The 63,977-nt window shown below is 45.0% G+C and overlaps 1 protein-coding gene across 11 annotated transcripts; it reads left to right on the top strand.

Annotated features, from left to right (window-relative positions):
• The first annotated feature begins 18,992 nt into the window (after positions 1 to 18,992).
• Positions 18,993 to 58,997, top strand: BDNF (brain derived neurotrophic factor). 11 transcript variants are annotated; one of them, XM_032691337.1, is made up of 3 exons: positions 40,061 to 40,099; positions 41,353 to 41,421; positions 56,052 to 58,997. In XM_032691337.1, exon 3 carries the CDS (start codon positions 56,073 to 56,075, stop codon positions 56,811 to 56,813), a length of 741 nt encoding a protein of 246 aa, XP_032547228.1. In that variant the 5' UTR covers positions 40,061 to 40,099; positions 41,353 to 41,421; positions 56,052 to 56,072; the 3' UTR covers positions 56,814 to 58,997. The 11 variants fall into 11 exon arrangements, with proteins under 11 accessions (XP_032547230.1, XP_032547225.1, XP_032547232.1 ...); XM_032691339.1 differs by lacking the exons at positions 40,061 to 40,099; positions 41,353 to 41,421 and adding an exon at positions 18,993 to 19,302; XM_032691334.1 differs by lacking the exons at positions 40,061 to 40,099; positions 41,353 to 41,421 and adding an exon at positions 20,118 to 20,293.
• The last annotated feature ends 4,980 nt before the right edge of the window (positions 58,998 to 63,977 follow it).

The raw sequence follows: 63,977 nt of genomic DNA, 5'->3' as shown, positions 1-63,977 counted from the left end.
CCCCTTCAGCCCGGAGAAGTCAATATTAAGCGACAGGGACTCTGAGCTGTGGCACTGTAGCGCCTCGACTTGGACACCTCTGCCTTGGTTTCCCCTGTGTAAAAGGGGGATGATGAGATGACCCGTGCTCAGCCAACTGCCCTGTGTTCTCTGCATTGAAATGCCGGTCCTGTTAATTGCAGCGTTCCCCGGCTGGTGCCTCGAACCAGTGGGAGAAAAAGATGTTGAGCCCAAATGCCTGCCTGGATTACATCATTCCCAAAACCACAGCTTCATCCATAGGGGGGTGGGGGAGGGCAGCTGTGTGATGTGAAAAACGGCCAGTGGTGCCCATCTTGATGAAGAAACGGAGAGAAGCAGAATAATGCTGCTGTTTCTCTCTGCCACCTGGTGAGCCAAACGCTTTCTCATGGCATCGTCTCATGTTTACTCAAGTAATGACCTGCTTTCATATTGCTTTATCCCTCAGGCCATATTGGCCACAGGTGTAACCTCTGGAGAATTTAGAACTCAGGCGAAGAAGTCACACGCTTTTGTACTGACTGAGAAAAGCTGTTTATTCTGCTAGGAACTGGTCTGTGTTTAGCCAGCATGGGCAGGATGGGAACCAGACCAAGTAACCAAGGGCTGCAGGGGGAAAAGGTGGGTCTTATCTGTAAAGTTCCCCAAACATTCTGAAGAGGGAGTGCATTGCTTAGATCACTTTTTTTATTTTAGTCTAAACTAATATAAAGTACTCAAAGCTCAGTGAAAGAAGTGAAGTTTGAATCCGTTTTGTCTGGCTTTTTGGTATAAGTGTGGCTTTCAATTAAAAATTAAGGCTGCTGAGATCCAAAGAAAGGCAGACAAAAAACATTTCTGCTCTGCACCCTATGTGATGGGTGACAATCAAAAGAGAGAAAGAAAAATTAATTGGGTTACAACTGTACTTGAATGCCTACAAATGGAAGCCTGCACAACACTTATCTCATTTCCAAAATGTTCTATGAAATCAATCATTTTTGCAGTTAGGAATGCACTGTATTCCGTGTCAGAGTGATCCCACCATAGGCAGCAGCATCTTCCCTCTGACCAGTTTGCTGCCAGGTAGGAAAAGCACTGCACACCTGGAGTTTGGGAGTCCCTGTGTACAGATATACTTGTCAGTACAAACAAGAGTGTGCACACACTAACCCAGGCACTCTTTGTGACTCCATGGCCAAGAGTTTCGCACAAACAAAATGATTGTGACTTATGCTCACCGTCTGGGCTCCTGTGCTGGCCAAGGGGGAGGGTGGATGTCTGTGTTCCTTTCCCTGATGGATTGCAAGGCTTCAGCTCCTGGAATTTTAAGGACCTCTTTCTGTGCTGACAGCTACAGACAGAGCTCTTGTGAATGATGTCATCCATCACGAAACCTCTCCAATCACCTTTGTGTAAGGATGTACTGACCAGACAGCTCAGCTGAGTTCTGCATGTACTGTTTTTCTCCTGAATCCTTCCATCTTCTCCTCCTTTGTTACCCAAGCATTTATTTATGAAGGTGTTTGGGTATAGAGGTCGAGTTCAACAGTTCAGTTCCCTAGGGGTTAAAAGCCAATGTTTACTTAACACCACCTGGGATGGAAGGTGAACCTGATGGAAGATACTCACAGGTATGTCCATTCCCCAGACCCAGCCTTGTTAGAGAGGGGCAGGTTATGAACTCCAGGAAAAATCTTCCAAGGCTGAGAGAAGAGTAAATAACACGTCAGTCTGGGAAATTCAGGCTGCCTGAGCTCACCTGAATGGCAGCATGTGTGCATATACACAGCTGCAGGTATGTATGCGTCACTGCTGCATTTTTCCTATTGTATGTGCAGCATTCTTGGTGCCTGTTCATGACACTTCATGTTGCAAGTGTTGTACCACGTTGGAGGTTAAGAAGTGAAGAAAACCATATGTGGCATGTTACTGAAATATTAACTGCACCCCCTGGTTGGATCTCAGGTCTTTAAAACATCAGGAATACTCTAATGGCAGATTTTGGAATCTGTTGTTTTCCAAGGCTGTTTATTCATCCCCTCTTGGAGAGCAGGAAAACAGGCAAAATTCAGATTTTCTCCAGACCAGAAGTGCTAAGCTGATAAACAGTCTGGAGCATCACAGTCCACAGCACCATCAGCTTTGTTGTATCTTTGCAAAACTCTCCTCAAAGTCACCAGGAATGCCTTGACAATATCACCTTTTTTTTTCTCTTTCAAACTCTCCATCATCTTATCCCAAGAACCATTGTCATTATTAAGAACCTTCTGTGATCCAAAGTCCCAACTGAGATGACATTTTCAAGCTTGTCCATTTTTTTTCTAATGTTTCAGATGGAAATGTATAGAGCTTAGGAACTAGCCATGTAAACAATTGCCTTGCACATATAGAGGCAACACCACAGGAAATACTTTTTCAAAGAAAATGATAGAATGTGTTTCACATTACTATAGGAACTTCAAATATGCTGCCGACTTGTCACTTAGAAATGAAGAGAAAATAAAAGTATTTGTTTGATACTGTTCTATTTTATATAAGAGTCAAAGTATTTTTAATGTTTTTCCTTGATAACTGAGTAAAGCCACGGTAATGACTTGGAATATAGTTCTCATCTTTCCCATCCATGATGGAAAAAATCACATCCTCAGAAATAGCATATGTGGTGGGTAGAGTGACCCACTGCAGAAGTCAAAGTAGAAGTACAAATATGTTGTACCAGCATTTTGGCATAATATTTTAGAAGTTTCAGGTGAGGATCCTTCCATACAGAAACTTGAATGGTGATTCTGGTTACTGATGTTACCTTTCTGATTGATGTGAGTTCAAGAAAAAAACAGCAGTATTTCCTAACAAAATGGTAAAATTATGCCATGAGGTTGCAATGAAAGCTCAAGTGGTTGAGTTCCTCGAAAGTTCCTTCCCTTGAAGGAACTTTATCACCCTTGAAAGCAAATGGAGTCTAGTAGCAGAGTGTTATTACAAACGGCCCTAAGGCTTTGAGCAGGTTGCCTTTCTCAGGAGGTGAGCGTTTTGCTTGATCTCCTACCAGCTAATGATAGCCCAGTCAACTACTGCAGAGAGAGAAGTGGCAGCCTCCAGCAGTTCTGAGAGTGGTGACCCTCCTCTTTCCAAGCATTCCTCAGAGGCAGCAAGGCAGACACCATGGTAGCATAATGGGCTTCACACAGGATTTCGTGTTCTCTCTGAAGAAAAGCATCGCCTTTGCAGCACCAGGTGTCCATTATCCTGTATCAGCTCTCAGCTCCACAGATTTGTGATGACAAAATGGGCATTGACTTGTGAACATAACCGCCCTTGACTTTGCTTTCTACAAATAACTGCAGGACATGCAGTCGGAAAGCAAGTATTTGTGCTGCTTTTACAGCTACTGAAAACCCAAATCAAACAGAACAATCATCCAGCCCTAAACTACCCTGATGGAGCTTTGTAGTGGCCACCTCAGCAGCCACGTGGCTCAGTCCTTGCAGCAGGTATGGGCTGACACATCTCGACGATTTGAGTGTTTGCAGGCTGGAAAGGCTCACACTTTAAAGTGATTAAAATAGGGCTGGAAAGGTGACGTGATTGCTGTGGAAATTTCTTTGAGGCCAGAAGGCAGGTATTACCTCTGCTGGAGCAGGTCAGTCTGGGAGAGGGCCTTGCAGAAGGTCCCCCTGTACCTCCCTGCTCTACCAGGGCAGGTCCCGCTGCTAAAATAAAATGCATTTCTTGGTTTATACAGAGGGATGTGCAGTAGGAGATATGAAAGCATTAACTATGTCCCTCTTTTAGTTCATTCTCTTCATTTCTGAGTGTAATCAGGCCACGGCTGTTACCCATATTAATAACTTGCATTTTTATATTTCCTCCTGGCTGAAAGCCTCAAATCCATTTTTGTTAATAATCCCTCCAGAAAGGTAACTTTTCCGTTTCAGAGATGAGGAAACCAAGTCACACAGATAACAAACTATTCACCTGCACGTGTGAATATTGCAAGGGCTGATAGAGCCCAGGTCTCTTAATTTCTGGCTGTACACTCCCACCACAAGTTTTGAGGGAAGCTTCCATTTTTCCATGACCTGTAGGCATTGCTGCTTGCAGACAGGACCCAGCTGGTTGTGGTAGAGGAGAAGTGCAGCTGTGGAGGGAGCGTCAGTCTTATGTAAAACGTGACGCAGACACCAAGCATCATCTAAAACAGCAGAATGGGGGGTAAAAAGGACTCTCTGAAAGTGAAGCAGTGAGACAAAGTGACCAGCACTGGGCAATGCTTCATGGCTAATTGCTGCTTACAGTGTCCTAGCACTAAACTCCACACCTCTTATGTCTGTGACAAAATAGGAAGCCCAACACTCAGAAAGGCGAGATCACCTTGGCTAGAGAAGATCCTGCAGATGGATCTCTCAGCCATTGAAAAGCTTTAATTTGAGATTGATTTTTCCATGGGTCAAGCAGGGGTTGCTCTTTCACACGGCAGTTTTGTGCTGGGGAGCGTTTGGGTGTTCAACCCTTCACCACAAATGCCGTCACTTTCTAATAAAAGCGTTGATTTGTAGTTTTGGGTTGGAATGCCTAGGACAGATGTCACTCTGCCCCAAAGTCATAAATCCTCATGGTCTTCCTCATCTGGCAGCCCTCTGTGATTAAAGCAAGAGCTCCTTGGAATGATGAATCACCGAGGCTCATAGGTATTCACTCGCCGTCTCACCGCTGCAGCCCACTCTGTGTTGTCCAGTCTCTGTTTGCCTGACATAAACAATAGATAAGATGTCAAACATGCAGAATTGCTCTGAAAGGAAACAGCAATGATCTCTAGAGCTCCAGATTCCTTATTTCCTTTCAAGTTTGGAAATTAAATGTGGGGATTCTCTAAAACTAACAAAAACACTGGGGTGGATGCCAGTTTCCTTTATTTGTGTATATAAAGCATGTTTCAGTGCAGCAGGGAGAGAGATGCCATTGATACCTCACAACAAGCACACAAATTACTGGTGTATTTTGTGTAAGTAATTCAGATCCTCTTGGTTTTTTTCCGCAGCGTTCTCTTCTATTTATCAATTTCTTCCCTGTATCTCCCAGTTTGCCTGCATCTTCATTCATCATTCATTTACAAAGCCATTCTGAGCATCAGAAACCAATTTCCTCCCTGAACCCAGTCCTGTAACAAAACAAGGCTACCCCGCACACAAGCAATGTTATGAAGATGTGTGGTGTTTTGAACAGAGGAGTGTGTAGCAGGAGGTGGATTAAGACTAAAAAGAAGCCAAACTGTGTTTCATGAACTAAGTCTCGTCTTCAGCTCAGCACCCCTCCACAGCATAAAAATAGATGCTTTCCACTTTGTTCTCACACACAGGTCTGTAAACTGCCATAAAATCACGCATCAAATCAGCAGACACTGAATTTTGACTTGCATTTTTGTTCTCTTCTCGCTCCTGGATCCTTGATTCCTTTCTCCAATCAGCTTAATTAGCCCAAGCCCACCCAACAAGTACCTGGCTAGCAGCTACCTACCCTACACGTGCTGCTCTGCCTCTGAATCACTGCCTTGACTGAGCTCCAAGGGCTCTGCTTTACTCCCCCTCTGGGTGTGCATGTATGAGCATGCAAGCTGCAGGCAACCCATGTCTCATCCCTATCTGTAGATAGCAAACGTAAATCACCTGGCTGTTACACAACCAGCACCTTACATCTGTACAGATTCGCTGCTCTCTTCACTGGTGTGTTTGCTTTGGTGTGTCTGACTGGTGCATCTCCGTGGTGGCAGGACCTGCGTGCCCTGCAGATGGAAGATTGCATCCTCCCAACATTTCCAGGAGGTAAGGAGCTCCCACGGCTCTTGGTATCTCCTCAGAGGAGAGATCAGGTGGCTTGTCCAGGAGGGCATGGGGAACCATGAAGCAGGTCGGGTTTAGAGTTTTCCTGGGGTGTCCAGGCTCGTGTTGCATGCTCCCGCCTGTCTCACCAATACCTGCATCCTTTATAGACCATGCATGTGTAGGAGGAGAAGGTGAGGGAGTCTGAGATTGCACAGCTACAATGGTTTTTACACACTGTAGTACTGCCCCAATTTTACTGGGAGAAGCACTGTCACTTCTTAGTACTTGGCCATTGAACTGTGTATTGTCTGGGAGAGTGGTTAAGTGAAAATGTTTTTACCAATCTAGCCATAATTTCTGTGTGGGAAATAATGATTATGCATTAAATTATTTTTGTCAACTTCAGTTTTTGCTTTTGACAAGACCGAGGAAAATACCGAGCATTTCAGATCCTGCTCTCATAGTCCCACCTATTCCTATGAACAAAAAGCCTTGTACATGAAAGGGTCACATCTGTAGGACAGCGTGGCAGAGATGTAGAGTCTTCCCAACTTTTTTTACCCTATCTCATACAAATAACATGTTTTCACTGTAGCACCTGTGCTGACAGTGGTCCTCCAGTGCACCTCCGGCAAAAAGTCTTCGGATAGCTCATTTCAACCTACAGGGCATCAGGAGCTGAAGGAAACCATTTCTCGTGCCATTGCTTTCATTCTCTAAACTCCAGTTTTTATTCCCTAAATAGCTGCATTTCTATTCTGGTTTATAGCCAGTCTTTGTCTCCATGTAAAAAGCTTACAGGTGCATGTAAATATGTGTTACTCACATATGAGAAAGACTGGGAGGCAGTAGGTCTACATGATGCCCAGCCTTTCATTCTGGAACATGACACTCCTTTACATAGCCACAGTCCTCAGATCAGTAAAAGCCTTTTCACTTGTCAGAGCCCTTCTGCCATTCCTGCATACGTTAGCCCATCCTCTCCTCTGCCTGGCAGCCCTGGGCTCATGGGGATGTGAAGTGGTGAAGGGGGACCGTGCCCTGCCTGCCTCCCATCCCATGAGCAGGCTGTAGGACTTGCCAGTGCATGGTGTGTGACCACCAGCCACATCTCCATAAGGAAAACTTGAAAAGTCTTGTCTGAATCCCAACCTTGACTGCTTTGGGAGGAGAAGCAGGTTGCGAGGGCTGAGATCCAAGAGAGAGGCTCAGATTTTAATCTGTTCCTAAGAATTTGGAGCTGCGCTGGAGTCAACACCTGGAGATGCCTCCTCTTGCCTGCAGCCCAGATGCACCTGAGATACCTAAACTCTTGTGTCTTGTGGCACCAGTATCTCCCCAGGTGCTGTTGTACTGGACTGGCACAGCACTTCCCACTGGGGCCTTCTCACTATCATCTCTCCCGGTGCCCTCTCTGCTGCTGACCCCCACCAAATACTTCCTCATCCATTAGCATTTCCTGCCTTCCACACAGAAAACTTAGGTGTCACCTGCACCTAATCCCTCCTGGCTCCATGGGCTCCCATCCTACCCTGTTTCCTCTGGAGAAGCTGCTAGAAAGAGCCCACATGCTGCCGACAGCTTGTCTGGCTGGTCCAGGAAGAGGCAATTTCCTGCCTCCCTCTATAAAACACAGCAGCACCTCCCAGGGCTTAGTGTGCACTCTGACATCAGGACAAAATTATTTCAGAAGTTTCTTACTTTTGATGGTGCCAACATGGCTGCAGTGGGAAGAGTAACTTAAGATCAAACTTATAAAATGGCACACATAAGGCTGGAAAACGTTGGCACATTGTACTTATTTATTTCACATGTCTGTGATCTCTGTCCTCTCCATACTGATGAGTTTCAGAGCCCACGGGTTATTCATCAGCACTTTTTGACTATCCAGATTAGTAAATGTAAATGACAGAGAATAAGGTCTAATAATCAGTTTGCACAAGAAAAAGCCTTTATCATAATAAAGAGTTAGGTCGGACAAAAAGTTTCTAATTAGTTTCATTTAGTTATCAATATAGTCAAGCCATCATTGGGTTGAATTGAACAGTTTTTGTTTGGTTTTCTCCTTTACTGTTTCTATAAGAGGCCCAAGGCACCTTAGATAGATTGCAAGATAGGTTGCAAGACATTCTGTGCAAGGTGGATCAGCTCCACAAAGCCATGGTGCTATGTCAATTTAAGCAGCTAAGAATCCAGCCTGCACTTTTCAAATTTAATTCAAGGCTCTTTATGTAGCTTTGTGTTGTTAATTAACTATACAACTTTTGTTTGAATCCTTTCATCTTACCATTGTTCTGGCTTGTGTTGCCCTACTCTCTTAGAACACTCTTTAGACCAATACCCAAAATACATTTTTTGAGAGAGACTTAGTGGTACAGGAAGGTGTCATGCTAAGATACAGTGATTTATATGCTCCTGATTAAGTTTAAATAATTGAGAAGTACTGGTATTCCATGACATTCTTCTTACCTACTTAGTTGCAATTAATCATCTGTTTTTCACCTTATGGTTTATCTTTTAGATTTTACTCCCAGATTTTTTCCTTCGGGTACTGACACATACTTAAGGTTTAGTGGGGATTACTCCTGAGCAAGGAATGTCAAAAGACTTGTGAGAAACACAAGAAAAAAGATAAATGTAAGATTATTAGAGACAGCACCTTCACAGCAACTGGATATTTAAGCCAACAATCAAACCCACTGAAAGCCAGGGAAACCTTAGGCCAAGTTTCATTTCTCTCATGACTGCATAGATCTCAGAGACCGAAATTATTGATAAGGATAGACATCTTGAGCTTTCCTGACAAATAATCTGGAATTATCTTTATTGTAGTTATCTGAATCTTCCCACCTCCCTTCCCTGGTAGTTGCCTTCTCCTCCTCATGGAAGGCAGGCTGCCCAAAAAATGAGTCACCCACAAAAGATCAGAAAACATTGGCAGGCATCATCTACTCTTCAGGCCTGTGCTTTGTCCCAGGTGCTGATTGATGAAAAGCCTGATTAAAGAGAGAAGGCTGGTGGCACAGCATGGGATGGCTGCCGTGGCACAGAGGGCCCCCAGCACCACAGGGCTCTGCAGGTGAGGCTTGCTGCCAGTGCCCACCCGGGCAGGTGTGCTTCCAGACACCCAGCACAGCACTCCACAGGGGCTCAGGGGGTGAGCCCTGCACTCATCTTGCTGCTGAGCTGCTGTAGCTCTAAGCCAAGATAGGGTTTAGAAGGATACCCAGTCACAAATGGAAAGCAGGCACCGGGTGAGCGGTACAACCACTGTCGGCTCACAAGCAGGAACATCCCCTGCCTTCGTGACCATCTGACTAACCTGGTCTCCTGTGACAAGGTGACCCGATTAGTGGATTAGGGAAAAGCTGTGGATATTGTCTACCTGGACTTTAGCAAAGCCTTTGACACCTGGAGAAAACTGACTGTTCATGGCCTGGATGGGTGTACTCTTCACTGGGTAAAAACTGGCTGGGTGGCTGAGCCCAAAGAGTGGTGGTGAACAAAGTTATGTTCAGCTGGAGGCCAGTCACAAGTGATGTTACCAGGGCTCAGTGTTGGGGCCAGTCCTGTCTAATGTCTTTATTGATGATCTTGACGAAGGGATTAAGAGTACCTATAGTCAGCTTGCAGACAACACCAAGCTGGGTGGGAGTGTTCATCTGCTTGAGGGTAGGAAGGGTCTGCAGAGGGATTTGGACAGGCTGGATCCATGGGCTGATGCCAGTTTTATGAGGGCCAACAAGATGTAGGTGCTGAGTCCTGCACTGGGGTCACAGCAACCCCAAGCAGCGCTACAGGCTGGGGACAGAGTAGCTGGAAAGCTGCCCAGTGAAACAGGACATGGGTTGCTGGTTGACAGCAGCTGAACATGAGCCAGCAGCGTGCCCAGGTGGCCAGAAAGGCCAGGGGAATCCTGGTTTGTATCCACAACAGTGTGCCCAGCAGGACTAGGGCAGTGATCATCCCCCTGTACTCGGCACTGGTGAGGCTACACATCAAATTATATGTTCATTTTTGGGCCCCTCACTACAAGAAAGACATTGAGGTGCTGAAGCGAGTCCAGAGGGGGTCAAGGGAGGTGGGGAAAGGTCTGGAGCACAAGCCCTATGAGGAGCAGCTGAGGAAGCTGGGGGGCTCAGCCTGGAGAAAAGGAGGGCTCCCTGCAAGGAGGTTGTAGTGAGGATGGAGATTGGCCTCTTCTCCAAGTTAAGAAGCGATAGGACAACAGGAAATGGCCCCAAGCTGTAGCAGGGGAGGTTTAGATTGGATTCCAGGAAAAAATTTTTCGCAGAAGGGGTTGTCATGGATTGGAACAGGCTGCCCAGGGAGGTGGTTGAGTCACCAGCCTTGGAGGTGTTTAAAAGACAAGTAGACGTGGCACATGGGGCCATGGTTTGGTGGTGGGCTTGACAGTGCTGGATTAACAGTCAGATTTGGTGATCTTAAAGGTCTTTTCCAACCTAAGGTATTCTGTTATTCTATTCTATGATTCCATGGCTCTTCTATAAAACTTCCAAATTCACTGCCCCAGGATGCAGGCCATGGAGTAAACGCACAAGAAACATGTTGTGATCCACAGGTGACTCTTAACCTTTAGAGTAGACAGTGTGAGTCTGAGAAGGCTTAAGAGCTGGAAAATCTGATTGCTGTTCCCTCACTGTTTGCCCAAGTCCTCTGCTTTTTCTCCTAATTTATGTACACATTGAACAAGTCATTTTATCCCCAAATTAATAATTGCTCCCTGCCAGTGTTTTGCTCTTAGGCCACATGAATGCATGCATATCCTTGATACTGTGATACAAATATTTTTACATGGATCTTTTCCCAGTGTCAAAGTAATATGCCCAGAAGACACGGGAGAAGAGTCATTATATATTTCTTGGGAAAAAAGTGTTGGGACTGCCAAATCTTGACCGGCATTATTGTTGTGGGTAAACTGCTTAGGGACCAAGCTGCACTATCAGAGTCATTTACTGGCAGTTTAGAGGCTCTCTGCCTCAGTTTGTCTTCTTGTAAAATGGACACAAAAGTGTCCCTCAAAGCTGTAAAGATTAATTCAGCTTTCTGAGAGATTTGAGATCAGTGCCTGAAGCAAAATAATCAAATGTGATGCTTCTACTGATGAGGGGTTTATGCTGTACAGATTCAGGAATAAGTTATATGCATAGTTTTGTAGAATTAGGTTTAGTAGTGTTATTACCCACCAGTAATCAGACTGGTAAACTAAAATAAGACATGATCTAATTCACACCAAGAGAGATAGGCTCATTAAATTAAGCAGATTTGGTTTGTGCTTCTCCCATATCTCTGTAGTTGTACCGCTCTCATTGAAAAAAAAATCCCCATTTGTAATTGTGCCTCAAAGTATTTATCCTTAACTGTAGAAGCTGCACTGTTCTGCCCTTTATCAAGAAACCTGATATATAGTAGTTTGTGACATTTTCATTGTGAAAGACACTTAACATTAACCAGTTATTTAGAACCAAAAGTCCTTACCCTAAGATACATATGGTTGCACTTAAGCCGAAATCACCACTTTATGTTAGAAAATATTGGTTTCATCATAAAAGGTAAGTGTTCCCAGAAGTGTATTAAAATGCTCAGAGATACAAAAGAGAAATATTGGAATTCAATCTTGGGTACCAATGTAAAAATATTTAAATATGCTGTAAATTGCACAGATCCAGCATGGTTCACTGAAGAATCTTTCAGGTTATTAAAATATTTTCAGTTCAATAAGAGACAATAAAAGTAATCATGAAGTTTGTGTGCTGTTCAGTGTTAGGAACACTTCTAGATATATTTATTCAATAAAGTTCCCCAAGTCACAAACAAAAGTTGTTTTGGCTCCTATGAGGAACAGTTAGAACAGGACAACACATCAGAAAACAAAGTGGAAGAGAAAATGCAAAGATTATATCTAGTTCAACTCCAGTGGATGTGGTGAAAGGCAGAAAGGACTTCGGTGGCTGAATGGATTAATTCATGACATCCTTGCACCCAAAAGCTCCATATAGAGCCCATTCAGAACATCTTTAAGGCAAATGGGCAGCATTACAGGGGGCTCTAAAGGAAAATAACGGCCCTTTTGTGCCATTCTAGCTTCAAGTGTCGGAAAAACAAAAGTAAATTTTGTCATCTCTGCTGGAATAGAAGACTTGCTAATTGCTGCTCAGCGGAGGTTTTGCTAACAGCCCACCTTTTTGACAGGTTATCAGGTAGAGCAAAGGAAAGGATGCTGCAGCAGTATGTGGGCTGTAAATGGAGCAAACACATCTTCAAATCTATGATGCAAATACAAAGTAGGAGTAGGTAAAAATAATATTTTTACCAACAACCTCTAACACTGCTGCATTTGATGAGTTTACAATAAAATCCCAAATAAGCCTCCATAAAATTTTCCTCTAGATTTGGCTCTGTCTTTGCAGAGCTTGATTTTGGAAAGGGATCTCGGGTCTACAGCTTCAGATTGAACAAGGACAACAGATCTAATTCACCTCAGTAAACAGTGCCTCTAAAGATGCACATAACTTGTTTGCTTAAGTGTGTAATTGCTGTCTTTAACTGCAATGAATGACCCTATCAAAAAGTTAAGCAGGAGTAATAGCGCCACCTGAGGCAGAAAGCATCGTGCAAATTGTCATAGGATGTAGTTAAAGCTGCATGTACACCTTAGCTCAAAACCACGTGTACAACTCCACAAAATAATACTTTTTTTTCTATGCAAATTCATCTGTGCTCTAACTGAGAGGTCTACTGGGACCTTGTGATTTGGCATCAGAAATCTTACCCTAAGTACCCCTGTTTTCTTCTTATGAAGCTCTCAACCTTGCTTGCCAAATTGGGATAGTGAGACCATGGTGTCTAGCAGGTTGTTTGTTCCCCAGGGTTTCATATGCATTTTTCAGCAAATGTTTTCAAAGTATCTTGTGTTAAAGGATCCTTGCAGGAATTCTTACCCAGGAGCAGCTTTATTTATTTAGGTCAACATTAGCACTATTTCCTGCTTGCTGTGAATACTGTCTCAGGGGAGAATTTGTTTGTCATTTCAGTCTGAAAATGACAGGATAAAAATAGACAGGACAATTGCATACATAGCTGGTATGGGGTTTTTTTAGTTAACTTGTTGCAAGAGTCTGGATGGAGGTTATTATTCTACTAAATGCCCTCAGTTCAGTGGTAAATTTTTCTGTGTTTCTACTCTCCTTCAGTGTTTTTATCCTACATTACTATTTCCCTGCTCCTCTCTTCTTTCTGTTGTCATCTCCCCTTCTTCCCCTTTTACACGGGGGGACTTACAGAGAACACAGTTACATTGGAGAGAGTTCATCATTTGAATGCTGAGACAAAGTCAGAGGTCACTCTTACACAGAGCTCACCAGCATCTCTTAATAATCCTTATACCCAGTTCCTCTTGCTCTCTGCTCAGTGTATAATTTCTCCAAGAGATATTTTGTTCTTAACAATAACACGTTTCTATCATGCTCCACGAGGTTCAAGCACACAGCTGTTACTGTGAACTCCCATGGAAGCTGATAGGGTATTTGACTGTCAAGAAGTAGATTAATGTAGTTTGGGAGATAGTTTCCTTATAAACATTAACTTTAGAAGGAAACTGAAGTATGTGTTTACTTTTCACTCCTGAGTACAATTAAGGCTAATCCTCTATATTTTTATAAGGGTATTTCTGCACGGGAAGTTCTGGAGTTCTTTGCTAACTCAGGACTGTGCATAAAAGCATTTAAAAATATGATGAGGTGGTGGTGTAGCTTATTTCATTCACAGTCATGTTGTATGTTTGCTCTTTTTAAGGAAAAATGAAGAAAGAATCAGTTTTAAAGATTGACATGCCTGGAGATATTTTCCTGTGGTTACATGAAGCAAGGTGTAGACTTTAATGCCAAAAGAAAGGGTCCCCCACCTTGTCAACGAATCCCATAATCAGGTTGCAATAGTAACAGATTACAGCTGTCATGTTTCTTTTTTCTCCAGGTTCTGATTTCTCTCCCTATCTCTGGTTTTCTTCTAGTAAGAGATACCCGGTGGCTCATTTTGCTCAGGTCATCCAGGAGAACTTACATGGGCCAGTAGTTTCCATTACATTTATCTCATCTCCTGCCTTTTGCAGCTAACCTAAATGAGTGCTGTGCAAGCACTGAACTATATTTGCCTCTGTGGTAGTTTGAGAAAAACAAAACCCTAATTCCGGAAGTTTTTCTGAAATACATCCTTTCCATGAATGACAGGAATAGTTTAAGCAAAACTTTTTTACAGTGGTGTTTCTTTACATAGTGGATGTCAAATAAATAATTAATGCAAAACTCTCAGACCTGTTCTTGAAGCCTTACTGCAGCCCCACCGTGCTGCGAGAGGGATGTGGGGTACCTAGAGCCCGCCAAAAGTGCAGAGCAAAGGATTTCCATGGCATCAGCCAGCTGGTGGCCGACCCAATGCTGACAGACCCGCTATTACCCCAGCACATGTCCTCCCACTCCAGCCCGTGCTGTTGCCTCCACAGTTCAGGAATGCTGGCCAAGCCACCTGTCTCAAGGTTTTTGCTTCAAACAACTTGGATGATGGAAACCCTGACTGGCCCTGACTTGCAGCAGTGCTGGGTTTCCTTGGGAATGCTGAGCTTGAGCTGCCCTTTGGTCTCTCTCCTGGTTTTACCAAACGTGAATATGAGCTTGGCATAAGTTGTGATCTTAGAAGAAGTCAACGTGCAAAATACCTCCCGTTGATGGTGGTACTGAAGCCCCTCTCTTGTGGGCTGAGGTGGGTGGGAGCCTAAGCTCTCTGCTGGCTATGGACCCACCACCCTACTGCAGGGGTCTCACCCCCTTTTCCCTGCAAACATGCTCTTGGAGGTGAGCCCATGACAAGCCATTCTCTGAGGTACAAACACAACAAGCACACATGCTGCTGCCTGCCTACTCCAGAGGATTTCCTGGTGCTTTTTGGGAGACTAGAAGCAAGATGAAATGTTCTAGCACTTTAAAGGAGGACAAGGCATTGGTGGGAGGCTTGTTTAGTGTCTGAGTGGGATCATGACTACGATGTTCATCTGCATGTTACCAGCATGGAATACACGCAGTTTGAAGACAAGTAGGCTCAGAAAGAAAGGAAAACTTCCAGGGAGGGAGGAGGCAGAGTGAAAGACTGCTAACGCTTGCAGCACGAAGATCAGGGGAAAGATGGAAATACCAGAGCAAGATAATCTCCGAGAGGAGGAGATCAGGCACAGAAAATCAACACCTGATGGGAGGCTACCCTAAATACCTACTGGGAGGCTGGTATTTACCCTCCAGGCAGTAGCAGGGCAGGCACCAAATCTGCCTGTTGAAGAAGCAGGAGGTTACCAGCAAAACTAGCACACCATGACCCTGAGGGACCTTTCTTTCAAACACATGATTAGATTGCTGGCATGGAGAGAAGCTGGCAGCCCCGTTTCACACTAGCAATGATGTCACATAGCTCTTATTTCAGAAGCATCTCCGTAAAGTTGACAGCTACTGTTATCATCTGATTCTGCTCAGATTGCTAACGTTGGTGTCTGAGGCGGGTTTTCAGTGATCTCTGAAGGAGCAGCTGTGCATAATGGATGGAAGGTGTCTTTTAGCATGTGCTTAGCAGTTATCCACACATTTTGGTAGCCTTTCAACTATGTGAAAAAGCCAACCAGTAATAGCTCATTGTTTTCTAAGGTATTTTAAGGAAGGAAAAGAACACTTGCAGCTTGCTTAGGATTTCAGGGTGTTTCATAGGTTGGTTTAAGGCATTGTGACTTTTTAGCAATGCTCCTGCATTAGCTTCTTCACATTGTTTTCTCTTAGAGGGGGAAAGTGTAGGACCTATTCCCGCTTAATTAGGCCTCATCTGCTAAACAGTTATGTCACTATTTACATATGAGTAGTCCCCACTGAAGTCAAGTCGTGCAGTTGTATACTTCATCTGGTAACAATGTAAATCCAAGATAAACAGACTTGGAACAAGAGATGTACATTGCCTTATATGTATGAACTACCTGCATGTAGCAAATGCTGTGCCCTGTCATTCTGGCAAACGGGGAACAGCTATCCCGTTTCAACACCCTGTAAATGGATCACCTGATTATTAGTTTTAAACGGTGGGCTAAACTCTACTCACTAGTCCCAACTTTTACTGAAGTGTATGACTTGTCAAGTGAGTAACTTTGAGTCACTTGTGCCCCTCTACGGTAATAAGGAAAAATAACCCTCCACACCTACTCGCGTTAAGTGATTTTTCCCGGCCGGCTCTCCCGTGGCCTAGGAAAAAGCTCTTCTAGTGCTAAAAACCGTGGCTGGAAACAAGACATAGGGAAAGGAAATGTCTGGAAACTCAACAGGCATCTGGGTTTAATTCTACTCCCTCCCCTTTCTAATGCCTTTATTGCAGGAATCCCTCAGAGCTGTCTGACAGAGGAGTGACTCTCCTCCATCATTTGGGCGCATTAACTGATGTCCCACCTTCAGCTCTGGTCCACCAGAATGACTCGGGCTGTTCGCTCACCTGTGAATGGCACTGTGAGGAAAGAGCTATGATTTATGCTACCTCCTCCTCCTCTTCTGTCGGATAATTCTCTTGCTCCACAGTGTCCCGTTTTACCCTACCAATGACCTTTTGTTCTTCCATACGCTTTTGTATCGTTCCCTTGATTACTGTGCCTATTTATTTCACTTCACGAACTACATGGAAGCAATCTAAAGCAAACTATCCCCTCAGCAAACACGTGCTTAATTGGGTCTATTGAGTATGAGATGGGTTATCAGTTCTCACCTCTCCCCAGGGAAGTGGGTGGAGTCCTGTGCTAAAGCAGAAATCCTGACCAGGAGCTCTTCCAGTTAGCTCTCTAAAGAGTATCTTTGCTTGTGGTTCTTTCAGCATGACCCTGGGCAAACCCCATCAATTTGCTCTGGAAAAAGCAGCTGGACGGGGCTAGATGTCCAATTCCTGCTGTGGATCTCCTGGGAAGAATTTGTGGAAGGGGTTTTTTTGTTGTTTTTTTGGTTTTGTTTGGTTTGGGTTTGTTTTTTTTTTTAGTTTAACGTTATTGCATCAGTATAATACTATGACCCAGCAAAGGTTTCTTCTGGGCATCTGTAACAGCTGAGACCTTCATGAGAAAATGAAGATATCTAGAATTTAACGAAATGAGAAGTAGGAACAGTGCTGCAGATAAAGTACTTTCTTACAAGTGCTACAGGTAGAATTAGTTTCTCAATGAGAGACTGTGTTTCTTGAGCTATAAAATAAGTATGTAGAAATATGTTTTAACTCATATTGCATCTTTAGAACGTTCTCTCTATAAAAAAACACTGAGGACGCCACAAAGTCAGAAACTTTGAAGATTTAGGCATGTATTTATGTAATCCAAACATGAACTGTGCAACTTACTACCCAAAGTAGATACTACCAAATAATTTTACTCCCCTGAGGAAGAGGCAGAAGCAAATTGTTTAGAAGACTGGGAGAAAGCACTGCAAGTCCACTTGTTGAAACATATACACTTTTTTTTTTTTTTTAACGCTAATGCCATTTAAAAACCGGTATTCCTGATGAGTATTAACACTAACTAGGAGTACTTCCAGCTGTGGGAGGAAAACTTCAGCTTCCTAACCGAAGATCAGTACTTAAGGATGTATCTCGGGTGACACCCTATCAGTGATAGGATGATCTGTCGGGTGCAGTGTTACATCAGCAACAGCCTTTCTGACGGGCTCTGCCTGTACATGGCAAACAGCAGCATGTGGTGCAGGTGAAGGGATTCAGCAGTTCTCCTCAAGGCAGCTTTGCTGGAGACCACTTGACTTTCCTTCTAACACCTTGCCCCCAGGACAGCCGAGGCAGGAAAGTACCAGCTGTACCAGTCTTAGGGCAGCATCTGCTGGTTATTGCATGGATCAACATAGATGGTTGTCATGGAAGAGGCTGCTTGCTTTGGCTCCCAGGCAGAGGTACCTGGGACTCGGGGGGCGGGAGAAACGAGCGCTCTGGAGAGAAACGACCCGTAAATGCAATTCCAACAGTCAATCAGGAGAGAACGGGAGTGGACGAGGATCTTCTCGGTCTTGGGTGGGTTTTTTTGGGTTTTTTGTTTGGTTCCCTTTCTTTCTTTTTTTTTTTTTTTTTTTTTTTTTTTTTTAAGAGAGGCAGCACCCACAAACTTTGGCAAGTCCAGGTTCCGCCGGCTGCAGTTCGCCTCCAAAGGCGAAGAATCCCGCCCCTCACCCCCCCACACACCCCACCCCTGCCCGCACCCCCTCCCCGCGGGGTTCTCTGAGCCGGGGAGGCGGGGCAGCCACTGAGAATAAACTCGAGATACGGAGACAAAATGGGGACGAGGACTTTGTGAGCCTTGACAGGAGTAATACCGGGACTCGGCCACCTCTCTCGGGGACAGAGACCGCAGTTTTACGCCCAGGTGTGAGGGTGTTCTCGCAACGCAAGCGGGCTCGACAGGACCCAGCCACAGAAATCACGGGCGGAGCCGGGACGCTGCTGGGGCCCCGGGGGGAGGGGAGAAGGGGAAGGAAAAGGCAGATCGCGGGGATGCGCCCGGCTTCCCTCCGCCTCGCCGGCGGCGGGGGCTCGGTGCGGGGTCGGCAGGGCAGCCCACCCCCGGGATGCGCCTCCCGGTGAGGACAAAGCGAGGAGGGGGAGAAAAAGTGTGCGGGGAAGTTGCTGCTGGGGAAAAGCAGGGGTTTCCGAAGGCAGCTTGTCTTGGCAATTGTGCCACGCTCCTCTTGTGGCAGGACCTAGTATGCAACAAGTCCCTGGAGCACTTCCCGTGTGAGCGCAGAGCGAACGTGACATTAAAAAACCCCAAACAAATAAAAAACCAACCAAACAAAAAAAAAACACCAAACAAACAAAAACACACGGGGAAAGAAAAAAAAAAAAAAAAACGCAAAAAACCTCCAAATGGTTACTTACCTGTCCTCACTGCAAATCTCCAGAGCCGGCTCGTCTTGCACGGCCCCAGGTGCGAGCCGGGAGGTGGAAGGAGGGCGGTGGGAGTCAGGGCTCACTGCACGGCGCGCCCGGCCGGCCAGGACTTTCTTCGGGAACTTACTGTCCCGCTCCAGTTTCCTGGGAGGCGGCTGCGATCACGTTTTATAGTGTGTTGTTGGTAACCCCTCTCATTCATTAAGATCACGTAAGAACTCAGAGGGAAACGTGACTCTGAGCTAAGGCGTTTGCGTAAATCTATAGGTTTTTAAAACTCCCTGCCAGTTGCTTTCTGTCTTCTGTAGGCACCAAGGTGGTGGAGAGTTTAAGCTTGCGGATATTGCAAAGGGTTATTAGATTCATAAGTCACACCAAGTGGTGGGCGATCCACTGAGCAAAGCAGAAGTTCTCACATGATGACTTCAAACAAGACACATTACCTTCCAGCATCTGTTGGAGAGACTGGATTTTAAGACACTTCTGTCTCCAGGACAGCAAAGAAACAATGGTGAGTACCTATAAAAAAGCCTATTTTTAATAACTGGAGAGAAGAACAAAACAACAACAACAACAAAAGCTTGAGATGTTGCTTAACGACAGCATCTGATATTACGGGCTCGGCTTTCTAGTACTTAATACACCAAAGCGCGTAACCCGCGGAGGCCGGGAGAATTGTGTTTTTAGACAGCGTAACTTTAATTGCGGCGCTCTTTGATTTAGGGCTGCGATGGAAACACCGCGTCTGAGAGAGAAAACTTGGGAGCTGTCGCGGCCGGGCTGCCACCGGGCGCTCGCCTCCCCTCCCCGGCTCGCTCTCCTGCCCTGTTCTCCCTTGGCGGGCACGGGAGGCGCCTGACGGCCGCCGTCGGGGGGGACGGGGGGGCCGTCGGGGGGGGGCAGCTCCGCGGAGCGGGGGTCGGGGCTGCCCCGGCGAGGGTGGGGAGGGGGGGGCGCGGAGCGGCGCGGCCGCGGCACGTGACAGGCGGGGGGCCGGGGCTCGGGGCGGCCCGGGCGCGCAGCGGGCGCGGCGGCGGAGCGGAGCGGAGCGGAGCGGAGCGGAGGGGAGCGGAGGGGAGCGGAGCGGAGCGGAGCGGGGCGGGGAGGTGGCGGCGGCAGCACCCTGGACAGCGGCAGCGGGGCCCCGGCGGGAGGCGGCCCCGCACCGCTCCGCATTCGCCTCGCGACCCCGCCGGCTCCGGGAGCCGCCGGGCACCGGGCACCGGCTTCCCTCCCCCGCCAACCCACCCCCCCCCCGGACCTTCCCCTCCCTCCCCTCCCCGCCCGCCGCCCTCTCGCCCCGCTGGAGCTGGGCTAAGTTGAATTCCTAGCGGTGCGGGCTGGAATAGGAACAAGAGAGGAGGGAAGAAAAAAAAAAAAAAGAAAAAAAAAAAAAAGAGTCTTGCAAGCTCCGGGGGTTGGTTTGACGGTGTCAACTTTGGGAAATGCCAGTATTTATCTCCGCGATCTAGCCACTGCTCGTGGTGTTAGCTGTGACCAAGGTAAGCGGAGGGGGAACCCCCTCGGCAGCCCCCTCCGGCTCCTGCCTCTCTCTCTCTCTCTGTGGTGCGGGGATGGGTGCCTGCTCTTTGCCTAGTTTTGTTACCTTGCTGGCTGCTCGGTGTGTGAGGACTAGAAAAGGTAGGAGAAGCTGGATGAGATTGCACTACGAGTTGAGTTAAGTTGTGCCTGATTTAACCTGGGAATCTCGTCTATGTGCGTGTGCATGCTTTGGGAAAAGATGCAACTGATCTTTACCTAGAGATGCAGATGCGACGGATTTTTTTTTTTTTCCTAGCTAAGGATGCAAGTTGATTTTGCATAGCTAAAGAGATGCAGCTGAGCTCTAGCTGGCACTGTGCACGACTGATCTTACATAGATAAAGAGACGCAGCTGATCTTTACCTACATGGAGATTAACTGACCCCTCTGTGTACGCAACCTACGGCTGAAAGGGAGAGCCGTGCATGTATTGCTGATGATCCAATATCCGCATCTACTTTGCTATAATTAATGATGTGAGTGCGTGCGTGCGTGTGTGTGTGTGTGTTTGACAAGCCTGAAACCCAAACGCAGCCCCCCCAACTGGAGATCATTCGGATAAGCTTTCTGCTCGTCTCCCTATCTCTAGTGCCTCCCCCCACACTCCCCCCCTCCGCTCGCTTCCGATTCTTCCTACGTAGAAATGTAGCTAATAATATTTAGTCTCCGGGCTAAAAATAAGCTCTGGAAAGTCAGCAGTTTGGCGGAGCAGCGGCGGTAGCAGCAGCGCTCGCAGGTAGCGAGGCTCTGGGGGTCCCCGGCTCTGCACGGAGAGGCTGTGCATCGCCCACCCCCCCGCTCCCCGCGCTGCCGGGGGCAGTGCGCTCCCGCGAAGGAGGGTCCGCACGGAGCCGCGCTGCCCCCGCCGCCCCGCTCCAGCCAGCCTGCGCCTCCCCTCCCGGGGAATCCCGGCCGCCGGGAGCCACCCTTCCTCCCCGCCCCGGCGGAGCCGAGGGGCGGCCGGCCGAGCCCCCAAACACGGCCACGGCGCGGGGGCGACGGGCGCTCCCTGCGGCAGAGCCGGCGGCGCCCCGCGGGCCCCGCTGCGGCGCCGGGGCCCCGCCGGGCGGGCGGGAGGCAGGGAGGGAGGGCGGATCCCGCCGCCCCCGCCTCCCGCCGGGCTCCCGCTCCGGCTCGCACGTAGCGCCGCCGAGCAGGGAACCCCCCGGCAGGCGGGATGCCGGCCCCGCCGCGGGGGAGGCGGCGGCGTCCCCACCGCGCAGCCGGGCGGAGCCGCCGCGCAGGGCACCGCGGGCCGGGCCGGGCCGGGCCGGGCCGGGCTCCCCCCGCCGGTGTCCCCCGGTGCTCCCCGCCGCCCCCACCGCGGTTGCCACGGCGACCGCCTCCCCCCCGGGAGGCACCGTCCTGCGGAAACGGGGGCGCGGTGCCGCGGGGATGGGGGCGGCGGGGATGCCGCCCCTCCGCCGCCCACTCCGCCCCGCGCCCCGGGAGAAGCTCTTCGCCGGCAGCCCCCGGACGGCACCGCTCGCCGCACCGGGCACCGGAGCCGGGCCGGGCCCCGGCACCGGCCGCAGCCAAAATGGAGGTGCTGCAGGACGGCACCGGAGGGGCGCCGGGCTCCCATGGAAGTCGGTCACCTGGCGCCTCTGCTGCGGTGGTATCTGTTTGGGGTGGCGGGGTTTGGGGCTTTTTTAATCACGAAAACGAAGCGGCCGCTCTCCTCTCCGGGAGATGCGCTGCCGGCGGCCCGGGCTCCGCGCCGCGCCCCCCGCCCCCAGGCCGGCCGGGGAAAGGGGCCGGGCAGGATCCCTCCGTGGATTTTTCCATTTTCACCTGGAGAACTTGCGTTTGCTGGGGCTGCCTGTCAGGGTGCCATAGGAGGCAGTTCTTGGCAGCTCTAAGGCGAGGAGAGAGGAGGCCGAGAAGAGCCAGGTCGCAGCAGCATCCGTCATTTGCAGGCTGGGTGAAACTCAAACACTCGTAGTTTGCAGTGTTGGTTTCATTAAATTCATAATGAAACGTCCTCTGACCTTTTTTCACCGAGGATGAAGTCATGTGGTAGAGCTAATATCTGGATACATCCACTGTGAACTAATGGTTGACGAGCCCTACTAAAAATCTATCCACTTCCCAAAATAAATTGTTCTGTTATATAGGAGGTTGCCAAGGAGCTTCTATTTATATGAATTTTCCACTCCATGCATAATTTTGTGTATCTTCCTATATTTTAGTTTTGCACCCATTACTTTCTTACCAGCTCTTAAAAAACTCTGGTATTTCCCTTTCTGCCTCTGTTGCCATGTTTCTCTTGAATTCTAATGATTCTCTGCAGAGACGCATGGGACAGGCAGCTGCTAACAAATGACACTGGGCCATATTTGGTCACATTTGCTCACGGTGACTCATACCTTAATCTGCAAGTAGCTGTATTGATTTTAGTATCTACTATTTCTCCAAGAGCTGTCACCACTTTGGTGGTGGTTCATCACCACCTTTCATCTCTTACGGTTATGACACCGTAAAATGTCCGATCTTCCTTGAATATCTCTTCATCCTGCAAAGTTTTGACACGGCAGTTTATCTTTCCCCTTGTTTTAATAGTTTTATTTTACCTGGTACCACAAGTGTTGTCTTCAGTGGTTTGGTGTCTGTCAGGTGTCTGTGTCCAGCATGAGATTTTTTTTTTTAATATGGTGTTTGACATAAGTATTGCCTCTGCAAGTTTGCATTCTCAGCAGCTCTCCATTTGGATAACTTCTTGGATTTTCAGCATTGTTAAACAATTTCCTGTTTCAAATGACCTGATAGTTCTCAGTATTTATTTTTAGTGGCCACCATTCACAGGCATGTGTGCTGGTGGATTAATGTCTAGCATTTCATTAATCTGAGGTGGCTGGACGCATACATTTGGCTTTTTACAGCAAGTCCTTTATTTCTTTTCTTTATCACACCAACACTGTTGAGCTCTTAGAAATGCCCTAAGAAAATGCAGACTGTGTGCCATTTAGTAACCATAAGTTGCTTCCTAAATACAGTGGCATACGGTTGCCCTGGCATGAGAAATTCTGGAAAGGTGGATGAATCCCAAGGGACAGATTTTCCTTAGAACTGTAAGTCTTACCGTGAATCACTGTAGTAAATCACCAATGAGCACTTGAAGATGTAGGTGCTAGAATTTTTTAAATCAGATACGCAAACAAAGAGAGTATCCATGAGATTTCAGGAGAACTAGTTCATTCCTCTGGCAAAAAATAGTCATGTCAAGTTCTGTGAAAAGGATCTGTAAGAAACAGTACCTCTCAAAATTGTGGAAAATCAGTAGTTTCCCTAGACCTTGGGAAAGAGACAGGTAGCACAAGGCAAAATACATATGGATAGACACTTTCACGGCTCCCTCCCCTTTGAGCTAACATTAGACTGGGGCTAAGAAACTAGGGCTAGCAAAAGCAGGCTTGTCAAAGTGGTCCTTAAAATGGATTTGATGGCTTTTGGGGCATGAAGAACTAGAAAGAAAAAAATTAACAAATGCAGGACTGGTTTTTGTAATCCTCATTTTCATTTATGGTCAGCAAGTCCAGCTAGTCATAAGGACCACAGAATATGGGCAGATGATATGTGAAAAAAAAAAGGTATTACTTTTGTATGCCTGAAAGTAGGATTTTGAAACAAGTGTGAGTATCCAATGTTTCTCTTGTGTATGAGTTTCCAAGCATTTTTACACCTCCTTTCTGTGTCTCTCCCACCACATTGTTAGGAATACTAAAATGCCCTGACAGGGAAATGTCAGGGGACATCCTGCAGTGCCCAGGGCACGTGATGAGCAGGTTCTCATGCAAGCTGCTCACCAGCTTTGGTGAATCCCTACACCCACGTGCCAGCAAGGTGTAGGGTAGGGCGCTGGCTTCTCCTATGAACTGAAAATATCTCTGAGACATACTCTTGCAAAATTGTAGCCAGGAAAACATACCAACTGACATGGAGTTCATGTAACAACTGCCCACCCATTTCATTATTTCACAAATGTGTGATTCGTGCTTGTGAGCTGTCACCATTAACATTTCCATCTGTCTCAATATTGCTTCTATTCTTAGTTGCTTTGTGATAGATGTAGGTGTATGAAAAGGATTTTTCCCCCCTCCTTGTAAAATAAATGAAAGCCACATATCTGTATCCACGCATTTCACACAGGCAGCAAGAAATACAGGCACTTTTGTGGCATTCCCATTACTAGATGTAGAGGTGGAGTAAAGAAGCAAGAAGTGAGTAAGCAGGAAGGGAAGTAAGAAGTCCATGTGGCCTCTTGGTGCTGCCGAAACATGTGCTCAATGGGGAAAACCATAAATAAGGCAAAATCCAACTGCAAAAGAATAATATTGCTTTGATTGCCTTTTGAGCATGCAGTTGGAGAGACCTATTTTCCTAACCATGTAAGTATGGGAATAATTTTACTTACCATGTAATCCTAATTGGTCTCTTCCTGAGGCAGTCTCAAAGGCAAAATAGCTGTGACACGCTTTGGTGTTCAACAGATGAGGTCCTCAGCTGTGTAGATATTTCTGAACTCAGAGCTTTCAAGCTACTCATCGCTTGGACAAACAGAAAACTCTTTGCGTAACGTAGGCAAAACCTGCATTTCCCAGTTCCTCTATGCCAAAAGTGGAATCGATGGGCTACCTGTGGAACTGATCTGACATTTCACAACAGTCTCCAGCAAAAGCGAAATCTTGCTCCGATCACGTTATCCGTGTTTTCATTTGAACTTCATGGCAGAGTGCAAACTCATAGTCTCCTGATGGAAAAAGTCTTTTGAAGTCGCTAATGGATGTGACTGATTTCCACCCCTGGCACAGGTCGATGATTCCCAGAGAGGCAGGGATTAGCCAGGTCTGGTCCGTGGCATCAGCTGGGCTGCGGGGGGTTGATCCCTGCCCCTCCTTTGCTCGTGGAGAGCCTTGGGGCCAGGACATTGCCACAGAGCCAACTCTGCTGTCGGTAAGTGGTTTCCTCACAGTCCCAGGCTGTTGTATTGTCTCCCATGGGGAACATTAGTGGTGGGACTGTAATGGACCAAGGTCTTGCCAGAAGTGGCCAAGAGTATACTTTCTCTTCCCCCTGCCTTTTCGTGGTTTGGTCTGTCTTTTTATTTTTTTTTCCCCTTCCCAAAATAGCACACAAAACCCCAATTTAACAAGCGTAAACTGTACACTCTGGCCTCCAATTTATTTTGACATTTGGCAAGAATGATTATGCAACATGTTCATTAAGTCATAACATTTTCGCTACTTTCCCATTCCAGATCCTTATTGACTGTAGCACATGTGAAAATAATGAACTTATTTATTCTCCAAATGGACAGTAGACCCCAAAGCTCCCAAGAAATAGCATTGTTTATGGATGTAATGTATGCAGTGACTTTTAAGGCCCTAGGTCTTACCTGACTGTAAAAAAAATAATGGTTCATTTCTGAAAGGGGTGAGGACAAGTTTATCATCCACTAAAATGTTTATAAGATTGTGCAGTTAAGGAGGTCTCATCAGACCAGTTGTTTCTTTCTTCTTAAACAGAGCCTTTGTGGGATTTGGGAATAATGCAGTAAAAAGTTATGGTAGTAGATAATTAGATGGACCAACTAAAAGCAATATGAAAGGGGGCTGGTAGCACAAGGATTACAGAAGGTGTGTGGGCATTTTGACATCCAGAAAACATTATAGATCTGGTCTCAGCTACCTCAGTCTCATGATGATAATTAAGAAATGTGGGTGTAGAAAAGCTCTTTGCATGGTTTGGTTGGATTATTGCTGCAGTTCAAAACACAATTGACAGAGACACCCACATTGGACATGATTGCCCTTTGATGAGGCAGATACTGACTTTTTAAAGCTGACACAGTTAAAATTATGTCTAAAGTTTATGGGGCCACAAGCTTCACACTAGACTCCATTATTATAACAAATGGTAAAATACAAGTTGAAGCAGTAAAAGAAAAAGGGAGAGGCATGCTGAGGAGGAAGGGACCCTGGTAGTGGGAAGGCTTCAGATTTAACCCTTCTCTCATCTGTTTGGCAAGACTAGAAGCACATGGACAGCGTCCAGGGGGTTGGCTTTGTGCATGTGTCTTCTTTAAAGAAAGAGAGGAGGGAAGACCAGCGAGTCTAGTTCCACTGATAACCCACAGAGTGTAAAGCTTGGTTCCTATACACAGCTTATGTGTTGTGTGGCACACCTTTCCAGCTCTTTTACCTCCATTTGTTCATCAACAATACAGAGATGTTACTGAACTCCCCTCTGAGCACTGAAAAAGTTAAAAAAATACCATAAATTAAAAAACAAAACAAAAAACCCAACAAACAAACAAACAAAACAAAACCCAAAACAAAAAACAAACAAACAAACAACAAAACAAAACAAAAAAACAAACCCACAAAGTTTGCAATTTTTTTATATGTAGAATATGTTTTTAAGAAACACCTGTGAATGGGAAGAGAATGATGGAGGCTGTTTAGATGGTGACTGCTCGAGCCTAAGACAAGACTTAACGTACTCACTCTTGCAGCGTATTATTCTAATATTAGGGACACTAAACCTGTACAGCTATGGAAATGTCAAAGTATTGACTTCAGCACTGATCATGCATTCAGGTTTCTTTATTCTTTTACGTGTTACCTTGAAACATCAGCAATAGAAGGATGGTGGCCCACAGGTTGTTCTGTATCTGTCACTTAGCTCCCATTCAGATTTTCCCTGGGGAATCAGAAAAGGCCATACATTGTCAAGGCAGACAGAGCTGTGAAAATATTTGACATTTCAAAATTATCTTTTTTTTCCCGATATTTTCAACACAAACTCAGTTCTATATTGTTTTACAGAGTGTTCAAAGATGCTTTCAGTATTTCCTTCTAAAGCTATCATCAGTAGTCTGACAATGACATTTGATAAAATATTCAGATTCAAAGCAAAATAATATCATGAAAAGACAATGGATTTAATGGATTTCAGGGAAACAGGTGGTTACCAAAGGGAAAAAAAAAAAAAGGCAGCTGATTTCTGACAGCAAATACCTTTGAAACCCAACCAACTCCACTGAGAATGGGATGCAGCAAGAGTCATGAGTAGAGGCCATGAGACAGGAGCTGCTTAGGTGTTAGTTGGCTCTGTCAAATACATGTTCACTCACATCTGCCAAAAGTTTACAAAACCATCTGAGAGGATATTTGGCTGAATTTTGTAAACAGATAGCTGATAAAATAGTATTGACTGGGAAAACAAAAAGCCTTAGCAGTTTTTAAATGAGGCTAAATCCAGGGTTTGAATTTTCCAGTGGATGACGATACATCTCAAATGTCCTTTGCTTCTGTACATCTCTTGCTGTAGCCTGAAGTGTGAAACCCCTTATTCTATTGCTGAAAACCTGTTGTATCAGGGAGCAAATAATAAAGAGTAAAGTATCTATTGGTCAGAGTAATTCACAGTAGTGAATCTTACAGTATTTCCCATACAAATCTCTTTCTATGTCCCAAATTTGGTTTTTTGACTAAGTTATTCTAAGTCCTTGCACCACACTCATCATTCATCATTGAACACCTTTCTAAGTGGCATGACTAATATCTGTCACACGTTTTGCTCTCATCCTCTTCCGAGGGAACAACTATTTAATTGCAGGATTTTTCCGTACTGGTTTGTTTGCTTGTTGGGTTGGTTCATTTGGTTGGGTTTTGTTTGGTTTGGGGCTTTTTGTTGTTGTGCATAAGTCTTTCACAAAGCTCTTGGTGGTGCAAGAGGTGAGAGTTTAATCATAGATTCACCTGTTCTCTTTCTCTGTGGCATTCACTCCTGTATCAGCAGTCCGTCACTCTATCCACCACTTATTCCCCAGGCAGATCTGATTCTCGTGCTTTTTCCGCCCACCACCTGTTGTTTTCCTCTTCCCAAATCCTTCACCTAGAATCAGCTGCCCAACCATGGTCATAGCCCAGGAGGCCCACTGCTTTTCTCAGCTCTTTTTTTGAGCTCCTTCCAAGACCCAAATGTCTCTGACTTCAGAGGGGCTTTTAATCCCCAGTCTACTGCCTTTGGCACCAAACAGTTATTTTTATCACCTACTTTCCCATGAAAGTTTTTCTGCAGCATTCCCTAAAGAAAATTCTGCTGGCTCTCAAATCTTAAGGAAACCAAAATATCTGACAAGAAGGCTAAGTCCTTAAAAAGGCAAACCTAGAAAGTTAATTCAAAATGGCCAGAATTTCCTATTAATTTTCCATATGGATTTTCCAAACAAAGGATTTTTACATCAAAGGGTGTAAATTCAGACTAATGCAAGGCATACACTTCTGGCCAGAGGAAAAGACAAAGATGATGGACCTTTCAAAATTATTTTCTGTTGGGTCCATCAGCCTGTCCAAGAGCAACAGGGGAGGACCAAAGCCATGTACTGATTCGCTTCCTTGACCACCAGAGGCTGTTTCACCAGCAGCTGCTTGCATGTGACAGCTGCCCGGGGCTCTGATCAGCATCAGAACTTCCCTGCAGGGCTCCTGTGGGCTGCATGGAACCCCTGCCAGCGAGGAGGTGTGGGAGCACCAGGAGGTGACGGGCAAGCGGGAGTGATGGATAGTGCTGGAGACCTGGCAGGCCCAAGGCTGGCCCACGTTAGGGAAGCAGTGCTTGGGTGGAAAAAAAATAGAGATGCATCTTGCCCAGTATAGGGGAACACGGGATGAAAGGTCCATCTTCCCAGCAATCTAGTTTAGCAATCCCTCAGCCGTCTGCAAGCGTGTCCTGCCTGGCTGTATCTGAAGCTTTGATGATGGAAGCTGTCCACTGACTTCTGAGTCCGTGCTTTCTGTGGGGTGTTAGTAAAGATTAATGGTTAGCTAAAAATCAATTGGCTAAATTTAGATGGTGGTCTAGTACCAGTTTGTCAAACAGACAATGAGAATGTGTTTTTCATCTGCTTGTCTTTCATTTGTATTAGCACTCAGGCTGAGCCTTTTTTCCTGAGTTTCTCTAAGGCCATCTGTATGTGGAATTAGCACAACGTTCATTCACTGCAAGGGTGAGGGCCTGACAAAAGCACAGCAAACCCAAACTGCAAAATAAACTATGTAGTCAGTTATGCTTCCCCAGCTCTGGTAGCTGGTGAAATTTTCTGGCAGTTAACAGGGTCTAAATTAAGAAGCTAATCAGAAATAAGACTGAAAATTGTATTGGTTCTTATTTACTTTCTTTTATCTTGATACGACTTCTTAAAAGAATATTTTTAACAGATCCTTTAAACATTTGTAGTAAGAAGCAATAGACAAAATGTCATAATTTCCATATGAAGGAGTTTCTCTCAGTGCAATTCCTATATAAAAAAGCCATTTTATCCTAATATGGTCTTAGAGCCTAAGTAACATATTCTGTCGCAATGACTTTTGCATCAAAACAATTTTTCTGTTTCATATCCAAGAAGAAATGTTGAATATTTAAATTCCATATCCTTTTTGATCTTAATTCCCATCACAGAAGAGCTCTTTAGGCCTCATCAATGTGCTCTAGGTGCAATATCAGAGTATATTTTTCATATTACGGGATCTAACCCAAATTAAGAAACCAAAGGGGTAGAAGCTATACATGCCTGGAAGGGAAAATGATTCTGCTCGGAGCACGTAGCAGGGTACAGCATCAAACAGAAACGCAACAAAAGTCTAAAATAAGGGTTTTAATGCCTTGCTGCAAAGTCCTTGCTGAAAATCTAGCACTCAGCTCCCTTCTGATTTAAAAACTTTGCATTCCTGCTGACTTGAGTGGTGTTTATATTCCAATAACTAAAGGCACCATGAGTACAACTGCAAGTTGCAATAAATTATAGCAGATTAAGCAGGCTAACTAATGAAATACAAAGAGGTGTTTAAAGCTACCACTCCCTTGTAAGCATTTACGTTTCAGATGTATAAACTACACGAAAAATAAACAGTGTCCAGAAAATAAATGTAGATAACGTTGTTTACGAATTTATACTCCAATGGCACGAGTCCTGAACCACCAAGAAAGGCCCCACTAAATGTCTTGCCAAAGCCAGGGATGTATTTTACTTGAGTAGTCTTTGAGTTGTATCCAACCCTAAAAATAAAGGGGCTTTGAGCACATCAAGTGCGGGACTGCTTTCCTCCTGCTTAAGGTTATGTTCGCATGGGTTTTGTGGTGGTGGTCGTGTCTCCAATGCTGGATGCTTCTGCCCCACCACCACACCTCAAGAGCCACCCCGTCCTTGTGCAGGCCGGGGCAGAGAAATCGATATGTTTTCCCATTTGAGAAATGGTGTAGAACGTGAGGAAAGTTATTTTAAAATAGCTTAAAATTTGTATTGATTTTCTGAATCAATATTTCAGGATTTTTGAATTCCAGAGTAGCCGTACATCCGCCCTGTGTCTTGTTCCCATCTCTCTGCATCTATAAATGATAGTCTGAGCACGTCACGTGCTGCAGAGAGAGAACCAGCTATGCATCCAATTACCCCCATACCTTACTTGTGAGGAGGAAAATAATATTTTAATAGGAGTACCCAAAAATACAGCTAGACTGGTACCAGCTACTGTTTAAGGCAATTCTGCGATGCAAGTCAATGAAATAATTTCATCTGGCCAGCGCAGAGGAATAAAGGCCCCTGTGCCATTCCCACTCCTTGGGGCTGGGTGCTACAGGGAAAGGAAAGAGGAAGTGGGGACGGCACCCTCTTTGTTGGCATCTTTTGCTGTGTATTAGCTCACACGTGCCCCAGTGGTGTCTCTTGCTGCTGTCAGTGCTCACATGCCACCCGGGCGCTCCTCTGCCGTGGATAAACAGACCATCCCTTTTGTCTGGGCAAGTGAAAACTGCCGGACAGACACGTGGCTGCCTATTAATCTCCGAAGTGGAATGTAGTAACATTTACACACAACATGGTTCCAGTCATTAAATTACTGAAAGATTAACAATCCCGAGTGCTCAATAAACAGAAAAGGCACCGTGCAAACGAAACGTTCTAGTCAGGGGAAATTTTTGCTTTAACATGACTAATCCGGTACTTGTTTCTTGAGCTGCAAGTCACAGTAACTGGAGGAGGAGAACGTAATGTGGTCTGGATTTCATTTTGAGGACTATCTTTAATTTTTACTGCTGTGCTGATAATTTTAGTTTGCAATTAACAAAAATATCTACCGTTCCTCAAATACTTCTCTCTTTAATGCTTTAGGTGGTTAACACAGAAAATGTTTTGAGCTCCAGGGTTGTTTCTTAGGTGAAACAGCTTGATACCCTATTTAAAGAAAAAATACCCTGAATTCATCTTTAAACACATCAGCTTGTTAAAAGTATTGACGTGGCTGTGCTTTAAAGAGGGACTGAGCCAAAGCACCTTAACCTCTTTGGGAAGATGTAGACAACTAAGGGCAGCGTAAAATGCCTTAATATGAAAGTCGTGCAGGGCAGTAGAGCCAGAAGAACTATTTAATGTTTACACATGCTTTTCATTCCCAAGGATCTCCACGTGCCCAAGGAGGATCCCTCCCTCCAGCTCCTGGCCAGAGCAGGGTCCTGTGGGCGGTGGGCACCCCAGATCAGCTACCAGCCCCCAGCACCCAACGCCATCCTCCACCTCCCCTCCCCAACTGTTTGCTTTAGATCTCTTATCACCCATCACCCTCCGGGCAATATCGCTGAGCTGCCGCACCTGGTGCGAATGGAGAGCTTGAGCTTGATGTCTGAGGAGATTTTAGTTGCCTAAAGAGAAATAAACTACAAAAGAGCATTCACAGGGCTGTAGAGCTGGGATTTGGGGGCTTGCTTAGTTTTAGTACATACCCAAAATATGCTCTCCACAGTTATGCACTAAAGAGGGTTTGGTAAGGCATATACCTACTCCGACAAGCTGCCTGTCTAAGTTTATGAACCCTCTGGAATCTGATCCCTTTAAATATTAAAAATAATCCACTGTATTGCATCTAATTGAAACCCACTGAATACTTAGAGGAAAGGAGAGATGAGTCAATCCCAACACCTTTCACCCACAAGTGCACCAACAGTTTTCTGATCTTCTTTAATCATAGAGCTCCAATGGCCTGATTCGTCACAGGAGTGCATCTCCAGCCATCTAATCTTTCCACACTCGGCTCAGGTTTCCCCCATCCCAAGGAATCACACACAATGTCTTTGGAGAAGAGGGGATTTTCTTTTCCCCTTCCCATGTCTGCAGCTTCCTCAGAGTCTGCATTTTTGTTGTCGTTGTCCCATGCCCTCTTTGCTGCCTGCTGCAGTGGAGCCGTGGCTGGGCTCTTAGCAGGAAGGTCAGGGGTGGGTGGGGAAGGGCTCAGGCACCGTTCGCCAGACACCCAGTACACTGGATACTCTCAGACACAACCCAGATACTTTGCTCTTTGCTCAGGTACTGGGATATTAAACATGCCTCCAAAACAACAGCAGTAAGGCAGAGACACTCAGGAGACGAACGGCCAGTTTTAGTGAGTGCTAAAGCATCAGGGCATGATAAACCCAACTTTTAATGTTGTCACTGTGTTGTGTTCATTCTCTTCTTAATTTTTTTCCCCTGTTTTCACCTTTTTGACTGTGCCACCATCCTCAACAGCTGCCCTCTACCCCTCAGTGTGGGGCCAGCCTGGCACAGCTCAACACTGGCCACAGGACCAGGCGGTCAGGACGGAGGCTGAATTGTCCTCCTGGCTTCCCCCAGCCCTTCTGCACAGGGAAGAGGGATTTCGTATGTGGTTTAGGACTCCCACTGTCCAAGCAGTGCATGGAGTTCATGCAAAACCCCAAAAGGGAAGCCTAGAGGCTGGGATGGGGAGGATTTTCTTTGTGTGGGGGTGTGTGCGCATCATTCGATGCATGTGGCAATTGTCACGGATGACACGTATATTCCATTTCTATGACACTTGATGCCAGTTGAGACAACTATATGAGCAGTGGCCAGGAACAAACCCAGAAGGGGTGTGCTCAGCTAACAAGTATGTTCATGAGCAGCTTAATAAATTTATGTATAATAGACACATGTATTTCCTCGTTTGCAAAAAACTGATCTGCACCTACCACAGAGCTGTCAGAGAAGCAGTTTCGTGCACAGAAAGCATGCTAAAATCCCTGACTAGAAGGCATGGAACAAGATCCAGGGCAGAGATCCCACCATGTGATGGAAAGCTGGCATACCTCTAGCAGACATGAGAAGAGACCAATTATTTTAATTCTTTGTTAGAGTTTTAAAATCACTTTTGCTGTAGCTGCAGGGTGACGATTCTGAGCTATTAGGTGGTATTTTCTTGAGGAAAAATGTTGTGGTTGTGGTGCCTGTGATTGAAAGGGTAGGCTTCCCTGCTTTATCCTGCTCACATGCAGCCTACAAACTATGTCTAATGAAAGATCTTTGGATTTGTATTCCTGTCTTTGCTGTTTCACATAATACTTTCCCTGCTAAAATGAGGCTGAAAGGCCTCTTGACAGATGTTGTTCACTGAAAGCGAAATTAAGCTCGAAATTAAGAGCAAGTACCCTGTGCTATTTAAGGCACAGGGTACACTCCAGTAACCAAGCAAGCTGCTTGCAGACCAGAACCACGGCAACTCTTTGCAAGCTGGACACAAGGTAGACCAAGTGCCACCAACCCCAGGGCATTACCACACAACACTGGTGCCCAGGAGAGCCTGTGCCTGTAGCTTGGCCAACCCCTGGGTGCAAGGGGTGGGCTGGGGAAGTGATCACCACCATCCTTCTCTCATCATCTCAGTCACAGCCTGTATGATTACAAAGATTTTACAAATTTGAGCAGAATTTGGGTTTGGTCCTCGAAGATGCTGAGGATTTTCTAGTGTTACTGATGTTAATGTGGAGCATGAGGGGCTCTCTTGTGTGTGCTGTGATTCCTGAGTCATCAGAGAGTGGCATCACAGCCCAGGCATCTTCTTATAAATGCACCATGCCTGCAACTCCCAGTTGTGTACATAATCCATTGCAATTTTTAGCATTAGTTGAGTTGGAAAAGTTTATTTCCATGAACTTTCCAGCCCTTTAATGTGAAAAAAATAGCAAATAAAGGTAACTAGGAAACATGAATAAATATAATTAAACTTAAAATGCTTGTAATGATATAAGAACTGACCTCAGCCAATTAAAATTTTTAATAGAAAAAAACCCTCTAGCGTCAAAACCCAAGTACATCAACAGCATTGTCCCTTCTGTAATCAGGATTAGTTTATATTTCCTGATAGCTGAGTGAGGAGCAGTCCAAATTGTAGCTTCTTGACCTTTTTCTCATTCAAAAACAGGTCAAGATACTACGTGAATAAAATGGGAGTGTAAAGACACATTTGGGGGGGGAGACTGAATCACCAGTTACCTGTCGACTAACTATGGACCTTTTAAGAATGTTACTCTTTTCAAGTATTGACTTTTTTTATTGCTTCTCTTACAATTGCAATGGGGGAATTTAAGAGCCCCACAAACTACTTTATCATATAATTAGTTTATCAGTAAATTTGGACCTTGTACATCAATCACTATAATGCATAACCTCCACTGAGACAGAAACCAGATGTGCGTGCTTCTGCTTTCTTCTTTATAGTATCTACAGCATCATTAGTGCCTATGCTGCAGTTTAAATTGAATTCAGCAAAAAGCAATGATCTTACCCTCCTGCAAGCAATCTGATATTACTGCAGGGATAAATCAGCATTATGTTGATTGACAACTCATGCTCTTTCCCTGTTGCTGTATGGAAAAGGGTGAAGTCTGATTTGTGTATACAAAACTAATAATTTTCATAAGTCAGGTACAGAAAAAAACACTCGGTTTCAAAGTAAATGCTGTAAGGTGGGCATATTGTGACAATAACACCAAGAGGCTCCATACACTGAATTATCTGAAATCACTGGAAAAGGGCCTGGCCTGCCCATTTCTTCCTTATGCAGCCTGTGGTGTGACTTTCCTTTTGAGTGCCACTCACTTCTGACATCTGTCCAATCCAAATGGGAAAAACATAGCTGCTCTTGAGACAGGCTGAAGACATCTCTGTCAGGCATGACAAGAAAGAACTCTTTCTGGGGCTACCAAGTAAACATCAGGCTGTCTGATCTTTGCATCCTGTGTATCCCACAAATTTCCATGGTGAGGGTTTATGTAACCTCCACATTTATAGTACATCTTATGGACAAAGGAGTGGAGCTCCATCCAGGGCAGTGTCTCCATGTGATGACTATCAGTTGCTTCACAAACTAATACTTTGTAGGCCAAATTTTTTGGAATTCATTCATTCATTCATAAAAAATTCTCCTTGAAGTCAGGGTCCGATTGAAAAATATGAAGCCCAGCCTGCATGTGCATTAAAAATCCAAACAGGTAATTATTTACACTACTTTTTTCATTTTCTCAGTAATCAAGCACTGGCTGGTAATAATCCCCAAAGGGCTGATTATACCAGCAAGATACAGCAGCTCTCTGACCACACCTCTTCCCTGGGAAAATCCGTACACCGGCGCAAAAGGCAGCATGTTTGTAGCAGAGCAAAATTGGAATTTCATGGTTGCCTGGAATTAATGGTTCTCACGTTCTCAGCAGAGCTGAGCTGAAAGCGCGTACCACAGAGCGAGGACTTGTCAGGCGCTCCGTAACACACTTCCTTTCCAAAATTAAAAACTTGTTTGGATTGCAAGCAGACTTTTTCGGAGTATATGCCTTCTCCTTCGCTCCTGAGAACAGGCCAGAAAATGCTTAAGTGTTTCTAAAGCATGATATTCACTGCTGCTCATCTGCATGTCTAGTGTACCAGGAGAAGAGTCCTTCCTCCAGGAATAACACGTGTGTAATGTATTACATTACAGCTGATTAAAGTAGCCTCTGCTGCTGCTGTTAAACTTGACTGGTGGATCATCCAAGTATCTGCAGGCATCATCTTGTGAACACAGAATATTGAAATTGTGCTCTTATCACCGTACAAAAAGGCTGCTGAAAACATGCTGCCTTGGTGAAATCAGGCACCCATACTAATACAGTCGTACCTGGAAAGTGGAATTGTATTGTGGAGAGAAGTCTAAAACAGGTAAATAAAACGCACGTGTTAACTTAGCAAGTGCCAGTTACAATACCATGTTTGAAATAGGTCTCGAACATCCACACGACATTATCAGTGAGAGATATAAGGTTTTATCAGTGTATTAGAGTGGGAAAAGGAATGGCTGATGCATTCCTAATGGCAGAATTTTAATAATACAGAAATAGCAGAGCAGGACTTGGCCTGAAGAGCTACCTCTGTTAATGACTATCAGCCAGCAAGGGCTGGGCGTGATTCCTCAGGCCCAGGCTCTTAGTGAGGACTTACTTTGAAAATTTGTCTCCTTTCTTGTAAATTGAGTAGATTGTGACTGGAAAACACCGAGACTAAAGAGGTAGAACTGTCTTCTAGCTCAGTGACACTTTTAGTTCAAACACGTGAAACCAAACCCCCAAGTGCAAGAAGGATGGTAATGTGGTACTTAAACATGATTTTTAGAGAAGCTCTTAAAGCTGCAAGGGTTATTAACCCCCAGGAATCTTTCCCTTAATATATATTAAAAGCTGGTTTATATGGAAAATGTTAGGTGTACTTGAATTTCAAACGCCTTGGTTATTTTATTACTTTACCAATCTAATCAATGCAGGTGTTTCATAGCAAAAGCACAGAAGCAGTCAGACTGTCTGAGGGCAGCAATGAGTTTCACACATTTCTCCTGGTATAAATAAATGGCCAGAAGTGTGCTGGAGTGACTGGGCCTTTGGCATTAATTGCAATTAGATGGCAGTCAGGCTTCAGGTGCAAAAACATTGTCTTAACCAATTCATAAAGGAGTTGGGATATCTTCTGAAAATCAACCGCTTCCAATTTTACCAGTGAGGGGACAGGGAAGGACAGAGGTGGGGCCACCACAGCCCAAGCCGGGCAGGGGGTGCAGTCAGTGCCTGTCCCATGGCTGGCTGTGCCGTGGGATGTGGCACAAAGTACTGTGCCTGCCAGCCACATGCGTGCACTCCCACTCGCCACAGCCAGCCCAGCCAGGGATCGTGCCATCTCTCTGTCTTTACCAAGATCAAATGGAGCTACTCAATCAGGGGATGCCATTATTGCCTCCACCATGCAATTTCCACTATCAATAATTTACTCTATGTGCTGCACGGGCAGAAGGGGGAAACGGCCAGACAGATTTTTGACAAGGGGGTACGGAATCCACCCCGCGGACGGCGGGGCAGAGCCGAGCAGGGCGTTTCGCCCGACATCCACGGGCTCCGCGCCCGCCCCTGTCTCCGCCGGCGGGCGCTGGCGCGACGGGCGGCCCCGCTGTCGGTGTCGGCCCCGCTGTCGGTGTCGGCCCCGCTGTCGGTGTCGGCCCCGGGCCCATCCCGGTGCCGGTGCCGGTCCGGGCAGAGCCGCCTCGGGGCCGCCGGGACTTGAGCGCCCGCCGCGCGCCTGCAGAAAGTCACCGGTGTAACGTTACCTGGGGCGCTCATTAATAAGCAATGCCTGTTATTATCTTGATTGCATTCTTAATAGGCGAACTACGGAGAGGTCAGCGCGGGAGCGATATTTAAATGGATCGGGCTTGCTTAATACCCGGCGGAGTAAACCAATATCCCACCGCTGGTGGGCGAACAGACACCCCCCCGCCCCGCTCGGGGGGCGCCGGGGGAGCGGAGGGGAGCGGAGGGGAGCGGAGGGGAGCGGAGCGGAGCGGAGCGGAGCGGAGCGGAGCGGAGCGGGGCCGGGCGGGCGGGGCGGGGGCGGTGGCGGGGCCGGGAGGCGGTGCGGAGGCTCTAAGCGGGGCAGCGCGGTGCCTGCGGCCGCCGCAGCCGCTGGCCGGGGGCGAAGCCGCTCGGCGAGGAGGAGGCGGCGGGGCTGGGCCGGGAGGCTCCGGTTGGGCGGCGGGAGTGGGGGATCCGGCTCCGCTGCCCTCCCGCCCCTCATAAAGCTTTGATGAGACACTTGAGACGCCGCCTGTGTTGCCGAGGCGGCGGGAGGTGGCCGGTGGGACTGGGCGCCCGGGAGAGGATGTGACTTCCCGGAGGGGACCCGGACAGGCTTTGTGTGGACGACAAGGTACGCGGCGCCCCGCCGGGAAACTTGGAGGGGCCGGGGCTCGGGGGGTGCGGGTGACTGCGGGGCTGGGCGGGCGCTGGCCGGGGAGAGGCGTCGGGGAGCGGGAAGGGCGCGGGGGGTGGGGGGTGCCCGGGGCAGCCCCGGCCCCTTTGTTCCCGCACCTGCCGGCCCGGCGGGGCCGTTCCCGGGGCCGTTCCCGGGGCCGTTCCCGGCCGGGCGCGCGCTGCGGGCGGCGCGCGGGACCCGCCGGCGCTTCCCCGACGGCGGCGCGAGAGCCCCGCGCGGGGCGCGGCGCGCGGCCCTGGGGCGGCGGGGGGCGCCCCCTGGCGGCGGGCGCGCGGCGGGGCCCCGGCCCCCTCCTCGCTCCCTCCTTCCCTCCCTCCTTCCCTCGCTCGTTCCCTCCGTCCCTCGATCCCTCCTTCCCTCCGCCCGCGGCGGGAGCGGCGGCGGGGTACGGCCCGGCCCGGCCGCGGAGGAGCCGGGCTGCGGGCAGGGCCGGGTCCGGGCGCCGCCCCGGCGCTGGCGGGCGAGGTGCCGTCAGGGAGGGGCGCGATGCACTTGTTGAAGCTGGACCGTCGCTGGAATGTGAAGCACGCCGGGCACCCTCACCGGGATCCGGTGCCATGGGCGCCTTGTCCTGTGCCTCTCCCGCTTCCCCCGTCCGCTGGGCGCGGGAAGCCCGCGGGGAGGGAAGGAAGGAAGGAAGGGAAGGCGGCGCAGGGCGGGAGCCCGGCGGCCTGAGCGGCTGGAGGTGGCCGGGCAGGGGAGCGGCGGGGCCGGAGGCGCCGGCTGTGGATTCATATCGGGGTGTCAGACACTCCTTCAGCCAGAAGGAAACGGGTTAAATGGTAAATTTGGTTGGCGAATGTGTAATTAATACTTTGGAAACCTCGTGCTGTCCCGGTGATTTTTTTACTAGGATTAAAAGCGTGAGGTGTTACAGCTGTGGGCCGCGCTGGCTTTGCTTGTTTATTTTTAAGAGGTGCTGTTGGTGTCTTGGTTTGTACATTCCAGTTAAGATATGTCCTTTTCCTCTCAGTTTATTGTAGTTTGCTGTTCTGAGGTTATGCAAGATCAATAGTCATTACTTATTTATGTTTCTAGTAACACAGTTATAATGAATGCAGAGAATCTATCCTGGCAATACATTTTTTTTTTCAGCCAGTATTTCTGTAATCTTTAATTCATGGTGATAAGTACTTAAAATGAATTTCCTTGGTTGTCTGTAGATACGAGCAAAGGGCTGGGTAATGAGCCACCTGCTCGTGGGTGGGAGGAACTCTCACATCATCAGTTTTGAGTGGCTGGTTGTGCAGAAGTGAAGGGTTTGCTCTGTTTGCGCGTGGTGGCTGTCCCGAGTGAGAAGGTCGTCCTATCGTCCTGCTCTTTTGTGCCGGGTAGTGCCTTGGTGTGAGTCAATGGCTCGGCTTGCAGAGACGGAGCGCTGCCTGCAAGCCTTTGGGTGAAAACTTGAGCCCAGTGATGGCCCGGAGTTAGTCTAGGTGTAGAAGACAACACAGGCAGAGGGGACGCTCTTGGCTCTATGCGAATCCTGTGGTTTGGCACATGAGAGGAGGTAGCAGCTGTCAGGGGGACACTACGGCTTCCTGTGTGCGGAGCGGCCGCGCACTGGCTGTGTAAACACACCTGGGGAGAGGGAGAAGGCAAACAGTGATGTTCTACAGGAGCGAGTGCTGTCCCTCACCTTGGTCTCAGGGTAAGGCAATGGCTCTGTTTTAACTCTAAAATACCTTAAAGGAGCTGGTAGATGTTTCAGCTCTTTACTTAACACGAGTAGATACAGGAGCCTTTCTGCAGGGCTCTGTAACTCACAACAATTTTCTACTGTAGTACTACCACTTAATGTTCAGCTTCACTGAACCTCGGCTGGGAAAACCCATATGTAAGCAGTGTGCCTTCTGTTCGTGTTGCCAGTGCTCTCTGCTTTCCGGAGCTGCAGGGTAGATCCTGTTGTTATATGGCTGTGAAATCAGGGTAAACCAGGTCAGAAAGATGAAGAACATTTTTATCTGAATAATGCAGATATAATGGTGGAGGAAAATGGGGAAGGACTTTTATCTTGGAGGGAGTAGGACTAAACTGAAAAAAGTTTTAATTTCAAGCAGCATGCTTTTAAGCACCAAGGCATTATGTTGTAACAGTAGTGCTATGGGAGTACTACAGTGTGCTGGAATACCACAAAATGCAGTGCACAGACGCAAAGGATTTTAAAGACTCGCTAACATGTGAAAGAATATAGGGAAAGAATGTATAAGGTTCTGTGCTTTGCTTAAAAGCAAAGTGACAGTGCTGAGCTGAAAGTAGCTGCAGTTAAAAGTCCTTGCAGTACCTGTAGCACTTTGTGCAGCTGTTATGTTGCTGTCAGGAAAACACAAGAAGCTGCCTGTTTTGCTCAGAAGATAATTCTCTGGCGGGGTGCGGGACAGGTCACAGGTAACTTGAAAGTAGGAGAGCCTCTCAACCCTCCTATGGGTAAGCACTGCATGAACATGAGAAACAATTCACTCTACTGAGTGACTTGTGTAGTAAGTGTGATCCTAGTAAAAAAAAAAAGTACGTCCCATACCTGCCTTCCTGGTTTGTATAAAAGGCTGAAAAGTTGTTCTAAGAATGTGCCCTGTGCCTACACTAGAAATCTCACGTTAGGCATTGTGTGAATTGGTGGAGGCTCCACTAGAAAAGGATATGTGCTTTTAATAGGTTAATTGCTGACTTGTCTTGACCTGTTTTCAAGCATATGTTGCGAGCGCTTGGTTCCTCCTAAATAGCTGAAATGCTGCTTAATTGGGAAACTCTCAGTCATTTCTTAGATCAGTTCATACACTGGCATTCTTGGTAATGCTTAGCTGTAAACACCCTTTAAAAGGAAGCTTTTAAAAGGCACTGAAGCCAAGCTATTTTTGTGAGTTGCTGAAATGAAGTGTTAACTCAATAACTTACTGTCTTCAGCTGCAGCTGGGAAGGTGCTGTGTGTAACAACTCCTGTTTGCTGTGATACACCATTAGGAAGCAGCACAGGTGTGTACAGAGTGAATGGCCTAATGTGTTGGAATGGGGCTGGTAGGCTGTGCTGTCTGTCAGCTCACAAATCCTACTGTTTCCTTTCTTTATCCATAGCTGTTATTCAGTCTTATCTTTGACTGCGGGTTCTTTGAGGCAGAGACAGTCTTGCCTGTCTTCTCTTCATGGTACCTGACAAGGACTTGTAAGTGCTCTTGTAATCCAAACAATAAATAATAGATTTTGCTGTGCAGTGCATACAGACAACTCTGCTGTGGTCCCTTAAGCTTACATGTTACCAATTCCAGGCTCTGAGCAGCCCAGTGGGGAGCACTGTTTGCAGGAGTTGTCCATGTGGAACAGGACAGTCATATGCATAAGGCGTAGGTGATCTGTAGGGTCAGGCTCAGCCTTTCCTCCTTTTCAACGTTCAGGACCTAATTATCAAGAACTTGTACAGTGGTGGGGTCCAACTGCTACACCCAACAGCAACAATGAACATGGAGCAGTCTGAAATACTGAGAACACCATGGACTGGACTGAACAGGAAGAGTCTTAGCAACAAAAAGCCAACCTCATCTCAGGCAAAGTTTCTACCCTTTATAACCAGTGAACAGAGTGTTAGCTGTGAAAACACTGACCTGATGTGACTGTGGTTCCTTGCAACACTGATCCCAGTGGTAGCAGAATGTCCCATTACAGCGTGATTTAGCCATCATGAATGGATCCAGCTGTCCAAAGATGAGTACCATGGACAACCAGAGAAAGCAAAAGGAAACTTCCATCAGTGATTTTTCATGCCCTGGTGACAGCTGCCGTAAGGCTGTGGCAGTTGTATACTTTCCTCGGTAAGAATATTGTATTTTTCAGAGAAGTCATTTTCTGAAACCAGTTAATTAGGACAGTTATTTCTGGCCGTGGCATTTGTAGAGAACAGAAGGCATGATTGTTCTTATATTTGTTTCTCTGAGTCCTTTGATCGACTAGAAGCTCTCGATGCTTTACGCTATAAATTACCTCAATCCTTTGGCAGTTCACTTCTTTTCTTGTGTACTTGGTTAGGAAAATGCAGAAATCCTTGTGACTCAGCTACAGACTACTATAAATTATGAAGAAATGGGGGAGGGGGTCACATTTCACATTAGGAAAGGCAATTCTAGGAGGAAGGGAGGAATACTGGTTGCTAAATTTGAGATAAGCATCTTATGGTATCTCAAAATCTGAGCAGCTACTGCCACCTAGAGATGCACGAACCACACAGGCTGCTCGGACTGGCTCTGGCAAAGGAGCCTGCACCATTAAAATGAGTTAATCCCAATCCTTCTAACTCCTCAGTATAAATTTAGTGTAATCGTGCGGGCTTTTTTAGCTCTGCAACTGAGGTGAATCCTGTTCTAGCAATTTAGGTAATTAAGTTTTATACAGTCTTCTCTGTCTGGCTTGAATAGGTAAACAAGAAGCATCACTTTCAGTAAGAAAGTATTTGCAAGTCAAATTTATACTGGTTTGGTACAGCTGCTGGTGAGACTTTATAGCCTGTCTAAAGGTTGCACAAATAAAATGCAATGTAGAACTAGTCCCTGAAGGATTTGAGTTGGGTTGAAGGTAGGTTTGTTCCCCATCCCATTGTTGAAGTCTACTTGCCAGGGGCTGTCCTTTGATAGATATTTGGTGGACTAGAAAAGCATCCTGATTTTTCCCAATGTACTGAGTCAGCAGCCTTAAGGTTGGTTTCAGTAGATTCATACTTTTCTCCATTTAAAAGTATCAAAGTTAAGTTGAGTACACAGGTATTTGTTGCTCCCTCAAATCTAACAACATGGAATGCACTTGCTGTATCTGCTCTTTGGTTCTTTTGAGCTCACAGCTTCTGATTTTTTGTTCTGTACATCGACCTGCTATAGCAGGTTCTTCCTCTGCGTTTGAGAGGGTGCTGTTCCGTATTTAATTTGTGAAGAACTGCTTACAGAGAGAAACAGTGCATCTGTTTTACCCACTGAACTCACAGTTACATGTGCAATTAGTTGTTTGACTCTTAGAGACACAGTATGATTTGGGGGCTTTTATAGTAACTGCTAACCCTTGGCTATCAAATGCCCAGTGGAATAAGAAAACCAAAGCAACTAAACCTCAGTTTAACCAAACCTGGAGTTGATAAGCCACTGCATGATTGCTCATACTATATAACTTTCCATGTGATGGATTTTTTAATTTCTTCAGGTACTTGAAGACTATCAGCATAAAGTATAATGGGATAAGATCTTAATGTATAACTTCTTAGGGAATAGAGTTTTCCTGTGGGAAGCTGAGGAGCTGTGATACAGGGATATTTGCCACGACTCAGGAGGCAACTGCAAACTGTTTATAACTTATCAGAGTGCATGAGAGCTGTTGTACCAGTCTAGAGTTTGAAAGACTGCTCTTGGCTCTCAGAGTTCCACATCAACCTCCGCCTTTCCTTTATGTGCACTGAGCTACAAGTAGGCTTTACATACATGTAGTGTAGAGGAGGAGCCTCTACACTTAGTTCAAAAAAGTTGAACTAAGCAAAATCTTGAGCAAAATGCTGTTATATATTCTTTTCTAATTCAGCAAAAGATTCACCCCAGAATCCTGTAGTGCATATCTTTTAAAAGTGAGTTAAGCTTAATCTTGTGCCTTATCTAATGTGATCAAAACACTGCTTTCTTTAAACATAACAGCTTCTGGAGAAATGCAGTTTTGTCTAGATCAAGGAATTAAAGGTTGTGATCTCTGGATTCCTTAGTCCCTTATGCCATTTACTTTCTAAGCTTGGTGCAACACTGAGTATCCATATGGTTTAGTTTATCCATCTTTACACTGATCGTGACGTTCTTGTTGAGTGTTCAGTACTTGATACACTGAGCAGAAAAGAAATTAAATCTAAGCTTTATTCAAAGGCTGAATTAGTAAGTAAACCAGTCACCCCCCCCTCAGTCACAGTTGTCACTGCACACAGAAGTGTATGGACACTGTTGGGATGAGCGACAGGACTTGTTTTGCAGTATTTCTAGGTAATTGTGCCTGCTGGCTGCCTCCATTAAGACTTGGATCTTCACTTGCTATTTACATTCCTTCTGAGTTGATAATCCAGTTTGACTGAGCCGTAAATGCCAAGAGAGAAATGCTATTTGATAGAATTTGTACTGAAAGCCAGTGTGAGTCCGAGGGGGAAGCAAAGTCACTGACAAGTTCAAGCTGGCAAGGATGACCTAACCAGAATCCATGCCAGGAAACTGTGGTGAAGTATGAATGTGCTGCTGAACATCATGACCATCCTTTATCTTTATAATTGGTTGAACCAAAACTAGAAATAAACACACGTGAAGTTCTCCATTTTTGCTTTTTCAGATATAAACATTACACGTTATGTCAATGTAATGATTTTTTTGTTGTTGGCAGCTTATGTCCCACAGGTGAAGAAGGATTGTTTTTATTCTACAGGGGGCAGAGAAGGATGTTTCACATGTCGTTGCAGCAGCAGGGTACTTACTGGTGTGGTGTTGGCAAATTGCTGCCAACGAAATGGTGCAAAGAGAGAATATGCAGGTGCACCTTTACATCTTCTCACAGAAATGTATATTTTGTGTAATGACTTGCAAAAGAATCTCTGAAAATGAGTTTCCCCCTTAAAAGCTAATGATTGGCATGTGAGTTTAAAACAAAGAATAAAGCTGCCTTCCTTGAAAGACTCATTTTAAGTCCTTTTCTCTTCCAATTTTGCACTGATGATAGATTTCTGCTGCCCCCTGTGCAAAACTTTTCTGCCATTGAAACTGCAAAAGTAGGAGGAATGTCACCAGTGGGCAAGGATGTTGCAAAAGGATGTGAGTCAATTCCACACACCTCCATTAAAAAAAAAAAAAAGGCAGAAATAATGTTTAAGAAGAAACTGGGTAGAGGTCTAAGCCTCCAAAGAAGTCTCTACCTTTGAGACTGACAAACCTAGAGGCAACATCTTGAATTCCACAAGCCTCAAGTATGAAGTCATATGACTGGATTCTTAACCTGTTTTGTTCAACATGGATATTGTTGTATTTTTTCCCTTGCTCTGATTCTTGTAACTGTTATGAAACTTATAGACCCTTATGCTTGGAAATACTATAAATCATTTCCCCTGCCTTTAGCTAATGGAAGGACAGGTATGCAGTGAGAGCCAGAAAACACAATAAATAACCTCCATGTCTACTTTAAATTAAACACTTTGGAGCAAGTCTTCAGTCACAAAGCACCACCAGACCTGTTAATATTCAAGTTGTACTCACTAGAAAATTGCTGCAGGGGAACTGCTGATACTCTGCATATCTTGTAATTACTCGCGTTCAGGCATAGCTTTGTTGAGGATGGTCCTGAGCCACTGGTATTTTAACAGAAAAGGTTGATCTGTGGAGATGCATTGGAAAACAAGATGACTGGAACTCTTTTTTTTTTTTTTTTTCCTTTTTATTGTTGGTGATGGTGCTGCTACACTGGCTTCATCCCCTGGAAGTGCTGGACATCCATATTACAAGTAGGCATAGCCTTGCTCTTCTCATTTTGTCTGACTTAAGGCTGACCCTTGGTCCCTGGAAAGCTGCCTGGTTTGTGTTTATAGGGCTGGTAAATCCCTGCTTGTGCAGTGGTACTTCTCCATGGGAATAGGTCTTTCCTGAATTTCATAGCAAGTTTGCTGCAGGTAAAAGCCTCTGGATGAGATAAATACTTGTGTTGCATTTCAGTCAAACTTTGCAGAGGTTTTAATGGTGAAGAATATTAATGTTTTAACACTAGTTTTGTTTTCCTTGTTGTTCTTTGTTATATGATGGTTGAGCCCACAAACTGGAAGCAGGAGGCTGAAAGCTGAAGAATGAAAGAAGAAACAAAAAGCCATATGGCAATAGCAGGAGTTCCTGCCACCCCACCTTAGGCTCGTGACAACATGCCCTACATTTAACCTACAGTCAGGAACTAATTAACGACACAGATGGAAGTGAGCTAGCATATGTATTCCAAATAATACCCCTAAGGTTTTAATCAGCCTCTTTCTGTGTTGGACATCTACGTTACCATAGAGAGATTTGCAAAGTATGTGGATGATATATGTGGTAAAGAGAGCTTTGTGTAGTGGCTGAGTTGAGGGACTGGGGCCAGGGGCTCTGTTCTCCTCTGGTTCACGAGCAACTTGCTATGTAATCTGGGGTAAGATGTTTAAGCATATTTGTGGGCTTCAGGCTACCCAGGAGGAAAACAAGGTTTCTGGTGTGGTTCCTCCTCACCTAAGTGTGTTGAGATTCAGTGTTTGCAAAGCGCTTTGGAGGCTTTGATAGCGTGTTCTCTAAGAAATGTTGTAAGCTGGAGAGTCACAGTAGTAAAAGTACCAGATCTCTCTGCTTTTGCAACGTTTTTTTTATCTCTATAGCTACTAATGATCTCTGGCATGACAGCTCTGCTTTTGATTTTGAATAGGATGGTGACTTCTAAGTAGTCTGTTATGTTGTGGAGATACTTGGGAGAGGGAGAACACTTAGGTGTATCCAACAGACTAATTGGGTAATTTAATGTTTCTTGCTTTAACTTTCACTTTCCTTCCCCCACCCCAAGCTACTTGAAGAGGAGCCGTCCTTCCCTGCAGGGTAGTAGAATCTGCTTACGTGAAGGGACAGGTATTGAAGTTTTTTAGAGAACTGTTTATTTAATGACTGAAATCTCATATACAAACCTACCCTTTGGAGCTTAAGGGCTCTTACAGTGAGGACTTTGCTGGCAGCAAAGCCACTTTCTTCGGTGGGGGGGATGTGCGTGAAACAGGACACCCAAGTGAGGAACCTTAGGTGGTATTGGGCTGGATTTTGCATACTTCTCTTTATAGGCATGTCTGGGCTATTTGTGTGCTTAAAGCAGTGGGGGAAGGGAGGAGCTAGTCTGCACACCTAAAAAGCTTTTTTCTTCCTCTTTAAAGTGTAATTATTACCGAAAATGCCTGTATCCCTCAGGAGTCCTGAGTGCGAGGAAGCTATTCTGCTGAAACCTGTCACGTTTTGTTTGGATACAGCTGTTAGCCCTAGTTTAGGTGGTGACTCCATATTTATGTGGTGGTTTGCAGACCACATAAATACTGGGCTGCCTTTACAACTGGTATAAAGCTATGAATGGAACACTATGGATTTACACCAAGTAGTGACTGTGTCCACCAGGATTAGGTCCACTGGAACTTACTGCTTCAAGGAACCTCAGTGTTTTTGTGGAAATAATTACCCATGATGCCACAATCCATAGTTATATCTGGTGGCAAGTATGAAAAGTCATGAACCAGGTGACTTCATTTTTAATTGAGGAGGAGAAGAACCCATGGTCTGTGTAATTCACAGAAAGCACAGTGTAACGCTCCCCTGTGAAAGAAATTATGCCATTATACAACTGGGAGAAGGCAGGAGTTTGATAAATTAATTTTTCCTGCAAGGCTGCAGGTTTTTTTTCCTGTGTGTTCCATTGAATGTTTGTACTTTGAGCAGTACAACTGATGAAGCTTGTTTTCAAACACTTGAATCTTTGCCAGATGTACCTTCTCACCCCTTCTAGTAATTCCAAACCCTTTCCCTTTGTGGAGCTTGTGAAATGAAAGCAAAAATACAATGTTGTAAGTCTGTAAGTGTTTGCCTAAGAATGGAGGAGAGGGGGAGCTTGTTTGGGTGAGTCTCAGCTATTGGCATGCTGGTTATACAACGTGACCCTGTGTATCCTTCTATTGAATCCAATTGAAGGTGGCTCCAAATTTTTAAATTAGGTTAAGGATAGAGTACCAGGCGTAGCAATTGCAGAAGTCTTGTTTCAACATGAAACCACTTCGGAGGTGGGAGAAAAAAAAAAGCTGAAAACTATAATGCTTTCAAATCTGTGGTGAGCGCACTGTCGTAGTAAAATATCAGTGGTGAAAGAGCACTTCTTGCCAAAGTGTTTTCAATACAGTTATGTTAACATATTGACATAGTTTTCCAACAGTGTTATCTCTGAAGAGAAAGCTGTTGCCACAGCAAGGCACGTGTGGGGCTGGCTGCCCAGTGAAGTGGGTTAGATTCCTAATGAGTGTATCCTTATTCAATATGAAGTCCTCATTATTCCATTAATGGAGACTGAGGTGACTTTGCAAACTTACAAGTTTCTACTCCTGCTCTGGTTCTGCTGCCATGTAACTTTGGACTTGAATGCTCCCAGAAACTGCTTTGGTCCCTCGGTGTGAGCTTTTACCCCTTGCCCTGTCCACGGAAAATATTTCCATGGAGATGCTGTGCTAATAACTGGACTGAGCATGTGTCTAGAGAAATCTGCACACAAGGGCCGACAGCCAAAAGATGACTGATAACACCACTGGCAAATGCAGGCATATTGTTAATACCTGTCAGGGCTCTGACAACAGGCATTTCCAGTTTCTGGTTCATGCACATCACGACATACTGGTCTGCTTCATTTCAAGTACTGTCTATGGCTAAAAGCAAGGCATTCTCTTACAGCAGTGCCACACACAGTCAGGGTCTCAGCAAAGGTAGGAGTCTTGCAGGGGTATAGCCCTTGCTCTCCTCCCCGTACCCTGGGGAAAGCACTGCCTGCCCAAACCACGGGTAACTGCTTTGTCTGATGGTTATGCTTTTTAACAATGGATTTTCCTTGGCAAAGCTTCGCTTACGTTCCTGTCGAGTGCATAATGTTCTATAGGTCCTAGGAAGCTTGCCACTTGCAGCAGAACTGATGCGTGCGTGGGATGCTTTACATGCTGTTCGCTACTTTAGAGCACTCTGTAAGATCCAAGCTCAACTGGTACAGCAGCTTCTGGGTTGTTCCAGGGCTGCTGGACACATGTCACAGTACAAGGGATCCAACTCGCACTAGAGCGCACGCAACATGATCCATTCTGTTCCTGCTCTCGGGTGCCAATTATCCTTGACTTCAGTGGGAGCTTCATGTGTGTACTTGGCAGAATAGCTGCCAAGTCCTATGATGATTCAGCACAGTGTTTCATACCAAAGAACCATTGTGAAATGGAAGACAAACCACAGATGCTGCTCAAAGGTCTGAGGCTCTGCCTTAACGTTCTTCTGCGCACAGGTTGAATTAACATTCCGTGTAGCTCTAGTGGCTTTTGAAGCAAGTGATTTTGGAGAACTGTAATTATCTGCTCCCATGGAGGAACTAGGTGGTATCTTGGCATTGAGTAATTATTTCATGGATTGTTTTTGCGCTTTTTCATGTTTTGAGGGGGGTTAGGCAGCCTGTTCTGTAGGTGAACTTTCACAAAGATTGCATTAATGTTACTTCTGAATGACAACAGTAATGGCATGAACATATGAACCTTGACGTATAATCTAAAAAGATTAATGCAGTTTTCTGAGCCTGAAGTCAGTTTTGAAATTGGAACTTGCTAATGCATAGGTTTTAGACTTGGAAATATTGTCCCTACTGTACAGTATTTGTGACACGGCAAGAGAAGTGCAGCATGATACTCTACCCATGACACTCTGGTGGGCAGAAATAAACCTGCTTTTGTTTGAGGAGGACATTCACCGCATACCTTGGGATTTCAACATGAAATGTTGGCAAAACACCATTGTGATGAAGCACATTGTGATTGATATGAAAGGTGGCATGCACACAAGTACCCTTTGGGAGGTGACTTTCTCTGTTTACAGTTGGAATCACAGCTCCCCGTGCAGTTTGAGTGCCCCGAGAGTGGGATGCTGTACAAACAGCTGGAAAGGCAGTATGTGTGTCACTGGTTCAACAACCAGTTCCCATTGTCAAACTATTAAAATAGTGCACAACTCTTCTATGGATGTTGTCTCTCTGGAAGCTGTGACGCTATCTGTGAGTCTGGCCTGCCATTCCTTCACTTGCACATACTGCCAGAACTCATCCTGCCTGTTTCCTGGTATGGGCAGAATGGGTCTGAGATCTGTCCGACAGAGATCCTGCTGGGAACTCCCTGTAGTCCTGCACTTAGCCAATTTAAGTATAAGCATGTTTGTAAATGAGGAGACTGTCTGCTCTGTGCCCATTAAAGCACCTTAATTGGAGCTTTGAAGCGAGTGTGTACTTTGCTGTTTGAGTGTCCGGAAAGGTATGATGAAAGTTTGTAGGAAACTCTGATGCACAGCTCTGAGAAAGATCAGGACTGTGATGTCATGGCATTATGATTTTGCCATTATTTTCTCTGGGTTCTTTCCCACCTCTGGTTTTCAGGAGAGGTTGTGATTTTTGTATGCTTTGGGGAGAGAGTCTGATAAAACCTTGGAACCCCACCTTGGAACTATCCTTGTAGTGCTTTAAACAGATTCATGCTTCTCTAGAGCCAGTGTAGGCATTGCTGGAGTATCTTTGCTCTCAGAAGCTGTACCATAGGCAAAATTTAGCAACATAAGATGAAAGCAAATTTCTCATGTTAAAAGTTGTAGTTAAAGTTAACATTACTTGTAAATTTGCTTGTTGTTTATCTTGGACTTCAAAATGCTTCTTAGTCTCTGCCATCTCTGGCATTATGGCTAAGTAGATGTTATTACCTCAGGGAAAACCAGCATGAGAACAAAAATAAAATGGGTTTCTTCTTCCTGACATGAAGCACCAATTTACAAGAATACAAATTGGATGTGGGTGTGCATGTGTATGTATTGGGAGGTGGGCGCTTGATTTGCAGTAATAAAAAATAATTATATAGTTTGCTGCATAAGTGGCCTCAAGGATAACCAGAGTGTGTCAGACATCTAGTTATGCATGTGATAAAGGTTAATAGTATTTGTTCTCTGTACATTTAGTCTTTGCAAATCATGTGCTGACATGCATCCCATTTTGATATCTGTTCACACACTCTGGTAATGATGCGTAAAGCAGAAACTCATGCCTGTGGCATTCAGTAGTATTTAGTAAATTGAACTTTTGTGTAAAGATCTTAGAAAATGGCAAGGCAGAAAATGAATGTCATCTTGCTGCTAATTTTATCTTCCTCAACACACTCCTTTCTGGAGATTAAAGCATTATGAATCTATTCACTACTGAAAGTTATTTCAACTTCCATGGCACGTATCAGGATGCAGAAAAGCAAGTGTATGTTCACAGCTGTTCCTCAGGTCTCTCTGCTGGAAATACAACCTGTTAAGCTGCTAGATTCCTGCTTAAAATAACTAAAAATAATGAAATAAAACAATTAACTGGTGAATCCTCATTAAATACAAATACTGAAATAAATAGTACAGCAAGGTAACTGAGTGTGTATGTAAACTAGCTGTAGATAATTGACATGACCTTCATTTAATGAGCCTCCTTCCCATTAGTGGAGATGACTGCCACAATTATTTGCCCTTATTCTAGCTGTAATTGTATGGACTTTATTGAAGTACAAACTAGGTCACGTCTTCCTGAGATCTGGTCCGTGGTGGGTGACCTCTTTTCATTGCTACAGCTTTGCTATGCTGCATGAAAGCAGGAAGGATGCTCTTGCAGCCATGAGAATGGATGGCATTTGGGAACCCAGTCTCAAATGTGATTCCTGACAGAGATCTCATGTGTCCCGAGGGAGTAGTTTCAGGCTTGCTCTCAAGGAGGCTGGTTTATATCTATGTTATACAAGTTAGTGGGTGTATACAACAGTCTGTGGGACAGCAGTTGGACCAAGATTTCCTCTCCTAGAGAAGAAGTCTTTGATCTTTTATGCCCAAAGATGTGGTTGAACAGGAGTGCAAAGGGGTTGCAGTCTTCACTTGTTTGTCCTAGAAGGTGTGGAGTAGAGACCTGAACCTTCTACGGCTGAGAAGGGAGGCAGTGAGTGTGCTGTGGGACTGCAGACTCACATTGTGTCATCAGTGATTTTTACATTGTATTTTTCTGACTGCACATCTTACTAAAAGTGGTCATGGCTACTCCCCTTGTCTGGCATTCAGTTGTATTTATGCCCTCAGAACATGCATTATCAGCCAGGTTGCTCAGCACTGGTGAGCCTCCATGGGAAATAGGTGCTGGGTCTGCCGGGGTATCCTCAGGCACGGGTGTACACAGAAATGCTGGGCATCTCCAGGCAAGGGCTCATAGTGGGGGATATTCAGTACCTTGCTCGGTAGTAACATGCTGGGAAAACAGGAAAATACAGTTTTCTCCCATGTTCCCAGCACAGTTCTACTGTTCTACTGGCTCATAATCAGAAAAATGTATATAATATGTTAGTGTTTGGGGTTTGCAAGGCACTTATTGTAACAGGACAGGGAGTATCTTTAATCTTTGTAGTATACTGAAGGTTTAATAGTTGGGGAACAGAGGAAAAGGACTGGAAGCTACCATCCAAAGTGTTTCCAGTGACCTTATTGGTGCTACATTGGGATATTAGTCCTGCCTCACTAAGAAAGAGATGAACCATGCATTCAGGTGTCAGTTCAACAATAGCTGAAAGATTGTGAAGTGAGATACCTTATTCTGCTATACCATGTTAAACTAGTAGATTTTTGAGCAACTGCTAATACAAATTGCTATGGCTTCTAAAATGAAGATATTTCCCAGGTGATAAAATATTATTTCCATGTATTAAATCACTTGATATAATTTTGCTGCCAAAGACAAGGACTGTGTATATTGCTCAAGTCACTGTCAAGATAGAGAGAAGAATCTTTTCACATCCTGCTTTCACATCCCAGCTTAGTCTGGGACTCATTTACAAAGAAAAAGATGTTTGATCTGTGATCGCTTGCTGGCAATATTCCATGTGTCTGTGCTGCTAAAGCTTGCTTTGACATAGTCTTCTGCTGTTATAAATGGGAGGAAGAGGAATGGCTTTTAAGCAGACGTGTTTTCTTGTGTGTTATCAGTATACTATGTGGGTGATGGCTGTCTAAAAGTTGTTGGTTTTCGAAGTCTAGTTGTACACAATTTTGTGCCACCCCAGATAATTAATAGTGGTAGTTGTATGTCACTGGATGGGATGTAAATAGATCAAACGTGGCAGCAGTGTCCTTACTAAATGGAAGGCAAAACTGATTAAGGAAGAATTAATTTAATGTGGTATATAAAATACTGTTGTATCTGGTGACCAACCAGCCATTGGTGGAGAATTCTGAGGGCTTATCAAAGTCAATCCGTACCTCTGTCCTCTATTTTCCTTGTAAGAGAAGTGTCCCTGTGAGTGAAGCTGCACAGCCACTGTTCTGTTCACTTCACATCCATGAGAGGTAAACAGCCCAGTGACAATGGTGAAGGACATGGCCTGGTCCAGGGATCCTTCTCTCCTTTGTTCACCCAACTCACTTGAAAAGCAGCTGATCAGCCTCCAGCTGGTGTGCTTACCTGGTGGGTGCAAGCTTCTCCTTGTTCTCTGCTTGTCTTGGTGCCTCTTGTGTTGTGCCCTCTCTCTTTTGCACTGGAAGGTCCCTTGGGGTACTACGTGCTCAGACAGACTCTGTCCTCCAGAGTCAAGAATTGGCTGGGATCTCTGGGCACTACTTTAATAAAAATAACAGGAACTTGAATAGGAGCCAGAAGATCTGTGTTCTGTTCACTGCTCTGGTGGTCACAAAGTGTGATGTGGGTGTTTGGGGTTCTTTTCCTTTTAGGTCTTATAGAAAATAACTCTCCAAAGATGTAGTATGAATATTGTTTTTTGTCCTGCTGGCTCTGCATTTGTATGCTAGCTGAGCCACCCCTTTTCAAGACTTGTCTCTCCTTGTTTGATAAAGGAAGACTAACAATCTTTTTCCTTGTTTTGTAAATTGCCTCTGTAGTATTTCTCTCCCCTTTGAGAAAGAAAGCTGACACTCCCTGCAGAATGTTTTAAAAATCCTAGGATGAAAAAATCTGCAAAATATTAATGTTCTGCATGGTTAGAGCAAACACTATGTTCCTGTGAGTCACAGATGTCAGGTTTGTTTAATCTTAATAAATCTATGCCACAACAACACTTTTAAACAGGAAGAGAGATGGAGGGATGAAGGAAGAGTTGTGCTGAGGTAAAGAGAATGCTTGGCCAAAATCTTGTTCAGTGAGGGGCTAGGGGTGAGGAGGGCATGGACACAAACCCAAACACTTTCCACCCTGCCTTCGTTAAGTAAACTTTGAGACCCATATTTTGGGCATTTCCTTTCTAATACACATTTTATTTTATTTGTATGTTTTATGATAAATTGTCTTTCCATGTTCAAGTCTTAAGAGTACTAGTTTCCCACAGCATATTTGCAGGAGATAAAGTAAGTCTTTTTGCACAGCACCCTGTTGGCAAACAGAAACAGCATTTACTGCCAAGTATGAGGTACTTCCGAATGAACTTCAAAAGCTCTGAAACAAGCATTAGCTGCTTCTTCAAAAATGTGAACAATGCCATTGCTTTCTAGCAAGCAGGACTGGTGAGAACAGGGATCAGAAGGCGGAAAAATAACAACTGGATGTGATGGATGTTTTAGTAGCACTTGGGATCAGACAGAAAGTATAGCTCTCTGTCACTACAGGATTTGGGGGGTTCTTGTAACAGCACTTTTCCTCCTCTGCTCTTGAGGAGGAAACAATTTCTGCCCTGATCTCGTATGGAGACTTAGCAAAAAGCTCTTGGGAAGGAGCAGTCATACAAGCTCCAGGCTGTTGGGAGTGCTGATAGAAGCGAGTTGTGCTGACTCCAAGCCTGGTGAAGAGTTTCTTTACCAGCACTCCTTTCTGGTGCTACCCCCCTCTCAATGGGGACAGAGACAAGCGTGCACATAAACATCAAAGCACAGCCCATGGCACATGCCAGACCTTGGGGCAGAATTTGAGAGAAACAGGCAAACTGTCTTTCAGTATGGCAGTAGGGCTGGTTGTGCTGGAGTTCATGATGGGCTCTGGGCTCAAGCTAGGTTTAAATAAATGCTTTGCCCACTTGAAAACAGCCAGTGTGAGGCTCTGGGAAACAGTGATTCTGCTCTTGTCACTTCAGGAGAGCTCTTACCAGCCCTGGAATCCAGCAGGGCCTTCCCATGCTGTTCACATGATGCAAGCTGTCTGTGGAGCTCAAATTTACTGTACTGTTCTGGGCCCTTTTCTTGTTCTATATGTATGTGTATATACCTACTACATTTAGATGAGGAATTGACCTGCTGAGACCTCAGAATTTTATAGTTTCTTCCTGTGTTCTGAAGGTTGCTTTCAAAATACAAATGCAACTTATCCTGGTGCTGTTCAGGTTTTTTGTGGATACAACGATGAACTATTTTTGCCATAGAGAGATCTTAAAAATCAAATATTTACATTTGCACTTGAAATGGAAGTCTTGCCTTTCATGATTGTGAAGCTGGCTTTTATTGCTGAAATGCTGCATTGCTAAGTAGCAGTTCTGCTTTTGCTGTTACTTGAAATAGGTGTAATCAGTCAGTAAATAAGGAGTCTGCATAATATCTAATCTGATACTTACTACAGAGAGACTTCGGCACATAAGAACTCTGACTTGCTGGGATCAGTGTTGCCTAAGTGCAGCATATGCTTTATCTGAAACTAAGTAAAGGCACACTCTTCTACAAGAGTATGCTTTGCCTCTGGTAACAAGCTGCAGCTGCACGCAGCAGATCTCTGTAGAAAGTGTGTAAAGTCTTGTGACAGCTTAGGTGAATTTTTATTACTCCAAGCCTTGTAAGTTAATTTGTTTTTCTTGTTTTTAACAGTTCCACCAAGTGAGAAGAGTGATGACCATCCTTTTCCTTACTATGGTTATCTCATACTTCAGTTGCATGAAAGCTGCCCCGATGAAAGAAGCTAGTCTAAGAGGACAAGGCAGCTTGGCTTACCCAGGTCTTCGGACCCACGGGACTCTTGAGAGCCTAAATGGGCCCAGTGCTGGTTCAAGAGGACTGACATCGCTGGCAGACACTTTTGAACATGTCATAGAGGAGCTTCTAGATGAGGACCAGGACATCCAGCCCAGTGAGGAGAACAAGGATGCAGACTTGTACACATCCCGAGTCATGCTAAGCAGTCAAGTGCCTTTGGAACCCCCACTGCTCTTTCTGCTTGAGGAGTACAAAAACTACTTGGATGCTGCAAACATGTCCATGAGGGTCCGGCGCCACTCCGATCCAGCTCGCCGTGGGGAACTGAGTGTGTGTGACAGCACGAGTGAGTGGGTGACAGCAGCAGAGAAAAAGACTGCAGTGGACATGTCCGGGGCCACCGTCACAGTCCTGGAAAAAGTCCCAGTACCCAAAGGCCAACTGAAGCAATACTTCTATGAGACCAAATGCAACCCTAAGGGGTACACAAAGGAGGGCTGCAGGGGCATAGACAAGAGGCACTGGAACTCCCAGTGCCGAACTACCCAGTCTTACGTGAGAGCTCTCACCATGGATAATAAAAAGAGAGTTGGCTGGCGCTTCATAAGGATAGACACTTCTTGTGTATGTACATTAACCATTAAAAGGGGAAGATAGTGGGTTCGTGTTGTATAGATTATATTGAGACAAAATTATCTATTTGTACATATACATAACAGGGTAAATTATTCGGTAAAAAATAATTTTATGGACTGCATGTATGATGGAAGTTTATACAGTACAGTGGTTACACAATCTATTTATTGAACATATCCATGACCTGAAGGGGAACAAAAAGTCATTTGCGCACAAGTTAAAAAAAAAAAAAAAAAGGAAAAAAAAAACACAACCAAAAAAAAAACCTAACAAAAAAAAGCACCCAAAAAAAAAAAACCCAAAAAAAAAAAAAAGAAAATCAAGCAAAAGAAAAAGTCTGCATTACATTCCTCGATAACATTGTGGTTTGTCGCCGTTGCCAAGAATTGAAAATATAAAAATTAAAAAAAAAAAAAAATAATAAAATTGCATGCTGCTTCAATTGTGAATTAATGATAAACTGTCCTCTTTCAGAAAAATAAATTGAACCAAAACATTCTGTTTACATTTTAGACAGTAAGTATCTTTATTCCTGTTAGTATATATGTTTACTGCTTCTAACTTCTGATAGCGTTGGAATTAAAACAATGTCAAGGTGCTGTTGTCATAGTTTTACTGTTTCTCTTTTACTTTTGAACTCCCATCAGATTTAAAAAGGAAAAAAAAAATCATTACCTTATTCTGGATTAAAAACAAATTTGTTTTTTGTATGTTGTGAAGGTGTTTGCAATAGCAATCCAACTACTGACAAAAAATAATAAAAAGAGGCAACTGAAAAAGAATGGTGATGTTCCACTTCACATTGTTGAACTTCAGGCTTAAAGACAGCACTTATTTAATTGTATGGTAAGACGCTTTCTTGGTGGTTTTTTTTTTGTTGTTTGTTTGTTTGTTTTTTTTGTTGTTTTTTGTTCCTTTTTTTAATTTGCAGTCTTTTGAGACCTGCATTTGCTTATACTATGTTTGTTTGTGTTTGGTATTTTTTCTTTCCCCTTTCCTCCCTCTGGAGGGACATTGGTTGTGATCTTTGAAGTATTTCAGTTACCATAGGACTGGAGTTTATCATATAGAGAATATTCTATAGAGTGTTGAGAGCAATGATTTTCATGTAATAAAAGACTGTGCTTGGATCAAATGTCTTGGTGAAGCACTAGAAAAAGAGTCTAGGAAGATGATGGTGGATCTGAAATCAAGTTGGTTATGGGACTTAATAGCTCAGCCAGTTTGGGGACAAATAACAGTGATTTGGGTTGAGTGAGGCCGTCCCGCTTGCAGTCACTGCTGGGTGTGGTCCTGTGCATTCCGTGAGAGAGCGAGAGCTTGGCCCTGTACATGGATGCCCTCCCCCTCCATCCACAGCATGCCAGCAGCCCCAGGCCTGTAAAGCTGGTGGGCAAACTCTGGTGGTATCTCTGCCTGTAGGAGCCCAGGGAACGAGCTGGGGAATGAGGCAGAAAGGAGCCCTGCCTCTGGTAGAAAGCAATTACTGTTGAGTTTGTGTGGCTCTACCTCTGCCGTCAGCATTAGTTAGTGAAACAAATACTGTTGTTTAAAAAATACTCTCGAAGTAAGTGAAGAGCAAGTGCTGGAGGAGTTGGCTTAACTTGCTTAAGTTCTGAGAGACATGTTTAGCTCTGCGGTCCCCCTCTCACTATCCTGACAGAAGTATTGCTGAGAAGGTTGTGAGGCTGAGAGCTGTGCTGAGCTCTTGCACTGACTACCGTGGGCTGAGAGCAGAAATAGCTTGTTAGTGAGCTCACTGAAGGCTGATGCTGTATTTGTAATTCCTGTAGATGAAGAAAAATAGCTGAACAAAGAGGAATGTGCTGCAAAATATATCTCTGCTCCTGAATGCTGCAGAATCTGCGTTAATTAAAACCTGGACCAGGCAAAGTTTATTGAAATGTGATCCCCCCCATCATGCTCTTTGAAGAGCATATTTAGCACTGAATTTATGTCATTACTGGTAGAAACCCATGCTGGAAGCTAACAGGCACCTTCAAATCAGTAATTTTTTTTTCTGCTGGGGGTAGAAGGGCAGCCTCTTCCTGAGGGTAACTCTGTCAAAGTGCTACCTTTTGCACTGGTCATATGCCTGCTGGACTGGGAGTGAGAAGAGAGGGTTGTGTGACCCACTTGAATGTCAAACTTCAGCCTTCCCCATCCATTGCTGATACTCAGGTTCCCACATAGAAATCAGAAATGAAAAAAAAAAAAAAAAAAACAACAAAAAAAACCCCAAAACACAAACCAAACTTATTGAAATGTCTCAAAACTTCAACTCAGGTGTTCTTTGTGCAAATTAAATCGTAGAATCAAAGAATGTTTTGAGTTGGAAGGGACCTTAAAGATCGTCTAGATCGTAGGCAGGTATACCTTCCACTAGACCCTTTCGTTCCCCTGTGGCCAGTACCTGTGTGTGTATTACAATTTGAATTTAGTGAACACAGAGTGGCTCAGGAGCTGCTTAAAACTGCAGCACAGAAGTATAATAGTGGCTCCTCTCAAAACAAGGGTAGGTTGCTTATAGGGAGGACAGGATGATGCTGATGTGTGAGTAACAATCAGATCACTCATCTAGATTGGAAACAAAAAGATAGCTAGGACGTGACAGTAATCTAATTCAGATACAGGAATAAAATAATTCCCAATTCAGATAAACTGGATTTCCAAAAGAGAAGTGTTAATGCATCAATCATGCTAGAAATAAAGTTCCTCGTTTCCCAAAGTTAATTATGGCTGTATCCTACACTCGGAAATCCTCACCTGGCACAGTGAGGGTGGTGCTGGTGTGGCAGAATTAGGGCAGTGGGATGGTGAGTACAGAGGGGTAAAGGACAGCCCATGTAGGTGGGGGGACTAAAGGATGGAGCTGGGAACCTTGAGAACTGTGTCCTGTAACTACATCCAGAGTGATATTCCCCATAACATGCCAATTCTGTACCTACTGACAAAAGGTGAAGCTGGCAATGAAGCTGCAGTCCCATGGCTCTCTCCTGCCTGACCTGACCCATCCATGATCACAGGCTGAGCAGTTTTAGTTAAAACAGAGACGGAGAGGGGAGGGTTGGTTTTCTTTCATATTACTTAATTAAACTCTTGCTGTGGTCTGTACGTGACAAAAGTATATCATGCATGTCAGCAGGCCTAGTGCTGTGTTAAAGACTCTTGCAACTGTAAGTTAATGTCTGTGGCCTTGTTCTCTATTATTCATTTTGTGTAACATAAATATTTATTGTATATTTATATAATTTTATGGTTTTTTGGGAAAATACTGAAATTGGCATTAAAATTTAAAAGCAACCGCGTCATATTGTAAATATAATTAAGCTATATTTAAGTGTACTGATTAACATAATATATGTTTAACTAGAGTTTTTTATGTTTTTAAATATATTTTCGAAATATATATATATATAAAACTCGGGGGGTTTTGGGGGACCATGTGACTCTTTTCTCTAATTGTAAAACAAACTTGAGTTTTACTATAAAGATGTGTGTTCTTTGTTTTAAAACAATTTTTACTCTATTTTAGCAATAAAATCTCACTTGGAGGGCAGATAGCCCCCTGTTTCATAGCTGGACAGTTAGCATTGGGAGGGGAGGGGTGGCAAGAATTTACTTCCCATAAAAGGTGGGAGTACTCGCAGAGTAATGCATTTCCATTTAATTCTAGCACAAAAGACATCATGAAGTAAAAACCCATTAATGACATATATATGATTTTATTCAGGTGTAAAATAATGAGCACAATGGAAGTGAGGGGGAGGGGTTATTACCCTAGTAAGTAAGGGATAAGTCAGACATAATATCTATAGTCCAGTCATGTGCCTGATTTTTAAATGGTGTCATTTATATTTATATCCCCTGCACTGAACTTATTTATGACCCCATGGAGTACTAGGGGTGGAATTCCTTGAATTTAACATATTGTTAGCATTTCTAAAAGAATATTCTCTACTACAGCTGCCAAGCCCTTTGTATATTTAATTATCCTGTAGCCCTGGAACAATCATCCTCATGATGAGTAGAAAACTTTCATATACTGTAAGGGGGGGAGGGGGGAAAAGCACAAACCCAAACTCTTACCAAAAAATATATATTGCTGTGGAGCTGTGGATTTCTCGAGAGCCCGGCACCAGCAACATCTCAGAGGAAATGGTGCTTCTGCAGATTGTCACGAGTATTAAACACACGTGTCTGCACACTGCTTGCATTATTGTCATCTTAAAATAAGCTACCAGAAGCAGTAACAGACACTAAAATCTGTGGGGTGTGGATGAATGGAGCTGCATCACGACCACGCCGTGTGCCTGCAGGAGCTTGGCTCTGCTCGGACCCTGCCTCCTCCCCAAGGTAGGACAGAGGTGGGTGAAGTTGCTTTAGCTTATTAAATGTATGTTAATTATATGTCATGGGTACCTAGGGAATAAAATGGGCACCTTCAAAATATATGTTTGAGCTACAGAGGAAGATATGGGCACTAACCATCCATCCATATATCCATCCATCCACTACTGGGTCCTAGATTTCCCTGGCTTTTATCACTTGGAGCAGAAACAAAGGCATATAGCAAGACTTTAAAATTACTCAGCCAAAAACCGGTAGAAAGCAGTAAAAGAAGATTTTTGAAGAGAGTATTTGAAGGCTATGTTGTAAGTGTAATGAGAGGGGGAGGACACTTATTTCAGTTTGTCCCAGCTGGATCCAATACACTGCTTCCAGGCTACTTCCCCTAATTAGGTCCTCATTGAGAAGACACCTTCTGGCAGGTCAATTAAAATGAGAATGGAATGGATACACTTTTTTGGAGTAAATATAAAGAGCACCAAGGCTTCACCTTATGAAGGAATTGACATTTTCAGCTCAGAAAGGTTCTATAGGGTGTGTTTTGGAAGAGGAGGAGGTTGGGGTTCTTTTTCTGAACCTTACTTTTTTATAGGTGGAGATTTATTTTTTCTTTTTTTAAACCACTTCCCAGCATTTGCATAGTCAGAGACTACCAAAAAAAATCAGTCAACCTATAAAATGGCGCGTATAAATCAGTGAATTTAGAGTGATAACTTTTTATTTGGTGCCTGTTGGAGAAGAACTGGAGATGGCACAAGTGGGTTCAGCTTTTCCAGGCAAGATGTGGGTTCACCCGTGGAACTTCAGGCACCTCTGGAAATCAGGTCCTTTAAATCCTGTTAGTGGAAGAAAGTGCTTGGAGGGAAGCTGCTCTTTGCTACACCAACCTTCTGCATTGAGGGAAATGGCACATGGCTGCTGGGTTTTGCTTTGTTGTGCAAGGGTGAGTCTGTAAAACCTGCCTGTGACCTGTTCCATTCTCCACACATACATAAGTCACATGTATGTATATGTATTTATCTCGGTGTAAAACAGCTACTGGTGCTGCCAGCTTGTCTCTGTTGGTCTGGCTGCTGCTGTGTTGTTGACTCCGTGCAGAATTGCAGCCACACCACCTGTTGCTGCAGATCCCTGCTCTGTAGGAATAACACGCAGAGAGAACCAGGAGTGGCAATTCCCGGTAATTCCCGGTGCCTGGGAGGACCACGCAGGCAGCAGGGGCTTCCCTGCTGCCGGGAGCCTTCCGCCGCCTCGGCTTGCAGCAGACACCGCTGATCTCATCCGAACAACCACTGCCAGTTTGCTCACGCAGGGATTTCAGGAGATGAGGAGGAGGATTTGGCACAGAGCTGCGAGGCTTCTTGCCTGAATCCTCTCTTCTGCCTCTGCCAGCTGGGTGAAGCACTGCGTGGCAGTGGGAAGAGGCGGGGAGCTGCCTGCTGTGGCAAAGGAATGCCCAGGTGTGCTGTCCTGCCCACCACCCGGGGATCAGTAGCACTTTGCAGTGGGAGACAGTTGTGATTGGGGCTGGAGGCCTTCCAGTAGGGTCAGGGAGACAGCGAGAGTAAAATGGGCTTGGGAAAACCAAACGAAAATGTTTGGAAAAGAATGTTGTTTGTATGTGCTAATATCAGTGAGCAGAAAGCCAAGTTCCCAGTACAGGTGTTGCTCTTGCACATTGGTACAGGGTGAAATGTTCTGCCTTATCTTCCTCTGAACCTGAATAAACCCCTTTAGGAATGCCAGAGTAAGACTCCAAAAGTATGTGATTTATTTGATAGGAGTAATATCTCAGGTGATATGCAAAGGGATGGTTTACAAGGAAGGAATATGTCTTGCTGGGAGTGCAGAGTTTTGCACTTCCAGAAAGAACATCTCATATCTGCACTCAGAAAATGTTTCCCCTTGCAAAAACAATCCTTTCCTTATACTGTCCTCTTCTCCCCCTTATTAAAAAGAGACCCCGAGCAAACAATCTGGGGTAGCTTAAGCCTATAAAGTACTGAAATTACCAAGTTCAAGCTGCAGCTCATGTACATAAACCAAGCTATCTTCTCCTGTGCTATGTTCATCATAACAGCTTTTAAAACTGCTCAAACTCTAAATAAGGGTGCAGGTACATAGTGTACTAAATATTCCTTCAACTGTCACGTATACTGAGGATTTTAAATTATTCTTATAAGGTTTTCAGTGCTAACTTTTTCTGACCTTTAAAGACCACTCTGCTGAGAGACTCATTTTTGCTCTGACCTCAGCATGGTCCTTCATAGAAGTTTCACTATATTTGGACTCCAGCCCTGGGAATCTGTTATATCAAGACAATCTAAAGTATGTGTGGCCATGTTTGTGTTACAAAAACAGTTAATACTGCCAATAACACCATTTACTTCCATGAAACAGCACAGTGAGGCCCTTTTGTTTCCAGTTTGACACTCTGCTCTTACACACACGGATTGGTACAGCTGCAAAATCGAATGGAAGGGTGTACCCAAAAAAACCTATCTTTGGGAGATATAAAAAGAACAAATCTGGTGAGCTTTGCTGAAAGCAAAGTGCAGATGATGTGCTGCTGCTTCCCCTTTCCATAATATCCCTGCCTTTGCGAGTCAACAACAAATGCATACCTAAAGTCCTGTTTAGCTACAAGCAGAAGCCCAAACTGTGCAGCATCTTTTTTTTTTTTTTTTGGTCCCCCTGGCTTGCTTTATTCTTGGGATAGGCAAAACATGTGCTTGATGTCCCCATGTAGTGCAGCCATGTAGAGCAACAACACTGTCTCAGCAACACAAGTACATTTATTTAAAAAAAAAAAATCAGATCACCCCATCACCTTGT

Source organism: Chiroxiphia lanceolata, chromosome 6 (genome assembly GCF_009829145.1).
Source record: "Chiroxiphia lanceolata isolate bChiLan1 chromosome 6, bChiLan1.pri, whole genome shotgun sequence".
Classification (NCBI taxonomy): Eukaryota; Metazoa; Chordata; class Aves; order Passeriformes; family Pipridae; genus Chiroxiphia; species Chiroxiphia lanceolata.
Note: the sequence above shows the minus strand (reverse complement) of the source record. Positions and strands in the feature narration are given on the sequence as shown.

Coding starts and splice junctions, on each gene's coding strand:
- BDNF (XM_032691332.1), top strand. CDS start 49,393: ATGATGATTCAGCACAGTGTTTCATACCAAAGAACCATTGTGAAATGG. Junction 49,468..56,051: donor ACCACAGATGCTGCTCAAAG/GTCTGAGGCTCT, acceptor TGTTTTTAACAG/TTCCACCAAGTGAGAAGAGT.